We start from the raw sequence: 72,089 nt of genomic DNA on the forward strand, positions 1-72,089 counted from the left end.
GAGCAGACTCAGAGCTTCAGAGGTGATGTGCTCTTTTGCACCTCCTTCTCCAAACCCATCCCGTGTACTCCATTTTCGAGTTAATCAGTGCTAGCTGCTTCCTCATACTGAGTGCCTACTATGTGCTAGGTACTTTATTTCCACGTTCATTCTTAATGACAACACTGTGAGGTGGAAATTACTACCCTGCTTATACAAATGAGGAACTTCTGGTTCAGCCATGAGGAACAGTGAGGTTCAGACATTGCTCTGGGTCACCAGCTGGGAAATGATACTCTGGGGACTCTAGTCTGGCCACTTTCTGATTAACTACATAAGAATTTCATAAATTGTCTTGTTGCTCTATTCCTGTTTCTTTGAGGGTCTTAGAGCCTAAATTGAAGTTCCATCTCCCGTACCTTCAATATTATTTCTCCTTTTCCCTGTCCTGAATGGTTCAAGGCCAAATAGGAAGAAAATGGAAACTCTCAGAGTTGGTCAGAGGCACCAGCAAAAGCCTTTAATTTCTTCAACAGGTCCCAGAAGCTGCTTTATGGAAGGCAAGTTTGTGAAATATTAACAGTTCTGGAATAATGTTTTACTTTTTCTTAGCAGTAATCCCCTTCCATTCCCAGTCTATACTGGGAGCTTCCCTCCCATATATTTCTGTGTTTTTCACATAGCATAGATTCACTCATAAAAAGCAAAACTTCCTGGCAACTGTTACTCATGACCCATTCCTCCTGGCTTAGCTGCAGTGGTGGAGGTGCTGGTGGAGACAACTGCACGAGGAGGAGAGGAGGCTCCAAGATGAACCCCACCTCTCAGTTTTGCTCCAGGCAGGTGGAGTCTCCAGACCAGAGGTCTCATCTGGGGTACCTAGAGAGAGGTGTATTTGGGGTGTCCAGCCTTCTGCTCTCATACACTCAGAGGAGGGACTTGGCTGCCTGGGAGAGCCATGTTGGAAGTTTGCTTCTGCCACAGATTTGCTGTGAGATTTTTGTCAGCTTACTTAACCACCTGAGCCTCAGTCTCCTTTCCTTCAATACCACCTGTTTCCCATTGTTTGTTTTTTGTTTTCCAGAGAAGAAATGAGACCACCTGTGTTAAATATTGCACATAATGCAGGATTTGGCACATTCAATGAATATTGCCTCCCTTTCCACTTCTGGGGACTGTGGCTCTACTGATGAATTCAAGAAGAAGCAATGACATTCATGAAATTTCTTCCTGAGGAAGCTGATACACACTGACATCACTGGGGAGAAAGACAGAAATCTCCCTAAATCTCTTTTGCAAAAATCATTCAAATCCTTCTTCATCTGTAAAATGAGAAACTTGGGCTCAGTCTGTGGAATGCCACTGGCATTTTGAATGGGCAATTTGTCATTACATGGGCCTGTCTTACATGTAGCATAGCCTGTACTGTCCACTAATTGCCTACAGCGTCCCCAGTCATTGCAGCAGCTCACTGTCGCATTTCTGAGTGTGTCCCCAAGGAGATCATATGCCCCCTGCTCCAGGTGACACTCCTGTGAGTTCCTCAGTCCTAATATTCCTCAGTGGCTTCCTGCAGCGCCCTCTCCAGAGTGTGCGGCGCCATGAGTCAGGTTTGCCTGCCTGGAAGTAGCCTGCGATAGTCTTGAGATGGTCTATGAGTGAGGCTTTGTTGCCAAGCAGACAGCCCCTAGCCCAGGTGTGGGCTTCCAGGATTGGCCTAACCAGCCACCTATCTTCCAAACCACTGGTGGAGGATATCAGACTGGATTCCAAGCCAAATCATTGCCTGGCATGTACTGGCCAAGGAGCCTTATGATTGGGAAAAAGTCAAGTGATTTGACCTCTACTTGATACTCTGTCCCCATTGGTTCTGAGTTGAAAGGGGTTATTTAAGTTTTGTGTCCTTTCTGCACAGAGTCTTATAGGCTGGCTGGCCTCTTTGATAAGGACTTGAAAGTGAAATTAGAAAAAATATTACTGAGTTTTAGATAGCGGGGCATGATCTGGTTGGTAAATCAACAGACTATTTCATAGCTATGCAAGTTTCTAATTGGGGCTAGATTCTGCTTTCAAAACTTTGTAAGGCCCATTACAGTTGTAAGATGACTACTTTAAACTATATTTGTTCTGATAGAAGTGTAGCCTGGTGTTTGGTAGCTCCAGCTGTGGAGTCTGGCTTGGGGTTAATCCTAGGCTGTCATTTGCAAGCAGTATGATGGTATGTGAGTTACTAAGCCTCTCACAGCCTCAGTTTCTCATGTGCAAATGGGAAAAATGGAACCTACCTGGCAGAGAGTGGATGTGAGGATCAACTGCAATAATGTCACAAAGCATCCAATAGGATGCCTGGCACATGGTAGGTTTGCCATTAACAATGCAAAAGACAGTAGCCTATTAAAAGGCAAGCATCTCAAGCTCACAGAATGGGCTTAATTAGAGCAAGATGGGCCAAAATTAACTCTGAAAAAAAATCTCAAATGTGTATGTTGTTTTATCTTAGGACAAAGAGTAAGAGACTGCCTGGAAATCCTGGAAATCTTCTGGAATATATGTTCTATTCTAGTAGAAATAGTTCTGCTATGGCTTAACCCAACAGACAGACAGATGTGGGGTTTGTGGTTTTCAAATCTCAGACCATATGTGATGGCTACATCTTCCTCGCCTTCCACTGCACAGCTGGTGGACATGGGTATATACCAGGAAGGTGTGCTGGGGTCTTGGCCAGCCACTAAGTGATCATGACTCCAGCATTTCCTGGTCAAGGATGTATTTGTGCAATTTTACCTGCATGGATGTGCACAGAGCTGACTTTTTAAAAGAATCAGAGCAGAGGCCCATCTTCCTTCCTAAGAGGGCCACACTTAAAAGAAGGAACTTACATACGCCCAAGAAAGTCCAGGAGATGCTGGATTCAGAGGTCTGCATACAAAGAGAGAACCTGGCAACAAAAATCAGCACTTCAAGGTATGAATGTTTGGGACATGATACATTAGCAAGGAGCAGGACTTGAGTGGGGCCCAAAAGACTAACCTCAGTATGACACAAGTAATCATAGAACTATGCCCCCTGGTGGTGCCAAGTACTCATGGCCTCTGTGAGGGCTACCTGGACATAGCAGGAGAGCTCAGTGTGATTTTTCTTAGGAATACTTAGTACAGAATTGTTGAATTTAATTCTGTGATTTTGGAATGTGTGATCAGCGAGAACAATTGAGAGACGATGCATGCTTTGAGGCTAAGGCATGGACATTAGCTCACCCACATGGGGCTTATGCAGATGTCATTGTTCACCAATGACACTGGGATTGGCACTGCTGGCAGGGCTGGAGTTTATGGCATTCCATTGTTGAGGGGCATCATTCACACCCAAGCTACACACTGGCATTCCAATTTGTGATATTTGAGGTGGAAAGGTGGATGGATGGGAGGACAGGTAGATGGAGGGGAAGTGGGTAGGAGGGACAAAGAAGGAAGGAAGAAATGGATAGATGATGTATAAATTTGAATCAAAGTGATCTGTGCATTTCTGGGTTTCATGATTGGGAATGGAATCTCAAGGCCAGGGAAGACCCAGAGAGCGACAAGGACCAAGGAAGAGTCATAAAAGAGCAAGGGGAAAATAACAAAACTCTTCCCTATAATCAAAATGAGCAGGGTGTGCTCAGAGTCACTGTTGAAAGATAAAATAAAGCCAACTTGGGCCATCACAAAGCTCTTGGATTATAGTCCAACAATCAAAATGCTTCAGGAAGGTAGTTTTAACATAAATTAAAAGGAACATTTATTTTCATTCTGTTAAATTATTATACGGAGCATGAGGTGGTTATGAATTGGAATTATTACTGGGACTAATGGATGGGATTTACATGGAGGCAGGTGTAGCAGGACATTTATCATTAAAAGACCATCCAGCAGTGAGTCAGACTTCCGGGTGACATCTGGAGCTCCTGGTTCTTGAAAATGAGCTGTGGTGAAAGGGGTTGCTTGCACCAGGCAGGGGGTCAATGGGCAGACCAAAGACCTCTCAAGTCTTCTTTTAATTCCTTGAATCAGAAAGGACTTCGGTAAATTCCTGTGTAGCAGATCCCATTACAAATTGTTAGTGGAGGCTGTAAGATGGTATAATACAAAGTTTCTATTACTTTAAAGGATGTAACCAGCATATATTGTGCTAAGACTTGTGCTGAAGTTTCTATTACTTTAAAGGATGCTAACTAGCATGTATTGTGCTAAGACTTATGCTGAAATTTATATTGTCCCATTTAACCCTCACATTTAGCCTGTGCAGTGGGTGTGATTAGCCTCATTCTTACAGATCATGAGACAGATGCTCAGAGAGGTTAAGTGGCTTATCTGAGGTGACACAGCTAATTAGCAGCACAGATGGATTTTTGGCTAACTTTTTTGAAGCCTAAATCCAAGCTCTTTGCCATGCCACATGCCTCGTAAAAGAAAAAGTGACCTTGTCTGGAATCTCCAGGTGCTGTTGTCCAGCCAGCATGGCTCTGGCCAGATGGCCTTGGGTCTGAAGTGGTGCCACCTGCTTTACCTGCCGTCATCATAAGGAATGCTCACCTTGGGGCAGGACAGTGTGGCGGCTAGGGAATCTGAGTAGAAGTAAGAATGCATTGCATGTTCTCTCATTTGCTCAACTACAAAATAGGTACAACTTTCTCCCAACTGCTCCTCAATAAATACATCATCAAAGAATTTTAATTGAGTAAGATTCTATTACTTATGATTTTTTGGTATAGTATTTTGACTTGGAAGTCAGGAAACAAATTTCTTACCCCAGGGCCATATTTTATTCCTTCTGAGACTCAGTTACTTTATTTTAAAAGGAAGGGAAAGAAGGAAAAGCTAAATCATCTCTAAAACCTTTCAAATTATATATATTTATTATATAATATGTAAATTATATATCTATATATGTATGTGTATATGTATGTATGTTGATATTTAAATTGACATCTGCTTATCTACACATATCAGCAACAGTGATATGATTATGCAATAATCAAAACCAGAAAACAGATTTTGGTTTTGCCTTTGGAGTATATTATTAGTGAGCCTGCTGCAGATTTATTTAAAATAATAACAAAATGAAATTTTATTCCCCAAAAGCACCCTAATTGTTTGGTGCAACTAAGTAGCCCAGGAGGACTGAAAAAATTTCACTTGGTTTGAAACAAAATCATCCACGAAGTAAGCAGATCACAGTCATGTGGATTCTGGTGTCAGGCAGGCTCAGGTCTGGGTCCTGACACTCACGTTCCCAGAATCTTAGGCAGGTTATTCAACTCTGAGCCTCAGTTTCCTCACTGTAAAATTGTTGAAATTTATGCATGTGCTGTGCTGGGACAGGCTGGCGCCCCACAAATGTTAGCTGTTATTGTCACGTGGGTCCTTGTGATCATTCACATCCTGCCCTCAAGGGCACAGTCAGTGTCTCTTCTCTTGGGCTGGCATGCTGTGCGGGAGTACAGAGAGGCAACTGCCAATCATTTGGGTGAGAGGCAAGATCATCTTGAATGTAGAAATGAAAGTCTCTGAAATGCAACCTCTGGAAAAGTCATTCCCCATTTGCTTTTAGCCATGCCACTGGGGGTTCAGGGTATTCCCCCTCCCTCTTTGAATGAACCCCTGGTCACCAGCATGGCCCATGTTCTGCAGTGGCAGGCACTATTCCAGCACTCCAGCCAGGAGGGGGTTAAAACCAACATTTGCAGATAAAGAGGTAAACATATTTACATTCCTCTCTTCACACTTTATGCATATGTCATGCAGTGAATAGTTTCAGAGGTCTGTTTGTACTATCTCTCCAGAATTTTTACAGTCTGGAGGACACAAAATCTCTATAAAGTGACTTATTGAAATAGAAGCAGATTGGTAAAACCGTTTTCCTCTTATGAACTGTGAAGAATGATCCTCTAAATGAAATCAGGAAGGAACTGGACAGAATCTTGTTTAATGGTCTGACAAAATGAATCACAATGATTCCAGACATCCATCACTGCTAAAAGGGAACCACAAATGATCTGTGAACCACTATATATTGATTACCCATGTAGTACAAGTGTCGGATTTAATGTTCACACACCATAGAGAGGCGGCAGGGACAGATGGTGCCTTAACTCTTCTTTGATAGATTTTAATGGTGAAATATTGATTTCTATCTGGCCAAGGCCTGCTGTTAGGGGCCAAAGTCATTTGTTGGGTATTGCCGGACACCCAGTTGGCCCAGCGTAATCAATCATTTTTGGCAAGGCAGGTGGAAATCCAGAGAGAAGCACCTTGGAACCCAAACTGGAGCATGAAGTGTCTGAGTCCAGCCACCTAGAGAAAGAGAGAGAGAGAGAGAGGACTCTTGGAGATGGTACCTGTAAAGAATTATTAATGATGAGACATGTTTACTGAGAAGAGCTGCAGCGAATCAGAGCTGACATGAAATAGTCTGCGAGCCTCGTGGAGAAAATGAGCCTCTTACTAAGAGGGACTATATTTTATTTAAACATCCTTCTCAGGCTGAGAACTCAGGTAATCTGTTGTGTTACAAGCCACTGGCTGTTCTTGCCATCCAGAGAGATAACACTGAGACGCTAATAGGAACACATCAATCACAATCAGGCTGCAATTTCAGTGGTGTCTCTCCTCCCAGCTCCTCTTTAAGCTCCTTAATAATGGTGATAACATAGTTCCGGGGCTGCTGAGAGGGGCACTCCCCTCTGGGGGTCATACTCATAAAGTGAGTAGCTTGCCAAGTCACCGCCCAAGGAAACAGATCCACACCGGGACCTCTGTGCACGGAGAGAGAGAGGAGCATGGACTGGGAGGGTTGAATCCAACAGAACAATTTTCTGTCATCTGTTGGACGCCTGGGTTCTGTGATGTCACTCCTACCTTCTTCCAAAGAAAGGGGTGTGAGTGTGTGCCGTGGTGTAATTATCAAGTAACAAAACTCATTTTCTCGGGCAGCTTATGAAAAGGTCTTGAAGGCATTCCCAAATGGGGCTCTCCTCCTGTCAGGAGTGATAGCAACCTCATGGAAATCAGTGCGTGGCTCCCCAGGAAAACTATGGGAGGTGGATGTGGGATGCTGGTGGCAGGGAGTCACCTCAGCCTCTGCAACTTTGTGTAAGTCTCTAACCTGTCCCCTGCAAGGTCAAGCATCTGTTTGCTGGTTTGCTGTCCTCATAGGCTGTAAGCTACATGATGGTGGCAGTTGTGTCAAATTATGTTATATCCTCAGTACTAACACACAATCTCGGGTCTAACAAGATGCACATTATGTGAATATGGCTGAGTATATAAACGCAGGTGTTTTTGTTGAAAAGAATTCAAGTCATATTGCTTTGTACTTTTATGTATCCACACAAATATTTGTGTTCTGTGTTTGTGTAAATGTACACATCTATGAAGGAATGCACTGACCTTATAAAGACCTATAACATATTTTATATGTATTTGTGTGATTTACTTTCTATGAGACATTATAGCACAATGGATGACAGCCTAGACCCTACAGCCAGATTGCTTGGATTCAAATCTTGGCTCCAACCACTTACTAGAGGATGACTTTGGACAAGTTTTGATTCAACCCTTTGTGCTTCAGTTACTTCATCTGTGAACTGGGGATAATCATTCTACCCGTGTTTCAAGGGCTGAATGAAGTAGTACACATAAAACATTTATAATAGTACCTTGCATACTATAAGCATAAATGTTTTGTATTATGTTTTAATTTTATGTTTAGCCATAGCATTATATTCAAAGTCTTTATGGAAATGAATACATATATACGCATGAAATACAGAAGCCTTTAAATGGTTAGCCTTAGGAATCCCAGCCAGTATTTGCCTCATTTTCAATGGCACAGCAAGCCTGAACTCAGAGCAGTAAGTTTAGTTTGGTGGTAGTTTGGTGGGGTGGCAGGTGTTTTGATTCGTTGTAAATTCATATACTTTCATACTGGGGTTTCAATGAGTCTCTGTTTGCTTGAGTGTGTTTATCTCCCAGAGAGGTCTCTAGCTGCACAAGTGTATATATTGGTGCACACATACAAAGGCGCTGCAGGGCAGGATGAGCCGAGCTTTGGGGACCGCCCCAGCTGTGCAACCTGCCCCAGATGTGAAAGCACAGCCGGCAGATTCCGCTTAGATTATCTTGCTTACCTAATGATTTTTGCTTCACCGCCTTGCTCGATTGTGTTCACCAGGACGGCAGGCTATTAAAATGTCAAGGCACATTGAATTGTTGTTATCCAGGAGAGAGACCTTTCCAATCAACTTGTGTTCTGGGGGTTGCATAAACTCCGAGAAGGCGATTGGAGAAAGGCTTTACGGCTTTTTTACATAGCTGGGGGTGAGGAGGGAGGTTGGGAGAGGGCACAGGAAGGGGGAAGAGAGGTGGGGAAGGAGCTGGATTCAGACAGCTGGAGTGTGCTAATTAAAATGCCATCTCCTCAAACAGGTATTGGTAGCTCCTCGCCTTTGCATTTATGGGTAAATGCAATAGGGCTTTGCTGAGTGATGCGTGGTTTAGACAAGGGAGGGGAAGGTGACTCACAGTGGGTGGGGGTGTAGGACAGAGAGGCTGCAGCGCTGACAATCAGGGGTGGGGTACAAGAAGCAATTTTATAAGGCAGCAAGCAGTACCACGGAGTTATATCCCTGGCAGGAAGGGCTAGAGAGAAAAACAAAGGTTTCCCTGACGCTGCGCCTGTCACAGCGCTGGGAGGGCCACGTTCTCTGCCCCATGGACGCCGTTGGGCGTGCCGGGGGTGACAGGACGGTTCCAGTGTTCCCCACGTGGCATCTCTGACCCGGCCCCTCCAGGGCCAGCCAGAGCAGTCTCAAGACATTCTTCTTTTATGCCATCAAGTCTCATTTGGCCAAGGATTTATTTTCCTTCGGGGAGAGAGAGGGAGAGCAGGGGCAAAGGACGTTCTCATAAAGTACCCAGAGATCAGAGACGCTGAACGGTCCAAGCAGAAACTCAAACTTCCCTGGATTGACTTTTCCCCCTGTGTTCACATCATCACAAATATTTAGCTTTCCATGGGCACGTCTGTTTCATTTTTGTTGCAAAGAGATGGCTTTGTTTTTGCTTGAGTACGGCTCTGCGAGGCGCTCCAGGTCCCTCCTCTCGCCACGCGCGCCACGGGCAAGCGGCGCCAGCTCGGGGACCGCGGCGCCACCCCTCACCCTCGCCTTTGTCAGTTTTATCGGAGCGAGTTTCAGCTGCGCGCGCGCACACTAACCTACTGCGCGCGCGCACGCACCCCCCTCTAACCCACAACAGACAGCCCCGCGCGCATGCGCCTACTCACCCTCCACCCGGTGCCTGGCCTCCGTCCTGTTAGGTCCCATTCGCCCTTCGTCCTGAACTTGATCTCCCTTCCTCCGCAGCCGAGCCCTCCCGAACTCACCACTTTATAGTTTCTGGGCCCTAGCTCAGCCCATTCTTACGGCCTGAACCAAATCCTGAATTCCTCTCCCGCTTCCCTTCCTCCCTGCTTCTCTCTCACTGCGCTGGACACCCGTGTAAGGTTCCCCGTGACTTCCCTGTCCTTGGGGCCTGCTTCCTGATGACTGCCAGGGCTCCGGGGCTTCTTTCTCAGGTTCGCCAGACCTGCGTGACCCATTTTTCTCATCGTTTGTCCAGAGACGACCGCTCCCCTCACAGCACACCTTTCGGAGAGCCTTACCTAATGCTCGCTCCTCCTCCCTTCCTGGGCCTTCAGCTCTCTCTTAGCTCTATCACTCTATTGAAAACGTTTGTTTGCCTCTCTTGAACCCTATAAAATTGGTAGTTCATTCATTTAGTCAACACGTATTTATTGAACATCTTCTCTGTTAAGTGTTAACCTATTGTTATGTTTGGGGAAATAATAGAAATAAAAAGCCAGAGCTCCTCCTCTCAGGGCAGATAAAAGATGCTTTCTGAGACAAAAACCATGTTATGTTTATATATGTGACCTGGAACACACAGATGCTCAATACATTTTCAAGAGATGGATGAAAGCAAGAGTAAGTCTCCTCATCCTCTTGAGCAACCTTACCAGTATTTTCTGTTTGATGTTTCATTATTCAAAACACAAGCTCATTATGACAAGCTGGATAGAAGATTTTTACCTTCTCAAATTCCTGTATATCTATTATCTCTCCTAGGCTCTGAAGCCACCCTGTAAGGTTGCTGTGGTCCCCTTCTAGTGCTCCATTTTTTTAAGGCTCAGTGAGTACAATGTCAAAAGTCAAATGATTCATTGGTGATGGAGCCTAGAACCAGATGTGACCCTGGATCTGCTCTCTAGTTTCCTATATGCCACATGTCTCCATCTCCTATGCCTGCCACGTCTCCCAACCAGAATCTTAGGAAAATGGTAATAGGGGAATGGGCTGATACCCAGTTTCCATTTAATATTCTTCTGGATTCTTCCTGGACCCTCTCTGGCAGAAGAGGTATTGCTTAAGAGGGAGATGCATTTAATAATAAGATATGATTTTCTTTCTTAGCTTCTCCTTAGTCCCTACCTTCATCCCCACTTATCTTACTGAAACATGGGAGGTCCAGCTCTATTTGAACTGGATTTTCTGACAATCTCCAGGAACGTAAGGCTGAGTGCTGTGCTCATCCACTGGGGCAGTTCATTTCCATGATTAGATTTGTTTATTAACATAACAGGGAAGCCCCTGTACCTGGTCTGAGAGGGACAGGCAGCTACCCAAACACTTGTGGACACTGTGGTGATGGCAGCTTTGGCTCTATGCCAGCGACCTTAACCTCACCCACTTTATGGCACTTGAGACCTTTGCTGTGTTGGTAAGGCCAGGGCTTCTGGGTCCCTGGGCTGCTTCCTTCAAGCAGCCACAGGAGGAAGGAGAAGAGAGCCATTGGAAGGACTGAGTCAGCAGCAGTAAACAGCTCTTCTCTCCTGTGGTGTGCTGCAGACCGGGTGGGCTCTGTTATCTATCAGCTGGGGCTTCCTGGGCTTCATCTCTCTGAATTCAAGTTCCTTATTTGTAAAATGGGATTAATAGAGACAAACTTATAATATCACCACAAGGATTCAATGAGACAATGTCTGAAAAGTGACTATTTCAATGTCTTGCAGAGTGCACCCAACCGCATGGCTCCCTCTACAGGCACACAAACAGATGTGCGCACGTGCGCGTGCGCGCGCGCGCGCGCGCGCACACACACACACACACACACACACACACACACACACGCTTCTTCATCCCATCATCCCAGCTGGACTCCCCTTCATTCTCTCACTTTCATTCACCCTTTGCTAATATTCCTTAAGTTCCCTTGCTCTGCCTCCTGCATTTCCTTTCCTCTTGCCCCACTTTTCTAATGCATCTTTTCACATGGCTAGAGGTCCTTATACTTCCATGAAGTTTCCTCCTTTGGGCCCTGCCCAGTGGCAATGAGTTGTATGATCTGGGGCCAGTTTCTTACATCTTTGGGCAAATACTCCTCCCTCTCTTCAGGAGTACCTTTCTAGCCATGGTGTCCTGTTCTGGTGTCTCTCTAGTATTATTCACCTACATGTCTGTCCCCACATCAGACTCAAGGCTCTCTGAGTCAGGGACTGTGACATAGTGAGCTAGCAAATAGGGGAGGCTTGAGAGGATTGGTGGAAGGAAGGACAGGAGAGAGGGAGGGAAGAAGGAAGGACTTCAAAGTTAGTCTTATGAATGCCTAAAGATGCACATGGCCATCACTGGCTCCTGCACACCTTTATGCAACTCCAAAAGAAGTGCTTCCCTCCTCCAGCCAGGCGGCTGGCTTGCTGAATGGGGCATGGGCTGGGTTTAGACCTTTGTCTCCTTGGTACCTCAGCAGGGCACACTGTACAACAAGTGAGTTCTGTAAAGGAGCTGAGGATGCGCCATGGGCTGCCTGGGCACTGGTCTGGCTCATAGCCACTGAAGTGGTCCAGGCTTCTCCTGTTAAAGAAGAAGGCTTCTCCTTGGCCTGTTGTATGGTCATGCAAACACACACACACACATGCACACAGCGGGCTGCAGTATAGCTCCTTCCAGTGTGACAGCACTGCCTGCATCCCACAGACATGTGATGATGTGACTATGGCTGCACTTTCATGGCAGTGAAAGGAAAGGGTGCCTCCACCCCTCACATACTCTGATGTCCACCCTTGCTAGATGACCTTTCTAACTTTATTATATAGAGAATGTCAATCACATGGGTAGCTTCATTTATCAAGTGCCTACTTAATGGTGGTTAATACTAGTTAAAAAACATACCTACTTAAAACACTGTAAAATGTTTTTGCTCCCCACAAATCCCCATGGAGTAGGCAAGAATCTCCCCATTTCACAGATATGGAAAAGAAGGCTCTGGGAAGTAAGAGCTGGTGGAAGACACTTTTCAGCATTCTGTAGTCTCCTCTCCCTGGGGATGGGGCCCAAGCTCTGGGGTCTCTGGTCTTAAGATTCTCTTTAGTGTCTGCCAGATATCCTGGAAGGACCTAGCAGTTAGGTGGGAAAGGACCTCTCTGAGTTGGGGGCAGATATGGTTTGACCAACTGGTTGGGTTACAGCTTTGTTTTGCCAGAGCCTGGCCCATATCAAAACCACATGGATACTCCTCTACTGGAAAAGCACGCCAAAGAACAAAAAAAGAGATAGAAACTTTGAACTCCCAGGAGGCTGTGCACATTTGGAGGCACTTGGGCTAATATAGCTTGTAGGAATATGAAACACTTTTGTCTCTGTTTGGAAGCAGAAAAAGGTCATATTTTCATCTCTTCAAGTTTCCAGTAATAAAATGAAAATTTTTTCTTTTAATCTCCTTCCCTTTCCATATGTCTCAGTGCTCTCAAGTTACTAATTTTTCCATTATTTCTTGAAATTTCAAGTCTCTCTCCTCTGTTGAGGACTGATGTTTGCCACAGCCTCAGGCTGAGTATACTGACAAGTGACTTTTGAGATAACTTTAAACAAATCTGTTAGGAATGCAGCATTGAAGGGACTTGGGGGGGGTGTTGAGGGGTGGTGAGCATACTCCACAAATCTACACAGAAACCACAAGACAGACCTGAGTTCAAAAAACTGTCCTGCCGCTTATGCAGTGATTTCCCAATCTTTCTCAGCCTGTTTTTGCTTCTGTAAAACAGCAACTCTAAGTGCATTACAGAGACACAATGAATGAAGTGACCTGTGTGAAGGCATGGGACAAGATCTAGCTCATATTGGGCTCTCTATAGATGTTTACCACTTTCCCTCACAGCCATTCTCCCTACCTTCATTCCCACTATAGACTGCTCCTATGCAACACCTGTTTTTTTTTTAGCTCCATGCAGCTGTTATGGGCTCTATACCTATTTATTGAATTCTCATTTAAGTTGGTTTTTCTCATACTCCCCACTACTAGTGGGGTTCTGTCAAGGATAAATCTGCTCTGCATTTCTTCTATTAAATCTTGGGTGTTGTCTTGGTCTTTCAGCTGGCAGCTCACAGAGAATGGAGACTCTGACCCACTTCCTTTCTATCTCATGCCATATGGCCACTTGACACACTTGTCTTTGAACAACATAGGACCACTATAAACATTTGGTGGAGGTAGTTTTGCTTAGTGGTCATGAGCAGTGAAAGAAGCTGCTGATGCTAAGTGCATACCCATTGATAAATCCCTCTGTCCATCTGAGCCTCAGTATTCCCATTGGTACAATGGGGACAATGGAGAGCATCTACCAGGGTTAGTTTAGGGATTACATATGATCACACATTTAAGGAGTAAGCCCTATGTCTGGTATAGAGCAAGCCTTTAATAATTATTTGTGGTTATTTTTATTCTTTCTTTTTCCTTACACGCTCTTTTTTTTTTTTATTAAGGTATCATTGATATACAATCTTACGCTCAGGTTTCATGTGAGCAACATTGTGGTTACTACATTCCCCCCTATTATCAAGTCCCCACCACATACCCCATTACAGTCACTGTCCATCAGCATAGTAAGATGCTACAGAGTCACTATTTGTATAGCAACACTTTCTCTGTGTTATACTTCCTCCCCCATGCCCCCCATATTATATATGCTAATCATAATACCCCTTAATCCCCTTATCCCTCCCTTCCCACCGACCTCCCCCAACCCCTTTCCCTTTGGTAACCACTACTCCATTCGTGGGTTCTGTGAGTCTACTGCTGTTTTGTTCCATCAGTTTTTGCTTTGCCAATATATTCCAAAGATGAGTGAAATCATTTGGTATTCGTCTTTCTCCACTTGGCTTATTTCACTGAGCATAATACCCTCTAGCTCCATCCATGTTGTTGCAAATGGTAGGATTTGTTTTCTTCTTATGACTGAATAATAGTCCATTGTATATATATACCACATCTTCTTTATCCATTCATCAACTGATGGACACTTAGGTTGCTTCCATGTCTTCACTATTGTAAATAGTGCTGCGATAAACAGAGGGGTGCATATGTCTTTTTGAATCTGTGATCTTGTTTTCTTAGGGTAAATTCCTAGGAGTGGAATTCATTGGTCAAATGGTATTTCTATTTTTAGTTTTTTGAGGAACCTCCATATTGCTTTCCACAATGGTTGAACTAATTTACATTCCCACCAGCCATGTAGGAGAATTCCCCTCTCTCCATATCCTCATCAGCATTTGTTGTTGTTTGGTCTTTTGAATGTTGGCCATCTCAACTGGTGTGAGATGATACCTCATTGTGGTTTTAATTTGCATTTCACTGATGATTAGCGATGTGAAGCATCCTTTCATGTGCCTGTTGGCCATCTGAATTTCTTGTTTGGAGAAGTGTCTTGTTCAGATCCTCTGCCCATTTTTTAATCAGGTTGTTTGCTTTTTGGGTGTTGAGGCATGTGAACTCTTTATATATTTTGGATGTCAACCCCCTTATCAGATACATCATTTATGAATATTTTCTCCCATACTGTAGGATGCCTTTTTCTTCTATTGATGGTGTCCTTTGCTGTACAGAAGATTTTTAATTTGATGTAGTACCATTTGTTCATTTTTGCTTTTGTTGCCCTTGCTCAAGGAGATATGTTCATGAAAAAGTTGCTCATATTTATATTCAAGAGAGTTTTGCCTATGTTTTCTTCTAAGAGTTTTGTGGTTTCATGACTTACATTCAGGTCTTTGATCCATTTCATGTTTACTTTTGTGTATGGAGTTAGACAGTAATCCAGTTTCATTCTCTTACATGTAGCTGTCCAGTTTTGCCAACACCAGTCGTTGAAGAGGCTGTCATTTCCCCATTGTATGTCCATGGCTCCTTTAGCATATATTAATTGGCCATATATGTGTGGGTTTATATGTGGACTCTCTATTCTATTGCATTGATCTATGGGTCTGTTCTTGTGCCAGTACCAATTGTCTTGATTACTGTGGCTTTATAGTAGAACTTGAAGTTGGGGAGCATAATCACCCCCACTTTATTCTTCCTTCTCAGGATTGCTTTGACTATTCAGGGTCTTTGGTGGTTCCATATGAATTTTAGAACTATTTGTTCTAGTTCGTTGGAGAATGCTGTCAGTATTTTGATAAGGAGTACACTGAATCTTTAGATTGCTTTAGGCAGGATGGCCATTTTGACAATATTAATTCTTCCTAGCCAAGAGCATGGGATGTATTTCCATTTATTAGTGTCCTCTTTAATTTCTCTCAAGAGTGTCCTGTAGTTTTCAGGGTATAGGTCTTCCACTTCTTTAGTTAGGTTTATTCCTAGGTATTTTGTTTTTTTTGATGCAATTGTGAATGGAGTTGTTTCTCTTTCTGCTAGTTCATCAGTAGTATATAGGAATGCAACATATTTCTGTGTATTAATTGGTTAGTTTTATTCTTAATGTTGTTAATCTATCTATCTATCTATCTATTTATCATGTCAAGTACTCCTAGTGATTTCCATTATTATCTCTTAAGAAACCATTCTCCACAAACAATGGCTCCAAGACTGAATAAGAGTTGTACTGTAGCCACTTCAAGGAGCATTATCTCCTATGTAGGTTATGGACTAAATGCATTTAATTTGCTCACTCCATCCTTAATGCCAGTCATTTAAACATTTAAAATTTTTACTTGCACTTTGCAAAGCAAATGCTGCAGTCAAATATATTAATATAAGCAAACATTTAATTAGCCTTCAAAAGTTAGTTTATACACATAGCAATGATTCATTTTCTTAAAAACAAACTGTTCCTTCTAGAAATTCTATTAACTGTTTTCCTTCTTTGTGTCAATGAATGCTTCAAGGAAGTTCTCATCAGTTCATTCCATAAATATTTGTTGGGTCATAGAGGATATGGAGATAAGCAAGACATCAGTGGTCCTTGTCCGAGAGAAGTCTCAGTCTGGTGGAGAGACCAGCCTGGATCAATACACCTGTGCTCTGGTAGAAGGATACCAGGAATGTTATGGAGGCAGAGGGAAGGTAGAAAAGGAAAAGGAACATCAGGAAAGGCTCTGTTGTTCTACAGTTTCACAAAGGAGGAAGAAACACGGTGTGCATGTTGGGAGAAGTAGTTAGATGGGGCAAGTGAAGGAAAGGGAGGCAGAGAGAGTCTGAGTTCTAAGCTGGTTGCCGTGAGTCAGGCAAGAAGTGTGGAGAGGATCTCAAGAGTTGCAAGTGGGAAAGTGCTGTGATTGGTTTTGTGTCCTGGATTACTGGGAGGATGGAGGATGGATTGGGGAGTGGGGGAAGGAGTGCTGCTGAAGCAAGGAGAAAGTTAGAGCCTTGTTCTCAAAATATGGTCCTGGGGCTAGCAGCATCTGCGTCACTTGAGAGCTTGTGAGAAATACAGACTGATTCCACTCTGGGCCACCTGAATCAGAATCAGCATTTACCAAGGTCCCTGAGTGATTTGTATCCACACTGTGTTGGAAGGCTCCTGAAAAACTCAGGACTGAATTATCATGGGACACTGCCATTGGAGACCGAAGGGGAAGACTGTTAATCCTGTCAAGTTTTTGGTTCCACTGAAAAGTGGAAAGATTTAGCAGGGAGTAATTGAAGAATTTTTTGGCAAGTTCTCTCTAGGAGCTGTCATGTAAATGTGCATCTTGTGCCATCAGATATGTAAATTAGCTCCCCATAGTTTATTAAGAACTCCTAAAATGTACTCAAAGAGAATGTGAAAGATGAATTACTTATGCAGGGCTGTACTCAGAGTGGGTGCTGGGTAAATATCATTTGAGTAGATAATTTAAAATGAGCTGGGTCTTCCATAGCTTGTTCTAATAGCCTTATGATTATATAATATACTCGGGAGTAGGGGGCAGGAGCCATGGATTGAAAAACGGTATTTGACCAGTGAATGTCTGGCAAAGCCTGGGGAGTGACCTCTCTTTTAGAAGTTCTCTATTCATTCTGATATTCGTGAATATCTCATTTAGATCTCATGCCAGGCACTGAGAATACAGAGACAAACTAGACAGAAGTGTAAACATATATTACAAATGGAAAGTGTTTGAATAGCCATGTCCATGGATGTGATGTGTACAGCAAGGATGGAGGGCTCGGCACCTGGCCAAGCTTTGGCAGGCAGACTCCAGACTCCAAACCCTTCCTCCTGGGGTAGCTTGGGCAAGTGTTGTAACCTCTTTGTACCTCAGCTTCCGCATTGCAAATGAGGAATATAACACTTCTCAGGGTGGCTGTCAGAAGAGATGAGTATGTGTGTGACATGCTCAGTAAGGAAGACCATCATCACCACCATCATTGCTGCTGTTATATTATCCTTAACTTTGTCTTCATTCTTGTGAGAGATACAGAAGAAATGCAAAATGCATTCTCACCTCTCAAGAAATCTCCTAGCTAGTTGGAGAAAAATACTCACCCATGGGTGATGGATCACCAACATCAGAAGCTAACTACAGGCCCAGGCCTGTCTGTGGGGTGGACTGTCAGTGTTGAGGGGTTCTGCAGAGGGTGCCCTTCATGGGTTGGCAAACCCAGGAAAACCTCAGTAGAGATGCTATTAGGCAGGAATGTGAGTTGGAGAGCAGAAGTGTCCGATAGTCACACCAGTTTGTCTGCTGTCTTAGTCAACTTGGGCTGCTATCACAAATACCATTGACCGGGGGGCTTAAACAACAAGCATGTATGTCTCACAGTTCTGGAGGCTGGGAAGTCCAAGATCAAGGTGGTAGTTGACTGGGTCCTGGTGAACCTCTCTTGGAGGTGACTGCCTTTTGCTATGTCCTCACATGGTGGAGAGAGAGATCATGTCTCTTGTGTCTGATCTTGTAAGGGCACTAATCCCATTCATGAGGGCTCTACTCTTACGACCTAATCACCACCTAAAGTCCCCACCTCTAACTACCACCACATTGAGGATCATGTGTCAAAGAGGAGCTGTGGGGAGGTACAAACAACTCAGCTGTGGCACCTGTTCTGTAAGGCTTTGCTCTTTCTGTTATGCCCACCTCTGCTCCTCATCCAGCAAGTTCACCTTCATTGATTGCACAGGCCTCCTCTCCTGAGCTCCTTTCTTAACCCTAGGCCCAGCTAGCTCCTATCCTGCCTTCTCCCAGAACCTCCTCCACTGGCCAAAGTCTGGAGTTGTTTCTGGATAATGAGGAGGTTAACCAGTGGGAGTAGCTGATGTGGGCAAGGAAAAGAGCAGAAAGCTCCAGGCTGGAAGGATAGCAGCTGGGCAGAGCTGTGTCCACTGCCTTTCTAGACTGTCATTCCAATTCCTCCTCCTGTGTGGTGGTTTAGCTTCTACACTCTTGTTTCCTTTTTTAATCCCTAACCCCTGATGGTGGTGCCCTTTCTCAAGTACTTGGTGTCTTCTTGCTCCCTGGCCTACATCTAAATCTTTCTTGAGAAAGAAGACACTACCAAATTTTTACCCATAATGCAAACAGAAGTCACAGGATTCTCACTCTGGTCTCTGAGTAGGGACTGAAAATCTTTTTCCCTGTGGAAGTAGCTGGGATGAGGAGGCAGGCATAGGAGTGGAGGCAATATCTATCCATGTAGCTAAAATCCTCTCTGGAGAGAACTCTTCCATACCCAGCTCTGGGCACCAACCCTGTGACTGCTTATCCAGAGATCTATTTCCTTTCCAAGTGAATCAGAAATCATCCTTTTGCAGCCACTATTTGCCATCCCAGCCATGAAGAATTTTAAAGGGGCAAAGGATGAGGTCTGTGACCCGAAGTGGTGTTCATGAGATTGATGGCTGAGCGGACATGAGCAATACAAGTAACTGAAATAGAGGGATGCATGTGCCCCCGCATGCAGAAGACATGCTTCAGACAGGCCTGTGGAGTCAAAGGACTGAAGGCAGTGAGTCCTGGTGGGGGAACCTGAGTAGACTGTCTGGAAGAGGTGGCAGAGGGACAGATCATAGCTGGAAGAAAAGAATGGTCGGGAGTGGTCTGACAAGGGGGATATTAAGTAATGAAGCTAGAGCTAAGAGTCTCCGTAGGCAGCCAAGTTTGGGAATGGGAAGAGTCCTGAGTCTACACCAAGGAGAACTAATGATGAAGCTACTTTGTTGCCCAGATGAATTTCCTTTGCCCTCTGGATCTCACTGCTTTCCCCACGAGTCCTGCCAATGCAAGCCTTTGGTAGCTAATAGAGAGACTTGGTACAAGTTAGAAAAATATGCTCCATCTGGGCTTACCTGGCGCTGCAGGCACACAGTCTGGCCAGCTGGTGGTGCCGCTCTGTGACTTGGACAGGCCGTGGCCAGGACTCGGTCCCCCCGGAACTGGTACATTTTAGATTCCTTTGGTGCCTTCAGCAGTGCATCTTCATGCATGACAGCCTTGTCTACACCTCCTGAGCTCCACCTTATGGACTTTATGGACAAGTCAACTCCTTTCACAACTCCACAACCTTGACGTGCCGTTCCTTCTACCGGGAGCTCCTGTCTCCCTCTGTGAATTCCAACTCATCCCTCCAGACTCAGTCCAAGTGTCCTGCCATCGGTGACACATTCTCATTGCGGCAGAGGGCTGATCTGTCCCTTGAGTTCCTGCATGCACCACAGGGCCTGCACTGCTCATCCACCCACAAATTCCAGACCAGTCCTGGCCACCCAGCAGGGGCTCGACAACATCTGTTGAGTGAGTGGTTGAATTGAACAATGTTCTTCAACACATCTTCCCATGTCTTCTCTTGCTCTATTTTCTGTCACCAGGATGGTGAGTAGGGTAAGTACCATTAGCTTTACTGGGCAAAAAAGAGACTGATAGTCAAGTGGCCTGCTGGAGGTCCCAATCTGTCTTTGCTGTATTAGCTCCTGCAGGAACCCTGCCAACCCTTATTCATGATATGCTCAATCAAATAAGATTACTTCCTGCTTCTTGGAGAGGCTTGGTGCTGTCCTGCCCCTCTGCCTTTATCATGCTGTACCCCTCCTTGATTGCCTTCCCCATATCTCACTTAATTAAAAACCAACCCCAATTCAAAGCCAGCTCAAATGCTAGCTTCTCCATGAGGATATTGATATTGGGCCCAGGCAGAAGTTTTCAAGGCACCTGTTCAGTACTTGTACTGCATTTTCCCTAGAATCAGTAAGACGTAGGCTCATGTCTTACCTTTTCTGAGAGTTGGAAATGCTGAATTCTGGGCCTTGTTATTGTGTCTTTTGGAGTGCCAAGGACAGTGCCATCTACATAATAAAATGCACAACACGTACTTGCTGCAGTGGTGATCGCTTGCATAAGCTGTTATACTCCCTTATTATTGCAGGTAAGTATTTATTTACTGCCCACCTTGTTCCAGAAAGGGTTAAGGTGACTTATCTCATTTTGAAGTAATTAAATCAGCACTCTCAAATTATTTCATCCAAGACCCATATTAACAAATACTTTTTGCAATACTGTGTGTGTGTATATATATATATATATATACATATATATATACATATATATATGTATATATATATACTTTTCCAAAACAGCATTAACTTTTCCAAAACAGCATCTCCCTTGACGACATACAGCACACTCTCATATTTCCTATTCTATTCCATTTTGCTTTTTAAAATGCTGGTTGTGGCCTATTACATTGATTTTGGAACCCACCAGTGGGTCACCAGCCCACAGTTTGAAAAAACACTAACTGAAACCACCAAGAGACAGGATTCTGAGAAAGCATTGGCCAGTGGGCTGACCTGAATTCTGTCCTTGAATAGGTATGGGAGATGGCCGAGGAAGCCAGGGTCAGTGGGGACCTGGAGTGAACCTGGTCAGTGGACCTGGAGTTAGACTGGCTGTCCCCCCATGGCCATGAGCAGTGATGTGGGCAAATGCCCTGGCATATTTCCACCTCCCATTTTGTTTCCTGTCTGGCACCCAGAATCCTCCTGCTACCCATGGGTGCCCCTCTGATGACCAACAATGGTGAAGCCCTTCCTTTCTACCTCTCCATGTCTGTGTCACTCCTTCCAGGATGCCAGCACTATTGTACTTATTTGTCACCCAGGACTGTGAGGAGGGGAAGGATGTGTTTTGTGTACTTGTGGAGTGCCTGGCCTACAGGTACTCAGTGAACACAGGCTGAATAAATGAGTGAGCAAATAAATAAATGGGTGACAAACTATAGCTTCAGAGTCTTGCTTAGTGAGGAGTTTCAGGGATTACCAACTAAAATGCTCACAGTGGGTGGGCAAGTAACATTACTGCATGAAGCGGCTCAGTGTCTGTATGTACTACTTTCCTGTGGCTGTTGTAACACACCACCACAAACTTAATGCCTTAAACAGCAGAAATTTATTCTCTTACAGTTCTGGAGGCTGAATGTCTGGACTGAGTATTCAGGGCTCAAATCAAGGTGTCAGCAGGTGGGTTCTCCTTGGGGCTCCAGGGTAAAATCACTCCTTCTCCCAACCTCTGGTGGCTGCTGGTGTTTCTTGGCTTGTGGCCACATCCCTCCAATCTCTGGTTCTGTGTCCACACGGCCTCCCACTCACTCTCTGTGTCAGGTCTCCTTGTGATTCAGTTAGGGTCCACTCGGATCATCCACTCGGATGATCTGCCCATTTCAATATCCTTAATCATATCATCAAAGTCCTTTATGCCATATAAGGCAATATCCCCCGGTTCTGGGGTTAGGACCAGGATACCTTTGGGATCACTCTTCAGTCTACAATACCATGGCTGGGCAGAGTCAGAGGGAGGGTTGGGGCCAAGAGAAGCCCGAGATTCTTCTGGTCCGGTCTTCTTATTGTAGACACAAGAAGGTGGAGATGGCAGAGAGCAACCAGCTGCCCGTGGCCATCTGCTGCTTAGGAGCAAGGCAGGCAGCTCGTTCCAGGGCTCTGCCATTTTCACGGCAGCTACTTCTCTGAGGAATCCTGTGGCTCCGATGTATTTTTTTTTCTTGCAATGTATCCTCTGCCATGGTATCTAAAATGCCAGACAAAGATTTAGCACTTGTATTTTTCCACCCTAAAAGTCAGACATGATGTCAGTTATTTCAGGACTTTTGGAGTTGAACTAATACGTGAAAAGCTGGTATTACTTTCCACAGAGATGGTGCATCCTTAAGTCTTGAGGATTTTTAAAGCCCCTGTGAGCTGCCAGGAGCACCTTAAAATAAATGTAGGTACTCTTCTCTCTTAATCCCATTAATTATTCATGTCTTACTTTCCATTCAAACTACTCATATCCCAAGTACTCTATACATTTTTTTCCTGGTTGTAATCATGCACTTCAATAAATCCAAAGAAGGTTACAGCCCTTATGTTCCGAGGGCCCAAATCCCCTCAGTTCTGCATAGGGAGGATTAGGAGGTTTAACCTTTTCCTTCTAAGTTGAACCAGTCTCAGAAAAGAAATACAAGAACTAATTTAGGAAAAAGCACCAGAGAAGGTGTGATTGGCCAGTCCCATGGGACACCTAGCCCGCTGTGTCCCTGAATATTTGTGAGGGGAAAGTCCCTTAATAGTCTCTAAACAGGTCCAGTTATCCTAATCTACTGTAAGAAACTCACACAGAACTTAGCCACTTTCTTTAAGGGAGAGAGGAGAGAAGCAGATAGGACTCTTTGTACAAATACACATCTATATACACACACACATTATATAGATGTGTATATGTATATGTACGTGTGTGTGTTCCTATAAGACCCTTTTAGAATAATGCATTCTGTAACTTTACTCTGATCACCTCTGTGTAAAGTGGAATTTAATGGTATTAGTTTTCTGATACTCAAAGCAGAGTGTTGTAAATGGAGAGTCCTTTAAAAATATTCTGGATGTGGGGAACCATCCATGTTTCCTTTGTGATTCTTATTCTTAGGCCCATCAGTTGGCAAAGGCAGATGAAACCTGGATGTACCTCCTAGCAAATGTCTGAATGGGAAAGGGAACATCCTTACCAAGAGCTCTGGGTTTTAAACAGGTGCCCAGACATCCCACTGATGTGTCTCCCAAAGGAAGACCTAAAAGGTTTGAGCTACATCCTCACGGAGATCAGGGCAGTCATGGTCTGAAGGGTGGGATTATTACTTTGTGCATCTCGTGCAGCCCTGATCATGTTGAACATTTAGGGTGAATGTTTGTGCTCTTAGTTTTTCTCTCCTAACATCTTGTGAGCTGCACGTCTGCCTTCCATCTGTTTCTCCCTCTGAGGACTTGGCACCAAGCTCTCCACAAATACTTGTTGTATGCATGCTTTAGTTGAAATTGTCCTGTTTTGAGGTTTTTATGTTTTGTCTTTTATAGGAGCCAAACTCTGGGGGCTTTCTATAGCAGAAAATGTTAAATAAGTATCCACAGGAGACAGCAGGGTGGCAGATGAACGTAAGTGAGGCAGGTGATGAAAGGAAGCAGGGAGCATTGGCTTCTGGGCCCAGAGCATGCTCACTCGTCCGTGCCAGCCTACTCAGCTCCAGCCACCGAGGACACTTGTGAACATTGGTTCAGTATTTGTAGTTCATTCCATTTTTCAGAACAGAAGCTGGAATATACCAATGTTAATGTGAAACTCTCTGCCTAGATTAGATGCAGAGGCCACCACCTTGAGAACTTGCCTGTCTAGAGCGACTCTCTGACGAATCAAATGATCAATTCTGTGCAAGTTGTAGTCTAGAGCAATGGGCAGTTTGACTTCTCTCTCTCTTTCTCTCTCTCTTCCTGTCTCTACCTTTGTCTCTCTCCCTGTCCTTCAAAAATACTTAATTTTGTTCTGGGAATGTTACATTGTTAAATAATTTCCTTCTGTTTTGCAACATTCATGAGTTGCTCTGGAATTACTTACTTTCTTATGAAACAATCATTTGGGAGACTAAACTGAAATAAAATTAGAAATAGCTTGCATTACTTTGCAATTAACTATGTCAAATTTACCAAATGCTAATCACTTGCTAAGTGGATGGCAGATTCTACACAGGATTCAAAGATGAGGAAAAGCATTGTTCCCACACTCCAGGACTTGTCCTGCCCTCAGACTCGGGGGAGAGGTCCCTGCCCTGGCTCTGTGTCTAGGCCAGCACTGCTTAGGCTTCATATGCACACAGATGTCCCAGGTAACCTCTTGAACATGCTGATTCCAATTCAGGAGGTCTGGAATGAGGGTGGGAGTCTGCATTTCTGATACCCCAGAATGCATGGGTGCTGCTGGGTCAGACTATGTTCCGTGTAGCCAGGCTTAGAGACCCTGCTCTGGTCTTCTTCCAACTGTACCCCTCCACACAGGCTGAGGAGTCTTGGCAGAGTCAAAGGGCAGTGCCCATGTGGATGCCTTGTCCCCATCTTCTCGGCTGGCTCCCCAGATGCTCACCCTTGGGCCTGAGTGTTAGCTGAGGTGTTTAGGGGGCGCAGAAGGAGACTGACGTGAGGTCTGAGATGTCTTCATGCATGGACACAAGGTCTAGCAAACCCTCCAGGTGATTCTTCTACACAGTCAGGTTGAGAAACACTGCTCTAGCTGAAGCAGGACCAGAGATAAATGAAAGTTGCTTAGAAATCTCCCAAAATAATATGAGATCAGTAACCCAGGGACCATGTCATTCCTCCCCCCTTGGCTACCGTGCAAGGAAACCTCCTCTCTCTTTCCCTCCTGGCTCTACCACTAGCTTTTGACTTTGGACAAGACAGTTCCCCTCCTAAGCTTTTAAGATTTTAGCCACAAAGTAAAAGCTGAGCTATGAATCATTGAAGAATTTCCAGTTCTCATTTCAGGGTTTAGATCTTCTAGGTCTAGAAGGCAGTGATTCTGAAAAGAAATCTCCCTTAAAATCCCAGAAATATTTCCAGTTTCATTTATCCATGTTCAAGTCTCATTGACTGGTTTTATAAATCTTTCTTCTTTAAAATGTGAGATGAGGGACAAAGGACATTTACTTTAAAGCAGCAGATCTTAAATGACCCAGGGATCTTGTTAAAAATGCAGATTCTGATTCAGTAAGTCTGGTATAGATCCTGAGATTCTGAACTTCTAATAAGCTCCCAGGTTTTTGCCTATGCTGCTCATCTGGAGAGCACACTTCAGTAGCAAGTTTCTGTAATGACAATAAATTCAATCACATGCTCCCCTCTGAAGACCTGGCATCAGTCTGAAAGAGAAATCGTGTTTTATAGAGGTAGGGAATACTAGGAGAATAATTTATAGCAGGGTACACAAAAGGATGCCATTTGGTAGGTAATGTACTCAGTGAACTGTAACTAGTCATAAAGTGGAGTGAATGTGCCCCATTAAAAGGGGGTGGGCACTACTCAGCTCTGGACTAATGGTGCCATAGAGCAATATGGCCCAATAGTGCCAGATTTTCCAGTTTTTTTAAGAGAGTCCAGAAACTGAGTTCTATGAAATGTTTTGATTTTCAAATGTTGTCAATTAGTTTACATTAAACTAAGTGACCAATTAAAAACCAACTATTTGACACCATGTAAGCCAAACAAATCATGTGTGAAGACCAAATGGCCTGCAAGAAGAGAAAGGAAGAAGAGAAAGAAAGAAGAGGAAGGGAAAAGAAGTCTTTCCTGGGCTCTGGCTTGGGGAGGAGAAGAAGGAGAGGGTGCCAGACAATCAAAGCCTGCTTGAGTCTAATCAGTGCAGAAGAAGGAGACACAAAGGCTAGTGGTTAAAAAGAAAGGGGTGGAGGAACTCAGAAGACCAGCTTGACTATTTGCAAAGCTGTGCCTACTTATTCTCTCTCTTCCTTTTAGGGCTGATACAGGAATCCTCCCTGTGGAACTTAGGTGGGAAAAATTAAAAGGGAGGGGCTCATGGCTGAATCTGAATCATGAGTCATATGCTTTCACTTGTATATAGGAAGGGGCCCTGGACCTTCTCTTCCCTCTAATGGCACTGCTGTCCAGTGGGGGATGTTTCTGCATCCACCTGTTGAGCTTACTGTGTCTTCACTGGGGGAGGCTCCATGGACACAGATTGTCCAAGACCATGTGGGTGAGCTTTTGGATGGGAAGATTCCAGAGGATATCCCCAAAGGAGAGGTGAACAAAATAAGCTGGAAAGACATCTGGCTCAAAGTCTCATTTTGTGGCATCTCACATCTCATTGAAGGCACAGACTAAAACCAATCTTGTGAAGTCAAGTTGCAGTGTCCTCTTGGTTATTGAGAAGATATGTGAACACATGTGACAAATGCTTTGTAAACTGTAAGGTGATGCAAATATGTCACTGATTGTTGGAAGGCAGCAGGAAGCCAGTTAAGCCTAAGTTAGCACCCTATCTCTTACCAACTTTGTAAATACAGTCAACTGAGTTAACCTTTCTGAACTTGTCTCTTCACTTGTAGAACAGGGACAGGTAAAGCCTACCTCAGAGGTTAGGAGGAAGTGAGGTAGCACAGATAAAGCACCCAGTGCTTTGTTGACTTAATTAATAGTAACTAATATTATAATTTTATTATTCCTAATACATTCAAATGCCTCAAAATTCCTATTTATATCTTCAAATTCTTTATATATTGATTTAAACAATTGCCATCCCCCAAATCAGAAAAGACTGATAAATAGAAAGAAAATATCAGTGATGCTTCCTATATCTGGAGGTTAATCACTGATACCAACTCTAGACACTCTTCTAGATTTTTGTATACATAGTCTACTTGTAAAAATATAATGTTTTGCAACTTACTTTTAAATTAACTCAATAACATATTATGAGGAAATTTCTATTAATAATTGCATTTTCACATCATTTAAAGGGACCTCAGGGCTCTTCTACTTCTGGGAAGAGGAGTAAGTAAACTTTTCCCTGTTCTTTCCCCTAAGTACAACTAAAAACCCTGTACATTATATATAAAACAATGTAAGCAGACTCTAAGAGGAGAAAAGAAAAAGATAGATTGTATAAAGACCTTCGGGATCTGAAGAAGGACTTTGAGATGAGCTCCCTGCATTTTCTTTTCCTCATATATCGCAGTATTGGAACCAGAGAGGCTGGCAGCTTGGAAACACCCATGGGTACAGACCTAAAAAAAACATGAAAAGCCTGTTGTCTCTGGCCAAAGGATCAGGAAAGAAGCAGCCTAGAAAGGTAGAAAACTGTTAGACAATAACGACTCTACTCAAGCCAAAAACCACAGAAAATACTGTGTTCCTGCTCCCACCCATGCCTGCAAAGGCCAAGTGGCCCTTGATCCCCACCCTCACGAGGCTGTAATGAGGCAGTGCCAACACACACCCACACTGGAGTGGTGTCAAGGCAGGCCAAGCAGGGAGCCAGGACTTCCTTCTCTATAGCTGGAAACAAAACAGCCTCACCAGATGACCTGCTTTAAAAGAACAGCCCGAGCAAGTGCCCCAAACACAGGAGGGATGATGACAGAAGGAACACTGGAGCACCAGTAAGGAGACAGAATAAGATGAGCAGAAACATGGGTGTGAATTCAACAGGCTTTCCATCCCTTGACTTTTCTAAATTATGTTTGGTGGTTGAAAAAAGAATTACAACACTCATTGATGTGGTTCTAAACATATGTAGAGGAAATATTTAAGTCAATTATAAGGGGAGAGGGTAAAAAGACTAAATGGAAATAAGATTTCTATTCTTCACTCAAACTGGTGAAATGTCATCACTAGTAGACTGTATTAAGATATATAATATGTACATATATATGTGTACATGTATATATATATATATATAAAGTAATATCTACAGCAATTAGTTAAAAGCTACACAAAGCGATGCATTTAAAAACATATGGATAAATGAAAATGGAATTCTAGAAAACATCCAAGTAAATAACAGAAAGACAGAAAAGAGAAAACAGAAATGAAAAATAGACCAAGCAGAATATAAAATTTAAAATGGTAGACTTAAGCACTAGCATATTAATTTGTAAATTCAATCTAAATAGTCTAAAAACATCAATTAAAAGGCAGAAATGACAGAGTGGATTGAAGAGTATGGCCTGTCTGTCGTTTAAGAAAAAAAATCACTTCAAATACAATGATATAGGTAAATTGAAATTAAAAAGATGGAAGGTACATGATGTAAACATTAATCAAAGGAAAGCAGAATTGGCTGTATTAATATTAGGCAAAATGATTTCAAAATGAAGAAAATTACCAGAGACAGAAAGGGACATTCTCTAATGGTGAATCTAACAAGAAGATACAACAACTCTAAATGTGTATGCCATGAACAACAGAGTTGAAAAACATGTGAACCCAAATCTGATAAAAATGAAAGGAGAAAAAGACAAATCTACAATAGTAGGTAGAGACTTCAACACCCCTGTCTCAAGAGCTGATAAAACAGTCTCATTTTAACAGAAAATAAGCAAGGATATAGAAGGCTCAACACCACCACCAACCAGCGGGATGAAATCAGGATTTATAAAGCGCTCCACTCAAAAACAGCAGAATACACATTCTTTTCAAGGGCCCATGGAACATGTACCAAAACAGATCATACTTTGGGCCATAAAACAAACTTCAACAAATATAAATAGTTGAAATCTTACCAAATGTGTGTCCCAATCACAATGGAATTACACTAGACATCAATAACATAAAGATAACAGGAAAATATCTGACTAACTAAACTAACAACACAATTCTGAATTTGGAAACTAAACAACACAATTCTAAATCATCTATAAGTTAAAGACAAAGTCTCAAGAGGCAAGGAGGGTGTGGGGATGAGCAAAATAAGTGAAGGGGATAAAGAAGTACAAACTTATAATTATAAAATAAATTAGTCACAGGGCTGAAAAGTACAGTATAGGGAGTATAGTCAATAATGCTGTGTACTATATTGTAATATTATATTGTAATATTGTAATAAATTTGTATGGTAATAGGTGGTAACTACATTTATTGTAGTAAGCATTTCATAACCTACATAATTGTTGAATCACTATGTTATACATCTGAAACTAATATAATATTGTATGTCACCTATACTTAAATAAAAATAAATACAATACAAAGAAAGAAAAAAGTCTCTTCAGGTGTTTATTACTAAAGTTTGATATATCAGAATCTTTTAAGAGCTATTATCACCTAAGATGTAGAAGATCATATACACAAATATTTTTTAAAGATTAGTAAACTGATTATTATACTATGATTAAAATCCAGTCTAAAGCAAGAAAAATAAGTCAAGATTTATAAAATGCAAATAAATCAGTGCTGAGAGGAAAATTTTTATCACTAAATTTTTGTATCAGTATATCACTAAATTTAAATGCTAAATCATTAGAAAAGAGTCACAAATCAATATATAACTCCCACCTTGAGAACCTAGAAAAAGAAGAGCAAAATTTAACCCAAAGCAAGCAGAAGGAAGGCAATAATAATGATAGGAACAGGAATAAATAGAAAACAGGAAAAAAAAGAGACTATCAATGAAACAAAGAGTTAGTTCTTTGAAAAGGTCAGTAAAGAAGACAAACCTGTAGCAAGAAAAGAAAGACAGACAACAAAGGTTACCAATACCAAGGCTGAAATGGGAGGCACCAGACAGACCCTGCAGATACCTAAAGGATGATAAAGTAGCACTATGCACAACTCTACACACACAAACTTGACAACTTAGATTAAATGGATCACTTCCTCAAAAAACACAACCACAACTCATCCAATATGAAATAGATGATTTGAATAACCTTATAACTATTATGGAAATTAAATCATAATTTGAAAATTCCTATAAAAAAGCCCCAGGTTCATATGGTTTCGCTGGGGAATTATACTAAATGTTTAAAGAAGAATTGGTACCAATTTGACATAATCTTTCCAGAAAATAGAAGAGGAAGGAACACTCCCAGTTTATTTTATGAGGTTAGTATTACCTTGTTACCAAAACCAGACAAATACATTATAAAAAAGACAACTTCACACCAATACCTTTATGAATATAGGTACAAAAATCCTTAACAAATATGGGCAAATAGAATTCATCAACACATTAAAAAATTATACACCATGGTCAAGTTGGCTTTGTTCTAGGAATGCAAGATTGATTCAGTATTTTAAAGGCAATCAATATAATCCACCATATTAACTTGTTAAAGAAGAAAATTACATGATCATATCAGTTGATATAGAATTTGAGAAGATTCAGCCCCCATTCAAGACAAACTCTTAGAAAAGTAGAAAAAGTAGAAACAGAGGACACTTCCTTACTTTGATAAGGCATGTTTAAAAACAGCATGTTTATAACCTATAGCCAACATTATGCTTAGTTATGAAAAACTTAGTACTTGCTCCCTGAGGTTGGGAATAAAGTAGAGATATGAATTCTCACCATTCTCATTCAAGTGCTGGAAGTTCTAGCCAGGGCAATGAGGCAAGAAAAGAAATAATAGCATTTCTAATCTTAGAAAGGAAGAAATAAAACTGTCACTACTTGCAGATGACATGATTGTCTATGAGAAAATCACAAGGAATATAAAATAAAACAGAAAAACCCTCCTAAAATGAATAAGTAAGTTCATCAAGGCCACAAGATACAACATCAACAAATAAAAATCAATTGCACTTCTATATATTAACAATAAACATGTGGAAACTGATATTAAAAAATATAATACCATTTACAATCACTCAAAAATTTAAATACTTATATAAAAATCTAACAAAATACATGCATGACCTGTATGCTGAAAACTACACAATGGTGATGAAAGAAATTAAAGAAGTTTCAAATAAGTGGAGAGACATGCTATACTCATGGATTGGAAGGCTCAACATTGTAAAGGAGCAAATTCTCCTGAAATTGTTATACAAATTTGATACAATGTGTATAAAATCCTAGCCAGATTATTTTGTAGATACAGCCAAGATTATTCTAGAATGTATATGAAAAGGCATAGGAATTCGAACAGCTAAGACAATTTTGAAAAATAATAAGTTGGGAGAAGTTACCCTACCTAATTTTAAGATTTACATGTCATGACTGTATGATATTAGCAATAGAATAGACACAGATCAGTGGAACAGAATGGAGAACTCAGAAATAGACCAGATAAGTATGCTCAAATGATGCTTCAGAAAGGTACAAAAGCAATTTGGTGAAGGAAGGATGGCTTCCTCAACAAATGGTACTAGAACACTTGACACAAAACAAACCTCAACCTAAGTCTCACACTTTATACAAAAATTAATTGAAAATAGATCATGGACTTAAATATAAAACATAAACTGCAAAACTTTAATTTGAAAAGCAAGACAGAATCTTCTGGATCTAGGGCTAGATGAAGGGTTCACAGACTTGACACCTAAAGTATGATACATAAGAGAAAAAATGAATTGTACTTCATCAAAATAAAAAACTTCTGTGAAAGATCTGAATAAGAAGATAAAAAGATAAACTACAAAGTGAGAATATTTGCAAACCACATATCCAACAAAAATGTACATATACAATTCTACATATGTAGAATATGTAAAGTACTCTTAAAATTCAACAGTAAAAAAACTCATATAACCCATAAGAAAATGAGCAAAACACCTGAATAAAAAAATATAGAGATGGCAAATAAGCATATGAAAAGGTGCTCAGCATCCTATGCCATTAGAGAAATGCAAATTAAAGCAACAGTGAGATAGATACCCCAGACACATATTGGAATGGTCAAAATCTAGAACACTGACACATCAAATGCTGGCGAAGATGTGAAGCAACAAAAAGTTTCATTCGTTGCTGGTAGGAGTGCAAAGTGGTACTGTCACTTTGGAAGAGAGTTTGGCAGTTTATTACAAGACTAAACATACTCTTACCATCCAATCCAGCAGTTGAGCTCCTTAGTATTTTCCCAAATTAGTTGAAAAGATATCCCACAAAAAGAACCTGCACACATACATTTATAGCAACTTTATTCATAATTGCCAAAGTTTGGATGCAACAAAGATGTCATTCAGTAGGTAGATGGATAAATAAACTGCATATATCTGGACATTAGAATATTATTCAGCACTTAAATAGCTATTAAGCCACAAAAAGGCATGGAGAGACCTTATATGCATATTTCTAAGTGAAAGAAGCCGAAAGAAGCCAATCTGGAAAGGCTACGTACCATATGATTCCAGCTATATAACCTGGAAAAGGCAAAACTCTGGAGAAAATAATAAAGATCAGTGGTTTCTGGGGCTTAGTGGGGAGAGGGAGAGGAATAGGCAGAGCACAGAGAAGTTTTAGGGCAATGAAACTATGATACTGTAATGGTATATCATTATATGGATACATACCATTATATACTTGTCAAAACACATAGAATGTGCAATGCCAAGAGTACACTATGGGTTTTGGGTGTAAATTATCTATTTAAACTATGAGCTTTGGGTGATGATGTGTCAATGTAGATTGAGAGATTGTAATAAATGTACACTCTGGTGTGGGATGTTCATAGCTGAGGAGGCTGTGAATGTGTAGGGGCAGGAGGCATATAGGAAATCTCTGTATTTTTCAATGTTTCGGTGAAGCTAAAACTGCTCTAAGAAGTAAAGTCTATTTAAAGTTAAATGTATATACACCCATACACCCATACACCCCACCACACACACATATGTATTCAATATTTCAATTAATCATTAGGGAATGAAAAATCTAAATTAGCCATTAGAGAATGCATATTGAAACTCCAACAAAGTGTCACTATACTTCTATCAGAATGACTAAAATAAAAATTAATGACAACATCAAGTTCTGGCAATGATGCAGAAAAATGGATCTTTCATAAACTGCTGGTGGGAATATAAAATGGTAGAGCCATTCTGGAAAATATTTTGGCAGTTCTTAAAAAACTAAACTTGACACTACCATACAGTACAACAATTCATTTCTGGGCATTTATCCCAGAGAAATGAAGACCTATGTGTTCACAGAAAATCTTGTAGAGGAATGATTGTGGCAGTTTTACTTGTAATAGCTCCAAACTGGATACAACCCAGCTGTCCTTCAGTAGGTGAATGGTTAAACAAATTGTGGTACATTTGTGCCATGGAGTACTATTCAGCAATAAAGAGGAACAAATGATTGATTCATGTACCAACCTGGATTAATCTCCAGAGAATTAAGCTCAGTGAAAAAAAGCCAGTCCCTAAAGGTTGTAAGCTGTATAATTCCATTTACATAGCATTCTTGAAATGACAAAATTATAGAAATGTAGAAAGAGATTAGTGGTTGCCAAAGATTAAGGAGGGAAAGGAAATGGAAGGGTAGAAGGTGTGGCTATAAAAGAACAACATGAAACATCCTTGTGATGTTGGAAATATTCTGTTCCTTGAGAAATTGTTCTATAGTTTTGCAAGATGTTACTATTGAGGGAAACTGGTAGAAGTGATATGGTTCTCTCTTTATTATTTCTTACAACTGCTTGTGAATCAACCATGATCTCAAAATAAAAAGTTCATTTAAAAATACAGTTTGATAGGTTAAACAAAGGACTGCAGATGATTGCATCATGAGTGTACTACAAGTTATTCAGTCAATTTCTTACTGTCTTATGTTTAGTTTATTATGATTTTCTTATTTCAGAAAGCACTGGTATGAATGCCTCTGCAGCTAAGTTTTGGCATATCTCCTTACCCATTTTCTTCTGATATATCCCTAGAAATGGAATTGCTGGTCAAGGGCTATGCATTTCTTCACACTTTCAGGACACCTTTGTATCCAAACTAGAGAAAGACTTCACATTTAGAAGCACTTGAAGTTATATGAGCATTCAAGATGTGAACAGAAAGAAATTTTTAAAAAGATGCTGGTCCCCTTTGTATTTATCTTGAACAATTTAGGCATAGGAGGTTGCTAACATTGTACAATAAGCACATTTTAAAGGCTTTTGATACACATTTCAAAAGATTTTTGTTTGCAAAATGTGGATAATAATAGTGTTTACCATCTGAAGTTGTTGAAGGAATTAAATATCTGGAAAGCACTTGGAAGAGGGCTTAGCACATAATAAAGGCTCAATAAATGCTAGCTGCCATTATAATTATGATTATGACTAGAATTCGGAAATGATGCAGTAATTTATACCTGCCTGTAGGAGGAAGCCATTGCCTCCCATCCTTGCCAACAACATTCACCATCAGCCATTTCCATCTCTGCCATGTCTCATTATTTTAATTTGCATTACTGAGTTGGAATACATTTTTCATGTATTTATTGGCCATTTATATATATTCTTTTGTGCCTTGCCTGCTTATATTCCTTCTCCATTTCTCAATAGGATAACTCCTTGTTGCTTTGAAGGAATTTTTATATAATAAGGTCATTAACTCTTTCATATGTGGTAAGAGTATTTTTATTAACTTGTTCAGCTTTTAACTCTTTAAATTATGTTTCTTGATCCAAAAAGTTTGTCAAGTTCTAGGTAGTCATATTTATCAATAATTTCTTTATGGTTTTTGCTATCAATGATATGTCTGTAAGGAGCATCCTCATAAAAAAATTTGACAAACACCTTCATTTTTCACATTTTAATTTTAGTGCCTATCAGGTGCAAAGACTTGCTTATTCATGACACATGCTCATTGTCCATGCATGGTCCTGTTATATGCATTCATTCTTTTGGCTTTAAGAATGTAACCAGAACCCACTAACCCACCAACAAATTACTACAACCTTGAAGTAATTTACATTCGTTTATGTGATCTGCCCTCATCCTATCCTCCTTCCTTTTTCTGCTTCAGAAGACTATTCAAAAGTCTGTGTTTATCCTTTTCTTGTATATAGTTATAATCTTATCTACATGCTTTCTGAAGTATTATATTTAAGTTGTTTTTATTCTTACAAAGAGAGTATCATGCTGCATGTAATCTTTTAATATTGCTGTTTAGTATTGTTCAGATTCATCACTCTACCTCTGTCTCACTGTACTTTACTTGGACTGCCTGTATATGAGCAGTGGTGCCCACTATCTCTATTTTTTTCATGCCCTCCCCCATTGATGAGCATTTAGGTCACTAGTATGCCTAGCACTGTGAATACACTTAGACATATCTTTTTGTGATGTACAGGTGAAAAGATTTCTGTTGGGTATACATCCAGGAGTAGAATTCCTGAACTAGGTAGTATGTGCCTAACTGTTTTCCAAGATGGGCATATATTTTCCTTCTAGAAGCATTGTTTAAGAGATCCTGTAGGACCACATCCTAACACCTGGTATTGCTAGACTCTTTAAAGTTTTGGCCAATTGAATAGTGTTACAGTGTTTATGAAAGAGTAACAGTATGACTATTGGACATACACTGGTATCTTTTTATGCCCTTGCTTTGCATGTCTCTCGTCTCTTCTTATATTTATTGGCTTCTGAGTTTTCTTTGCTGTAAGATGCCTATTTGAGTCTTTTGATCATTTTCTTTTTACGTCATAATCTTTGCATGTAAATATTTACTGATATGAAATTTATTTTTGGTTTAGGTGTGTATTAACTTCCTTTTTTGACCATTGGGTAGTATGTTTTCCTAACAACTATCTTACTTTGGAATATCCCTCAGGAAAGATTGTGTGTTCTAGTATGATTTCTTCACAATCTTCTTAAGTTTGTAGTAAAGGTCTTAGATTATGTTGATGATATAATTGTTGGTCTGCCATGATGGGGCTGTCTTAACAATGTGCAAATCACCAAACAACCTCATCTGGGTAGGTCCCTCGAACACAGCTCTATTAGAAAGCCCCTGCTAATCCAGGTGAAGACAATTTCACCTGCTGTGCAACTAGCCCATGACAGCCAGCAGGGCTGTGTCAGCTTCACAGACCTGGCACACAGCAGGGGCTCAGTAAGTGCTTATCAGTTAATATAAAATGAATAATTTAGCAAATGATTTCAGTAATTTCACCCAATTGTACACCTTTCTCTCTCTGAGCTCAGTTATGCAGGTGAAACACTTGGGCCCTTCTTTAGCGGAACACGGTCTTAATTTTCCACAGTCTTTAAAGCAAGTCATCAAGTTAATTTTTCCCTTGAATGAGAGATCTTTAGGAAGAAGAGAGATACAACTCACTCATATATGCATGCACATAGAATAGGGTAGACATTCTATTATTACAAATCTAGCTTGGCTTTGAGGGAAAAGTATCAATGTTTGGACCCTGTGGTCTTTATCACCAGGCAGAAAGGCCATGAAAAATGCTCCCTATCTGAAGGCCACGAACCCCCTCGGCCCCCTGGTGCTGACCAGCACTTTTGAGAGAAGCAGCAGACCCAGGAAGCTCGTAATGTGTACTAATGAGCTTGGTATCCTGAAATCCATATTGCAGAAGGGATTGAAATCTACAGAAAGCCACATCTGTGTGCTCTTTGCCAGACCCGAGCAAGAAGTCTGAATACAGCATGTCATTATGATTAATTGTGGGTAATGAGGGTCTTATGAACTCAAGAAAGAAGAGCGTTTGTTTCTCTAGTGCTACAGTTATAGCTTCCGATTTGTTTTCAAGGACTCTGCAGAGGAAAGCCAAACTAGAACAGGGCACCATTCTATAGCGATCCTTTACTTCCCCACCAGGCATTCCAGTTAATTAACACACAGGGACCAGTTAGGGACTTGGTGAGCTCTTCTAAGGATGTGGTAAAGAAAAGGTTTCCTGGGTCAAAGAATCTTTACAAAATCAGGTTACAGGAAATCTGCTGTGAGTTCTCAGAGAGCTCACTGGTGCTCTGAGTTCAGATACAGATAAAACAATATTCATGGAAGCAGGATGAATAAAATAATTCTTTTATGGAAGCAGCAGTGTTTTCATCATTCTCTAACATACCAGAAGGTGGTGCAAATTCACTGCCAATACAGTAAAAGAGGACGTGGCTTTCTTTTCTTGAGTTCTGCTCTGTGCAAGCACAGTAAAATAGAAACAAAACAAAACAAACAACAACAAAACAACATCCACAAAACCCCTCCCATATTTAAAAGTAAATTAAACAGACAGATTTTTAAAAAACAGACATCTCCTCTTCATATCAGATAACATCTATCAACTTATTTCTTGCCAGACTGTTGATGTGGGTCAAACTAATGAACAATACAAAAACAGACAAAACAAATCAAGCACGGGATGAAGATTTGAAGAAGACAATTTTTAACATCACACCGTAAGCAAATGAACAAGATGGGGTTTGTAATGTGTTTAGACAATCACTACATTAAGGAAATGGCCTTGCTGGAGATTGTCACAACGGAATGGTGACTCAGACACACATTTCATTCCATTTAAAAATATTTATTATTGCATTTTAGTATTTGGACATTTGAAACTATCTTTAGAATGAAACACTGTGATTTCCCTTTCCTGTGGCAACGTGGATATTTTTTAAATGAAAATTTAAACTTTCTCCTATAAAGATAATATAGGATGCAGAAAACCTAACGAGAATGTTTGAAAAACTAACAAAAACAGAAAAAGAAACAAAAGTTCCCCCAATTAACAACACAAATAACAAAACCTTCTTTGGCATGAGGGGAGCAGCTGGAACCAAGCCCTGGCATAGAGCAACTTATCAGATGCCTGCACTGGTCCCACTATTCAAAATGTCTCTTCAAAAATGTTTTTCAAAACATTTTTAGAGATGTGACATCCACCTGGAATAGAGAAAGTTTTTTTAGAAATTATTCATTATTTCAGTAAAATATCCTTTGGGGGCACTTGAAAAAAATTCTGTCCTAAATCCAGTTTCCAAGACCACTCGGTCTAAACAGAAAGAGAATATTTTTGAATCAAAACAAAACAAAACAAAACATCCCAAATCTTTCTATATGGAAAACAAAACAAAGACCCCAAAAAGGCTTAACATTTTCAAATTAGAATTTCCAAAGAAAACAGCACGCAGAAAGTGACCTCTAACTTCTGGGTTAGTACTGATTTTTCAGCGCGAAATCCAGCACAGTTTTAATAAATGTAACCAGGGACAACAGTGTAATTTTTTTCTAACTAAACCTATCTTTTAAAAAATTAATTTGCTCTCCGCGTTGCCGGATTACATTTTCATTTAGTTACGATGCCGGGCCCTGTAATTAGTTTTTCTTGATCTGTTTCTTGGAAGAAGAAAAAAAAGTAGAAAGAGAAAGAAAAAGGAATGAAAAACAAGCTGGTAGGCTGCAGTTAAAATATTTTCCTTTATCACGCCTGGCGGGAAACGAACCAACAATTGAACCCCGGCAGCGGCGAGTCACACGCCCGCTCTCCCCACTCCCAAACCTCAACATCTTAAAATCTTCGGGACTTATATGAAGCCAAAGGCGCTTGGCGTAGGAAGAGAGTGTTTGTAATTTATTTGGGAGAGGGACGGGGTCTTGGGAAGGAAACCGGGGGGCTACGAGGAGGATGGGTCGGCTCCCTGGACAGCTCGCGGGCGTGCTCACGGGCCGCAGGGCTGTCGCGAGCCTTCTCGGCTCACCTGGAGGAGCCCCTCCTGGCGCCCGCTTTGTCTGGCGCGCCTTTAAAAGCCTCCTGTTGGCAGAGGGGCCCACGATGAAACAAATTCTCATTTTATGACGTCTTCCCCCCTGTAGGAGTCCGAGCAATGTTTAGGGGGCTCGGCACGCACAAAGATAAAAGAGTTTTATTTTAAATGCGATCCATGTCAGGATTAGACAGCTTTTCCTTTCAGCTAAACTACAGAGCGGATCTTCATTTCCTATTTCACTGCTTCCCTCGAAAGAAACTTTTCCTTCTCTTTTTTCTTTTCTCCCCTTTCCCCTCCCCCCTGCTCCTCGCCCCCGCCCAGAGGCAGGGAGACCGTCCTCGGCCCGGCGCTCGACCCCGGAGCCCACGCGGAGCTCCTGGGCGGAAACGTCCGGGCAGCCGGGGCCTCGGCCGCCTGGGGGTTCCCTTTTCCTCGAGCGGCTGCCGCCTGTGCGGGCTGCGGGGAGCGGCCTGGGTTCGTGCGGGCCGAGCCCGGCCGAGCGCGCGCCGGGGTCGGGTCGCCTGAGCCGCCTGCCGCTCCCGCGCTCGCCGGGGCCGCCGGGCCGCCGCTCGTCCAAAGAGCCGGGGCAGAGGCCAGCAGCCTTCGCTCCTGCGAGCGCTCGGCCGTACTTCTGCCCCAGCGGCCCCGAGGGGACGGGGCGCCTAGCAGGGAGCCCGCGGCGCGGGGCGCCCGGTTTGGGCGGGTGGCCCGGGCCCTGCCCCATCCCGGCCGCGTCGTCTTCGGCCCGCTCAGGCACCGCAGAAAATGAGCACAAACAGCATTTTGCACTTTTCCACCCCTTTAGCGGGAAGCAGAGGAGCCCGGCGAGCAAACCCGAAAAGGGAGGCGGTAATTTATGGCTGGCGAGTTGGAGTCTGGCACCATATGGTGGGATTTATCTGGCCTGGGCCGCCTGCAGCCCCCAGCGCCCCCCTTCCCCACCGTCGGGCAAACAGTGCCTGGCTGGCAGTGTCGCCGGCCCAGCCCGCGGGCTGGCAACGCCTTGGCGGCGCCTGCCTCGCTTCCAGTCCCTCACGTTTTTGATCCAGAAGTTGATGGAAAAGAGGGTTTTATTTTTTCTGACATTTCTCGCAATTAAACAAAAAAGTGATTAGTGATCTTTGGGCATCACTAGGCAGCCCTCGAGGGCTAGGGGCACCCTCCCTTAACGTTGGAGGAGGCTGGGGAGGGGGCACTGCGGGACAGGTGGAAGGTTGGTGTAGGGTTAAGAAGCGTCAGACCTCTGAGAAGGGCCTCACTTCCTCTTCGTTTTGTCGCCCTTTGTGTTACATACTGGGGGCAAGCAAGGTCTGCCAATCACTACCATTTCTCTTTCTTGTTCTATAAAGGCAGGGTCGTCACAGCAACAGGGACATGACAGGCTGGTATCTCTCTCGAGCTCCAGGGGGCCCCTAATAGGATTGAAGCAAAAGATCAAGTGAATGGTTTCCTATTTTAGGTCCGTTAATAACTCCCAACTGCTTGCATATACATGGGCCTTACAGTATTATGAGGCAATTTTTAATCCCAGAAAAGAGTAGCCTGTTTTCTAGCACAGTCTATTTTAGAAAACCCTATGGGATCCACCCTCCCTCACCATCCTCCATCCTCATCTGCCCATATTCCCTTTTATTTGAGGAGAGGGAGGGAAATCTCCTTTCCCTCCCGATTTCACTTACTACCCCTCCCCCAGAAGCTGAAGGTGTCACTTCCTTTCATTAATTCATTTTACCAGCTCAAAGTAAATACTCCATTTAGAGGGAACAAAGGCACCCCTTTTTGGTATTCAGATGAAGTCCCTGGTAGGATCAGAAGTTTGCACATCTTTTGGGGAAATTGGCCTTGGATGTGGTTTAGCCAGACACCCCCACTCCCTCCAGGCCCCAAACACACACACCTAGAAAAATACACAGCATCCTAAGGAGCTCTGAAAAGGCTTCACTCCCCCAGGCCATTTATGTTCAAAATCCAACATGAAATCACGTGGGTTTGGGGAGTGCGGGTGATGGTGGGTGGGTGTCCTTTACATGTGTGCCTGCAGAGGAGAGAGGGGAAACAAATGAAATGCATGGGACAAGGGGATGGTTTCTGTTCACCCCCAAGACCTGAGGAAACCCGTCAAACAAGACTGACTTCAAAAAACCTCAACTGCCTGGGAAATCTGAATGCAAACAGCCCTAGAATAATCAGCGCCACAAACATCTGTCACCACAGCTGTTTCCTTTCTGGTTGGTGAGAGACCCTGTCTCTCTCCCATGGGCTGGCAGTGAATTCCAAGCAAGGGGTCTAGGGTCTTTCTCTTCCAAACATAATCCTCTGGGTCTCTGTGTCCTTAGTTTGCTTAAAAATAAAACACAAAGCAAAACAAGCATGGCATTGCCACATTTTACATGAAAATAAGCAACCTCGTAACTAGGTTAGGAAGAAATGTTGCTGTCTTGTGGTCACAGATGGGGAAACTGAGGTACAGGGCAACCAATGAACTTTCAAATTAATATCCAGAAAAGAATCAGAATTAATGAATTAAATCTTCAGCCTACTGGATTCTGCTGGGTAGGAGCATATCTTTTAAATCTGTGCTCACTGAGTAAGAGTGGAAGCAAATGAAATGCATGGGACAAGGGCTTGGAAGGCACTGGGTAAAGAAGAAAGAGAGGTGAGTGTTTTTGTTCTTTTTCATTCAATCAAAAGATAATTATTGAGCACCTAGGTTGTGGAAGACAGAATGTTTTGTGTGTGGAGTGATAAAGAATGAAATACATTCTCTGCCTGAAAGAATATGTCTTCTGGGAGGGGCACAGATGCAGCAAAGTGTGGCTTTGTCTGAGGTTATGGGAGGGAGGTCTTTCGAGGGAACATGGGCTATTTGGTGGGAACAACCAGCAGACGCTTCATGGGAGAAGTAGCACTGAAGTTGGTAGGAGTTGAAGGCAGACTTAGATTTTGATTAAGTAGACTTGGGAAAGGATGTGTTCACAATCACAAAGGAACAGCAAATTCGTTTTTCAGGGAATAGTGGGAGGCAAGGAGGGAATGAAAGGGGAGAAAGTTACTGTCAGGCTGAGACTTTTGGACATTGGGCTGTGGACAAGGGGAGCCCTTAAGTGCAGAGCTAGGAGGTGGTTATGGAGGGTCAATATAGGGCTGATACTCAGGCAGGGTTTGGAGTTGGGGAGAAGGCATGGATTCTGAGATCCCAGTGGGGAGGCCGTGGTAGGCATGAGGTGTGAAGGTTGCTGCAGACCAGTGGCAGAGGGATGGAAAAAAAAAATGATGGGGTATGAATTGGATGAACCATGGGCTCAGAGCAGGGAGGCAGGTCAGAGGTGACTGGGCCTTCAAGCCTGGCTGACCTGGGAAAAAAAGCAGCCTCCATATGTGCAAAGAATTAAAATAACATTTAAATCCAGCATTACATGCAGAGCATTTAAAACATTGAGAGCTTCATGAAAACAGAAACTCAGATACTGACATCGATAAGCTTTTCCAACACTGTAGAGCTTTCTTTGTCAAAGCCAGACACTTGGTCTCATGGCTGAATCTCAGCCAGACTTAAAACCAGGCTTCCAGAGCTCAAGGCCTTTGTGGGGTAAACAGAGAAGCAGCCAGTAGAAAGCATATTTTTCCTGACACATTATTCTTCCTTAGCTCTCATTTCAATTTTTATACCATTATTGAGAAAGGACGTTAGAGAAAGATATCCCAGAGGCATTTTCTCTGCAACTCCCAGGTATGAGGAAATGCTCACATGTTAAAACCGATCTGGCATTTATTTGCTTATTTTTCAGTTGTATCCAATGTTTGCTTGAGAATGTTCCAAAGGGCAGATACCTGGATGATCATGCAGCCAGCTAATGAAAATAGTGAAAAGGCACTGGATGGGCATTTGGGTCCAGAGGTGCCTTCCTGGTTGTGCTGACTAGGCTGTGTGACCTTGTCCACTGAGTGGCACTCTTCCTTCCCTGAAAAACATGGGTGAGTTGAATGATCCCAAAGGTTCTTTCAGGGTCCAGGCCAGTAGGTCATTGATGTAACTCTTTCTCTGAATTTTCCCTTTAGTTTCTTCCTTAAGAAGGAATACAAAAATAGAATTTTGTATTCTACTTTGCATGTGCAAACAGAAAGGATATTTATGTTGGAAGATTTAGACTTTATTCTGGATTTAAATAACTTCATTTGCATTGAACTTTATAAATATTTTGAAAGCATCATGCCATCCATTTTTACTTGATCCACAAAATTGCCATGTAAAGTGAGAAAGCCAGGGATTTTATTCCCAAATGCACAGATAGTGATAATCATTTCCTGAAGACTGGGTTCAAGTCTTGGCTCCTTTGCCTACACATGCCAACTGATGCCTTTTCATTAAATGTCTCATTTAATCACTACAATACTTGGTAGGTATTATTCTCCTCATCTTACTGAACAGGGCGTGGAACTCACTGAGTGCCTCCTGCTGAGTCAGGACTTGAAACCACATTTGTCAACTCCAACTTTGTGCTTTCTAAGACCTGGGGAAGTCACACAATCATTGCTGACTCTCTCCCTCTCCAACCTAATAATCAAAGAACACTGTTGGCCAGTGAGGCCATCTATGGCCTTGCCATGTGAAATACAGAGCCAAGATTTAAACAAGGCAAACTGGTGACAAATGTTTATCAAGCACTCAATACATGAGTCTAATACTCTATCAGGGGCTTCAGGACCCTGGAGAAATATTCATGAGGATTTTATAATCTAAGATGAAGAAACCAAGTAAGCCAGTAAAACATCTGTGAACAGGTAGTGTTTTATATCTGAATGGAAATGACCAAACTTGCTCACTCTACTAGATACTGGGCTTAATTCTGAGGGCAAGCCTGTGCAGTGGGCGGTCTCTACACTTCTTTCATGGAGGAGGATGTTGATCCAGGGGAGTTTGTCACTGCCTGGAGGCCCACAGCCAGCAAGTGGCAAAGCCCAGACTGTCATCAGGCCCTCTGACCACAAAGCCTTGCGTGGCCAGCCTCCCGGTGTCACATGGCTTCCCATTCTTGGCAGCCTTATGCATGGGCCAGAGTGGGATGCACAGACCCCTGGAAATAAAAGACTGCAGGGTCTGGAGGCGTGATGGGACCATCTGCAACATACTGCATAGGAAAAGAGTGTCATGGTTTCACAGTCTTACCTCATAGTGAAAAGGGCTATTTCTGTGGGGAATTTTTAAAACACCTCAGGAGAGAGAAGAAATCAGTGTCCAGACAGCTTGGAATTTCGGGTAGATGGCCTTTGGGTCTGAACACTGGGTTCAAGTCTTGGCTCCATCATTTACCGGCTGTGCTTAATCTCTCCATACCTCAGTTCTCTTATCTGTAAATAGGGTAATGATATGTCTCTGCTCAGACTTAAGATGTGGCATTTGAAATTTCTGACAGATGACTGGCTCTATGGCAGATGCTAAGGAAAACGACAGCTACCTGAGGCAGCTGTACAGTGAAAGCCTGTTGACAAAACCTGCAAATAATCTCTTGGGCCAAAGTGAAGACAATTGGAGAATTTGTTATTTGTCCAGTGGCTTCCTTGTCTGGGGTTTTGATTCATTCCCTGGTGTTTTTAGCCTTGGAATTAATAGGTAAGCCAAGCAGATCCTTTCTGGCTACCTGTTGCTGCATAATAAACCACCTAAAACAGTGGTTTAAAGCAACACTCATTTATTTTGCTTATGAATCCAAGGGTTGACTAGGCTTAACTAGGCAGTTTCTGCTTGGTATTCCTCAGACAATGGTAGTCAGATGATTCTGGGGCTGGGGTCACCTAGAAAGCTTCTTCACTCACATATCTGAAGCATGGACTGAGAAAATACAAACAGCTGGGGCTCCTTAGGCATCTGTCTCTGGGTGGTCACCCCACATGGTCTCTGTAAAACTAGCAGAAGATCTTGGGGAACTCTGGGGAACTTGCTTGGATCCTGTGCCCATTCATAAACCCGCAGCCAGGAGGCAGGTGCTTTGACTGGAACAGGGAAAGTCCCTGAGCATCAGGCTCCTCACCATTCCTGAGGGGAATGTGCCAGGGTAGCCACAGGGCCGGGGGTGGTGGGGATTGGCTTTTACACAGGATGTCTCTGTACCCGAACAGCAATGCCTTTCATTCTAGAAGGGGGAGAGATCATCCTCTTGTAAAGCGCTTTCTGGTATTCCAAAAGCATCTAAGGAGGAGGAAGAGCAAGTGCGAGAGAAAAAGAGGAGGGAGAGAGAGGAGGAAGAAGAGGCAAGGAAGAAAAAGGGAATAATAGAAGGAAGGGCAGTAGGGAAGGAGGGAAGGAAAGAGGAAGAAACTGCAGTCCAGCCTGAAAGGGTTTTGATTCCACAAGACAATCCTAGAACAGGCCTTCCAAAGACTATCCAACCAGTGAACAAGCGCTGTGAGGATCATAAATCTAGCCCCTCAGCAAAGTCATCAGGAAAGAGGGCCACAGGAATTTGGCAGAAGCAGAGAGGCAAGTCTTCAAAGACAAGGTCTGCCACTTACCCACTGTGTCTTGGGTGAGTTACCCTTGAATCCTTAATTTCCTCATGTAAGCAGTCAGGATAACAAGAGTGCAGGTTTTTTCATACCGTGAGAGGAAGAACTGAGATCCCTAAGGAGAGGTACCAGCCCAGTAGGGGGCGCATGGGAAGCTCTGGATGGATAGAGTTCCAGAACGGGCGGGTGAGTCTGGGCCCCTGAAGAGCAGTCTGTTCCCTACCTCCTGCGTTCTGTGCCTGGCACCTGCGTGTCCAGCTGGCTCCACCACCCCTTGGTATTTCAGCCAGTCATGGTAGTAAGGAACCCAGGACACCACTGGGCTCATTTACAGACTCCCTGAGACCCACAGTCTAATGACAAGGAGTCTGGTCTAGCCATTGTGAGAGCCAGGACCTGGATGACACTTGCTTGTTCTGTGATATTGGAAAGTCATACAGTGTTCCTTAATCTGCATTGCTTTTTTTAGATGGTAACAAGAATTCATCCTCTCCCCATGGAGATCTGAACAGTGAGTATTAGAGTGAAAAGTGCCCTAAATGAAAGGATGGTACAGGGGACTGGAATCTAAACTTTTTTGTTGTTGTTATTTAAAAGGACTTCTTAATTTTCAAACTTTTTAGCAAGTATTTATATTCTGAGGCTCTGTGCCTAGACATGAGATTAACAAAGGAACCCTAGAACCCCCTCCTGGCTTTCAAGGATAAGGAGGTACAGGCAGTTCTCCTGGACACTAACTATGTAGCTTCACACTCTGCCCCTGAGGCTCTTGAAATATCACATTTGGAATCCACTGGGCTCTGCTTCTATGTTCTACTCCATCCAAGGCAAGCTGTGCATTACACAGTGTTAGAGACTCAGGTGGGGGGCCAGGAAGCTATGGAGAAACTGGCTCATTGAAATCCGGATAATCCCCAGCCCTCATTTTCCCCACTGCATATGACTGCCTCTCTGCCCGGCCCCCGCTTACAGGATCACCAAGAAGCCACTAGACCGCTTGGCCGCTTGGCCTGGCACTCCTTTTATCTTTCTGGCCCGAGGGGTCCATGGGCTAATGATCAGTGAAATCAGGAAAGGCCAAAGGCTCAGCTAATCCACACATTGGATCATCCACCCCTGAATAATCAAGAGTCGCTGCACAACAGTTGTTTCTCTCTTTGATCATCAGAACACACCTACATTTGCTTCCTGTGGAGTCCTTTAGGGAATTAAAGGCCAGTTCTGTTGGTTAAGTAAAATTCAGATACAAGACTAAAAGAACCAGTGTCCCACTAGCTTAGTGATGGCGATGTAGTGCCGTGGTGCTGACAGTAATAATTCAGGCATCCATTACTTTAAGAAAACCCCATGTGAAGAAACCATAATTCTGGGGTAAGAAAGAAGATGAGAAGTCATTATTTAAATTATAAAGATGATTCTCTTTTTCTTTACTAAAGCTTTCTCTCAGGCTTTTTAAAGTAGCAAGCACATCAGTGATTTTCAAGTGACTTAACTGACAAAAACCCAAATTTACCCATGAGTTGTCATGAATGGGTTCATGTGGAACATGCTCCTAAGAATCACTCTGTGAAATAATCATTATGAAACATCTGCCTACACTTATCTTGGCTAAAAAGCTGAATGTAAGATGCCCCTTTCTCAGGCTAGGAAGTTCCCATATACCATGCTATAATAAGGCAGGTTCTAGAGCAGAGGGAATCTAAGAGGCTTGATGGGGCTTCTGCTCTGAGAACTTTCTAAGGAAGAAATGCCTCCATATTATGCCTTTGCAATAGCATGGACCCTGGACTGTATTTGGAGTCAGGTAGACATGAGAGTAAATTCCAACTCTGCTACTTAACGGTAATGTTATTTACTGTTTCTGACCTTCAGTTTCCACTTGTACATCCACATCCTGGTCAAAACACTGGTATTTTCCTCTCTCACACAGAATAACATCCAAAGGCCTCATAACCTGGCTGGTGCTGACCTCTTTGATCTCTTGCTCACCAAGCTGTAACAAACTCACTTCTGCTTCAGGACCTTTGCACATGCTCTTTCTAATCCTGGGAAGCTATTTCCCCAGGCTTTGCATGACTGCCTCTTTTAGTTCATGGGGGTCCTTACTTAAATGTTATGCCCTCAAAGAAGTCCTTCCTGGCCACACATCCTCAAGTCCCTCCCTCTTTTACTGTTCTGCCAGCTTGCATTTTCTTCATGGTACTTATTGCCTGACACACATAATATTTATTAATATGTTGATTAATTTGTTGTCTGCCTTTGCTGATCAAAGTGTAAGGCCATGTAAGCAGGGGCTTTGTCTTATTCACCCCTGAGTTTCACTGCCTAAGACTTTGCATGTGGTATAGTCACCCAGTGCTCACAGAACAAATGACCTTAGAAATAGCAATCAAAAGATCAACTTTGCAGGTGTTATCAAGATTAGGAATGATGTAGGTGAAGCCTGGGACAGGGCAAGTAAACGGTATTTTTATTGTTAATATTATTAGCACAAGCCTAGTAAACTCTAAATTCTTTGTATTTGCTGTATCTGTTGGACTTGAAGGTTTTTACTGGACACTGTTGGACTTGAAGGTTCTTGAAGGGCCTGTAATGGACAGTGAGTCAATTCCTCTTAATGAACACATCTCAGGAACCTGGGTTTTTGAGGCATCTTTCAAAACTCCCTCCTCGTGCTCAAGGGTATAAAACTCAAATGCTAGCAGAGGCCAAACAGAAAATGCAAACAATTGAAACAGTCTGGGTGGGAGCTGCTGAACTGGGGAAGCCATGCTCGTCCACGTAAAGGTCCAGGGCTGTCAGATTTTTGCTTTTTCAAGAGAAACTGGACATCCAGATTTTTGCGAAAAATTTCCTTAGTTTGAGATGATAATAACTGTATCGTAGGTCCCCAAGACCTACCCAGATTTGGAGATCCACTAGGACTCATAGTACTCAGCATACAGTCATACTCATGGCTAAGTTTTACTACAGGGAGGCTACAGGAGATGCACAGATGGTAAAGGGAAAAGTCTCTGACAGGACCTGAGGGAATCCATGCCAGGCTTCCTTCTTCTCTCTCCCTCCCAGGAGAGGGCCCATAAAGCCCACTCTTACTGAGCAACAAAATGCAGTGGCGTGTGTGATGATCCCGTGCAGGGAAGCCCATAAGGGACTCAACACCCAAGGTTTTTACCGGACACTGGTCACTCCAGTGAGCACTTACCCAAATTCCCCAGGGTAAAGCAAGTGTCAGTATAAACCATCTTGTATCACATTCTAGGCACAGTGGGACACTCTTCTCAGGCAGGGAATGTTTTCTATCCATGTAAGGAACTGTTTACCAGCCATGTTCCCAGTTGCCAGCCAAGGCCCAACCTGGAAAGCTGGCCTTCCCAAAGAGAGCAATTTCAGATCTGCTGTGCTAACTCTTGTTCAAGTACTAAGTAAAAAAGGTCAAGTTTTTTGTTATAGAACATTCCAAACATACACACACAAAAAGAAAATCATAGGAGGAACTTCTGTGTAGCCATCACCCAGCTGCAGCTGTTAATATGTACCTATGCTGACTCATCTGTGTCCCTGTCCTGAATTATTTTGAAGCAAATCCCAGACATCATATTCCATCTATAAGACTTCAGCCAGTATCTTTAAGCAATAAGGACTCTTCAAAAAGTGATCTGGAGTGCAAACTGCCAGATTGCACCCTCTGCCCTAGCCCTGTGCCAGGAATCATTTCCAAATGATGATTCTAGGCTGACTGACTGCCTTGCCAGACCCTCCCCCTGCCAACATCACTACCACAAGGACTTGAGCCTGAACAGAGGGCAGGAAAGTACACTTAGACGGTTCCCTTGTGCACTAGGTGTTCAGGGCAACACAACCTGGCACTCAGTTTTAACAGAGTATTTGCTTTGCCAGAATGATTCTGGTGGCTGTGAGTGTGTACGATGTGGGCATCTTTGGCTTGACCTTAGGCCATTGGAGGGCAGGATCTGGACCCACTCTTGGCTTAGCTGCCTGAGTAGGACCCATGAGAAGCTCCCTGTTTACAGAACCCAAAGAAGGCATGACCCTGAGTCTGAGCAGAGTGAAAGAAACAGGAGGATAAAGCAGTCACTTCCTGTGAACTGAGAAAGTTTATGTCAATAACCCTGATCTTGCTGCCAAGAGATACTGCACAGAGAGGAGAGCCGTGGGTGGGGAGGCAGGATTCCCAGGATGCTTTTCCTTGGGCAGGTGCTGACTGGCTGAGTGTTCTTGGCCAAGTCACTTCACTCCTCCAGAGCAGTTTTGATGTTTATAAAAGTATTGGGGTTTTCATTTACTCATTCATTCATTCTCCCAGTAGTTATTATGTGGTATGTGCTGAGCTTGGTACTGTGGATATGAAAATTTATAAAGTCTTTAAATTAAATCCCTGCACTTTAGGAACATCCATCCAGTACAGGGAGCACATGCATGCATGCACACACACACAAAGGCTGTAGTACAAGAGTCATATGTGATTAAGTCCTGTGAAAGAAAGGTAGGGGATTGGAGGTATTTGGGGAAATTCATACCACTTATTGAACTCTCATTATGCACCTGCCCTGACTTTCTCAGACCATCTTAAACATATTGTTCTTACTCAAGCTTCACAAAAAACCTGCCAGGGAGATACTACTGTTCTCCACTATGTTCATTAGCTAGGGACTGCCAGCACAAAATATTACAGATTGGGCAATCTAAGCAACAGAAATTTATTTCCTCACAGTTCTGGAAGCTAGAAGTCCAAGATTTTGGCAGGGTTATCACTATTATTTTTTTCCTGAGACCTCTAGCCTTGCCTTGTAGCTGGCCACCCCCTCTCTGTGTCTTCCCACGGTCTTGTGTGTGTCCTAATCTCTTCTTATAAGCACCAGTTGTATTGGATGAGGGCCCACTCATTTGATCTCATTTTACCTTCATCACCTCTTTAAAGACCCAATCTCCAAATACAGTCACATTCTGAGGCACTGGGGGATAGGGTTCCAACAGACATATTTCAGGAGGACACACTTCAGCCTATAATACTACTGGCTTCCCATGAATTGTAGATTGTTCAGTTGAATTTTAGAGACTGCCCCTAGGAGCCAGGGATGAGACCAGGCCTGTCTTAGGGAACAGCCAAATTCTTCTCCACAGCTTTCCTTCTTTGCCAAGTCATCCTTCCAAACTCAGTGCCAGTCCTGGCTGCCTGAACTTCCCCAGCCACCTGTGTTTGTCCATCCTCTAATCTCCCATGGAACTGACTCTTCTTAATAGACATGATCCCAGACAGAAGTTGTGGTTAAGAGCACTAGCTTTGAGACAGACACTGTGTTCAATTCAGACTCTACTACTTAGTCATTGTGTGACTATGGGAAAATTACTTAACCTTTAGGCACCTCAGTGTTAGCTATGATTTTTGATAATTTTTATCAGTAATTAACCTTATATTTACAGTTTATGTGGTATTTGTATCATCAACTGACCCTTGATTTTGTACTGTTATTGACCTGTTTAGGTCTTAATTCCTATGTTGTAAACTCTTTAAGTGGAGGGACTTTAGCACTTTAAGGTAGATACTAAGGCATTGAGGACAGTGAATGGCACGTTTTTATTCTACAGGAACTTGTAGATTTACTTTGAGGAAGAGGGAGATAGGTAGACCAATAAATATGGTACGATGCAATTTACCCTGAGCTAGAGGTAAACTGCATTTGTTTTGGGACCATGCAAGAGGTGGAGGATATAGTTTGGAGTTAGGGAGAGGGTGGGGAGGAGGTCAAAATGCTCTCTGAAGGAAGTGACACTAAACTCTTGTTAAACTAGTATGATTCTTAGACCTTGGTGTATATTACAACCACCTGGGAACTTGTTGAAAATATAGGTCTCAGGGCCCACTCTAACCTACTGGCTGGATGTACAGGGATGGACCCAATCATCTGTTTTTGTTTTTTATTTGGTTTTTAACCTGCCTGGCTATTACAGGTATTTGTGTTTGGGGGCCAGCAGGGAAATCCAAATGTTTTGATACTTAGTCAGTTGGGGCTTCTTTAACAAAGTACTATAGACTGGGTGCCTCATAAACAATAGACACTTATTTCTTACAGTTATAGAGGCTGAAAATCCATCAGGATACCAGCAAGGTCGAGTTCTGGAGAGAGCCCCCTTCTGGGTTGCAGACTGCTGACTTCTCATTGTATCCTCACATGGAAATATGCAAAGAGAGGAAGCAATATTATAATAAAGGCCCCACCCTCATGACATCATTTAATCTAATTACTTCCCAAGGGCTCCCACATCCTCATATCATCATTTTACAGGGTAGGGTTTCAGCATATAAATTTTGGGGAGACATGGACATTCATTCTAGATCATTACTTGTTAGGGAACAAACTACTGGTTTCAGCAAGCTCATCTCATTATTAAAGTAGATATTATTTAGCTAATTTAAACGAACCACTTCTGGAAGAATTTTTGACATGTAATGAGAGATATTAGTGGCCACAGACTTACATATCGACAATATGACCCGGGACATTCAGAATCCGAAGATGGAAGCTAAGACAAAGAACAAGATTGCTGCCGGAGAAAGGCACTCAGCCAGCCACAACTTGCCCGAGGCACTGAGAGGTAGGTACAAGAGGCTCATGTTCAAAGCCAATGTGCAAGGAACCCGGCCAATACCTCTAGTGGGGTAACTGGGTGGTTCACCTGCATGAAGTTGTATTTGGGATGAGAAGTGGTGAGACCTGTGCTGGACATGGTGTGTGCCTAGCAAGGTATGTTGTCATTAGGACACAGAACATCTCTGGATCAAATCCCACAGGAAAGAAGTAAGTGCAGGATGCCCCCACCACTTCCTGAACAAGTGAGCAGGGGGGCCTTCATTTCTATCACTGAAGTTAAGAAGGAGGGTAACAAGTTAGTAAAAGTCAAGCAAGAATCAAGACTTCCTAATAGATCGGTATTGTTTTCTTTTGAAGAAAGTGTTCTGAGACTAGAAGAACAGTTTGCTAGCTGCCAATCTTATTGAGACCCTTCATGTTGTAAACAGGCACTGGGAGACTCAGGTGAAGGATTCTGACCAAGTTGTTCAGCTCCTGCTGCCTGAGTCTGCAGGGGAACCCAGGCACAAGGCCCATGCGGAGCTCTTGCTGCAGTTCTGTTGGGCCTCTCTCATCCCAGAAGGACCCGGGGTGGGCACCACTCAGCTCTGCAGACGGGAGTGTGAAGGATACCTGGTCTGAATATGCTTGTGAGTTACCTTATTCTCTACCCAGCCAAATTGCAAAAACCTTACACTTTTGCCTCCTGAAGAAATACTCATGAAGATGCATTATGGTTGTCTTCTTGTGGGGGAGGGGCTTTACCAGAGGCTCCCCAGGCTTCACAGGAGCCCATGCAAACACCAGGCAGGAATCTCTCAGGTACCACAATCTATCTTCCTGGCATGCTGGGTAGACAATTCAAATGGCCACCAAAGGCTCTGAGATAAAGGTGGATCTGCAAAGTTTTGGGGTCATAAACAAAGAAGGTACACTTCTGCCCAAGTGACATAGGTCCTGGGGCCGTGGAGGGGTGCTGATGTTTGGTTGAGTTTTAGATCATGTTCTGCAGTAGCCCTTGCTGAAAAAAAATGGGGCTAGGAATTATGAGACCCACGGCTTGAGTCTGGCTCATCTCTTGCTAACCTCATAATCTGGAACAAGTGTCTTAACCTCCATGATACACAGCAGGAAGCTCCATAAGGCAAGGGCTGATTTTATCCACAGCATAGAGCACAGTGCCCAGCACACCGAGCATTCAGGGTCCCAACAGAGTCATGTTTATGGGGAGCTCTAGAGCCACTGCTTACAGGAGTAATTCCCCACGTTTTGCCTTTGGGAACTGTCTCTTCCAGGTACTAGCACTGCCGTGCCCCACTTTCCTCAGTATCTCCTCTTCCTTCTTCTCACCCTTCATTCAAAACACACGTCTCTCTCACCTATTCAGCTCTCTCCTTCTCTCTACTGAGGGTGTCATTGTTTTGTGAATGAGACAAGGGCTGTGTGGATTTTGTCCAGCTGTATGGGATGCTGTTGAAAGAACATGGCAGCACAGTCCACTGAGTGTGTCTTACATGCTCACCAATGTGTTATGGCTGGATGAAGGTGTGGAAACACCAGCCAGCGGCCCACATAATCACTCAACAACTGTATCTTCTGATGTACTAGGTACCTTGGGGCAAGGGACAGAACAATGTTGGATACCTTCTCCTCCAAAGGAATATAGTTCACAAACAGTGAACTACACTAAGAGAGCTCTCTGCCATAGAAAGCAATAGTGCAAGATGTGGCACATGGTAGAACATGAATAATTAGGAATGTCGAAGATCAGAGATGGAAGTATCTCAGACGAAAGATACTGGCAGTACCTTCCAGGCAGTATCATCCTGGAAGAGAAGAAACATCCTCTCTGTGGTTAGGTTGAAAGTGGAACTGAAGCTTCATAAGGCTATTATGTATGGCCAAGCAGGATGACATGTCAGAGGGTTAAAAACCCCTGTACTAAAATAATCATCTTGACCTTACACTCTGCCCCGTGGAGAAGGAATGAGTTGTCTGCTGCATAGGTGGTACTCACTGATCTACAGTTCTTGCCAAGTGGAGCTAATTTAGTCAAGGCTAAAAGCATCCATGATTTGAATTCTTTCTTCCCTTTTCACCCTGGGTAGTTTGAGATAGCAATTTTGGGTGTGTGTGTCTCTCTGCCTCTGGTGCTGTCCATCCAAACTCAGAGGGTAGGGGTAGCATGAACAGGGAGGCTTAGCAGAGATCCAGAATCATGTTATCTCAGGGAGCTTTATGGATGGGGATGTAATGAGGAGCATATAGACACGCCATTCTCAGTGTCATCTCTCATATGGGTGTGTTATTATTAAAAATAAATGAAAACAGAGCAAGTTCATGCATAGACCAATGCTGACCTTGTAAGCAAACCAAAGAGCATGGTCAATCTAAATCTACACACTGAGGCTGGACAGATGGCTGGGTCCAGGTCCTGGAGAGCCCCTAGGGATGCATGAAGGAACGTAGCCTTGAAAGGAACAGAAGAGCCAACTGTGAACTGGAGAGTGCTCTGTTAGATGTGCCTGCTCCCCTCTCCTCTTCTTTTCCTTTTTTTTTTTTTTTTTGAGATCATTGTGATCACATGGAGAGGAAAGAGGAATAACTGGATGAAAAAGACTAAAGTTAGGAAGCTTTTATTGTAGGCTCTAAACTAGTATGGGACTAAGGATGGAATGCAGAAGGCTGACTTGAGACCTGGACAGGACAGTTATTGGCAGGGCCTTATAACTGACTGGATGTAAGAAGTAGAAACAAGTGTAGGGTTCAAGATTCAAGACTGACTCCTAGTTTTTTGTTCTTTTTGTTCTTTTTAGTTGCTCCTTGAGTTTTTATTCACTGTCTTACAGTATTAACAAGTATTAACAATAAAGCTTTTAGTTTCATATAAACGATGTAGTCCAAAAAGTAAAATACACTTGTTACTCTAGGGGGTGAGGGAAGTATGAAATTCTGAATTTTTTACTTTAAGTATGACCCAAGTTAGAGGAACCTGGCTGCCTGAAGACCTGTGCTTCCCTTTCTTGGAAGAAACTTGAAACTTCCTGGCTACTGGGAGCCCAGGGAAAAGACCAGAGCTTCGTGCCATATACAGCCTCTAGGCTATTATGGTAATTTGGGCTTCTTCTTCTGCCCTGAAGGACTGCCTTTCCCCTGATGGAAAGAGAAAGCCTAGGGTCTTTGTGTTCCAAGCCAAGGACCCAGATGTAGGCTGTCTGCTCCCAGATGAGGCTCCCTGGGCTCCCTGTGCCAGCCAGAACCAGCACTGTGTGCTCTGGGTGCAAGCCCAGTCTCTAGTGTTGTCCTGAGCCCATGAGCCCTTTGCAGGTCCAAAGAGTTGCAAAGAAGGTTAATATGCTGCTGTTAGAAGACCAGCTGAGGACAGGTGGGGTATGTGGTGCTGGCATAGATGGAAAGGCAGGTGAATGTGCAGCTTCCAACACCCTGGCACACTGAGGACCACTCAAACTCCCAGAAATATACCTTCTACTCCAGAAGCCACCTGGCAAAGGTAAAATCTCTTCATGACATCTCAGCCAACGTCTACCACTAGGAGTCACACCTTAGCTTTGGTAAAGGGCTAGATTTTAAGGCCACCAACTGAGCTAGGAATATAGGATGAGAGGTCAAATTAATCATGACAGATAACATTTAGTGAGCACTCACTCTCTGCCAGGCACTATGTGAAGAACTCAGTAGGTAAAATATATTGAATTGCAATGGAAATGCTTTGCTGTATTATTGCCATTTTACAGATGGGAAAACTGAGGCTCCAAAAGTTAAGTCACTTGTTCAAGTAACAAAGATTACACATGGTTGTAGCAGCCTTGAAATGTGTCAACTTGGCCAGCTAAAGTGAATTTCTCAAAATTCTCTTTCTTGTATATTTCAAGTTAAGGTGGATCACAAGAGAGATTCCTATGGGAGATTTAGGGGTTGCAAGGGAAGCAGTCGCCCCTTGTACATCACACATATCGTCCCTGACCTGCCAGCTCACCTTGTTGCTATGAAGTGGCTCTGAGCCTGCTACCATTTCATCTTCTCCTGAATCTTTCTTCAGGTTACCTGGGTCGAGTATGTGTTTAGATCTGCTATAAAAGACTCTGGCTTCTGCTGGATGCACACACACTAGGAGCAGAGGTAAAATGGGACTGACATGGCTTTTAGCCCATCCTGTGGGCACTAGCTTGGAATTTTGGGTTGTACCTTATTCTTGCTCTCCATTTGCCCTTCCCAAATGCCTGCCCTGAAGACTTCAAGCTCCAGATGCAAAGACACATTTTAGGGGACCAACTGCCACAATTGTGTAAGGTCAAATACCTGTAAAAAAATATTTTATATAAATATGTAAGAATGGGTATATGTAGATATGCATATATATGTATACATACACACCCATGCCTATCCTATATATATATAGCTTTTATATGCACAGATCTCCTAGTGGTCTGCTTGTCTGAACCATGAGCAATCATTGGTAAATCTCAGGCAGGTCTTGCCACAGGACTTGCACACGTGCTCAACACCTCAGATTATATGGCAGTGGGCGTGTAATGTTTGGCTAATTGGGTCCACTTTGGACAGGCTGAAATGCAGGATGTTTGGGTGGGCAAGTCAAGGGCTGCTGGAAGTACCTGAGAAGCCTCTTGTGCAGTGAGTCATCAGGGAAGGGGAAATTAATAATGTGGGCTGGCTGGAAATAGGAACAAATTTTATGATGGTAAGACTTGATTTAAGTCTCAAAGGCTGGTTGGAGTTGCTTAAATGGATGGAAGGGAGGTGGGCTTTGTGAATGAGGAAACAGCATGAAAAGGGCCCTCACAGGAATGAGCAGGGTCTGAGGCAATCAGCCTGAATGCACTGGGAGGGGTGTATTGATTATATGGCTATTGTGATCTATTCAGGTCTGTGAATTATATCCCCCCAAGGATGTGGTGGGCTCTGGGCATTGTGTAGTACACTTGGGGGAGTAAGTTTCTAGTTTAATTAAATTCAACTTGTCTCAAACATTTTGTGAGCACATACTATACAGTGGCTTTCTGCTGGATATAAATATGAATAAAATGTGAACTGTACCCTGGAAAATAATCTGTGTTCAGATTATAGATATTCAATATATTTTTGTTAAGTTAGATTGAATGGAAATCTTGGGCCAATAATTTGGCTGGCTCTGGACTTCTGGTTCCATTTTGGGCTAATTGTATGAATGAAATGATGAAGCTCAGGTTAATCTATCAACTCACCCACCCCCTCCATCAATTCACCTAAAGCTATCTTGTTCTACTTGCTACCTACCCTTCATTCATACATCTTTATCAATCATCTATTATTTCTTCTTTTCTTCAATGGGGACAGGAATTGAATAGCCTACAAAAGTAGCCAAACATAAAAGGGCAGTTAAAAGATAAATTCAGATGAAAGGAAAGTAGAGAGAAGCAGATGTCAGCAGCAACAGAGACTGAATCAGTCCCTGCGGCTGAGCACTGGGTTTAGTGCCAGCTTTAATGGGAACTAAGGCAAAAGAAAAAAGATATGCACTTGGTTATCCAGTCGGCAATATCTGAAGAGAAAATGCCAGTTAGGAGAGGCAGACTCTCCTGCATTGTGTGGGAGGAGGGTTACTGTGTTGGGGCCGTGTAAAGACACCAGGTAGCATAGTGGACACTGTTTTCTGCTGTAGTTCTACAAAGGCAGAGAAATGCCCCTCATGTGTTTCTCCTATCAACCCTCTATAAAGTCTAAGGGCATGGCATTAAATCTTAATTCAGCACAGACTTTTCAGTGGTAAACTAAGATAATAATGTCCAGCTACCTTACATTCTGAGAGTCAAACTCAGAACAGGGATGGGGCCCAGGGAACTGAGAGGAAGGGACAGTAGCTGGTTGTCTCTAGAGAGCATTTGGCTCAGGGGCTTCAGTCTCCATACCAGAAAGGTCTCTTCATCACGGACATGCACTGTCATCCCTCAGAGCTTGCTCTGTTCCTGGGGTAGGAGACTGTGCCCTGGGCCAGCTTGCTTTCCTCCCTTTCTAAAGCCTGGAGCTGAAACACTGTGCCAAGAAGGTCTCTCATCCTAAGAAGAATTTGAACAACCACTGCCTTCCCCAACCTGTAGAATAACTTGGGAGTCCATAGGAGAATGGTGCCTCGAGTTACAGTGTCCAGAGCTGAAACATTTCACACCAGCAGCAGCTTGAGTACAGTGGGGCTGGTCCAGGACACAGCCTACTACCAGGTTGGTGCCAGTCTCATTTTGGTCAGCCAACCTGTGTCCAGCATGTCACAGCATTACCTAGCTGGTCCCCAGGGTCCATCCTGCACTCTGGGCAAATATTTGGGGGAGCAATGTCAGTTCTGAGGCTGCCTGGAATTGTGAATGGTGAAGCAAGTGCCCCCGGCAGAAGGCCATCAGGTCACTCTATCCACCCACCCATCGGTCCGTCATCCCATGAGGATCACTATGCACGGCTAGCTCACACAGTGCTACTTGCCTACCAGCCAAGATGTCTGACTGTTTCAATGAGGTGCCCTGGGAGGAGAAGGAACATGAAAGATGCAAAAGTAATGAAAAAGAAGGGCCTGGGCCTTCAGGGTTATTCAATGGGGTCTAGAGGAAGGCTGGATACCATCCAAGACATTACAACACAACAAGAAGACCACCTAATTGCCAGTGCTCAGCAGTGTGCCCCAGACTGCATGTGTGATTTTGGACAAGCCATAGAACCCCTTTGCTCTCAATTTCAATTTAATATACTCTCAAATTAGCATATTAAAACAATATATTAATAATATGGTAATATATAATAATATATCACATGTTATATTTATACATTTTACTATATATACAAGCTATACTATACACATGCCTATAGTATATTATATATTATAATACTGTGCAATATATTACAATAAAATTTCTTACTCAATTTTCAGAAAAACCCACTGAGTTAGGTATTATTATTACCTATATTTTTCAGATGAGGAAACAGAGTCAGAGTGGTTTGAGTAATTTGCCCAAACCTGTATAGCTAGTAAACTGTGAAGCCATGATCCTGACTTGGGAACTTTCCCACTGATTCTCAGAGTTTGGTAAAGACAGATTGTATACTTCTGTACAGAAATTTTTGCATTGTTATTGCTGCTGTTTGGTGGTGGGATGGTTGGGGCAAGTTGGGTGGGGGTGTGTATGTATGTGATATGTGTGTGTGTGTGGTGTATGCATGTGCATGAGTGTGTTCATTTGTGTGCATTGACTTCTCAATCTGATTATCTGTCACTTTCTTGAAGGCAGGAACCAGTCTTGGGACATCAGATTGGGAGCTCCCTAAAGTCCATGCATGTACCGTAAGACTCCTTGGTAAACCATCCATAATGAAACAGTGTAAAAGGAACTACAGGAGCAACATGGACATACTCACTGGCTATCCTGGGCCTTCAGCTCTCTGTTGTCCAGCCCATGGATCTTCAGAGACTTGCTGCAGCTTTTTAAAAATTTGGCAGTTTTCTCTGTTGGAGGCAAATAGGAAATATGCAACATTAAAAAATGATGGCCCAAGATACATTAGCATCTACCTGAAAATGTTGCATGTTGTGACAAAATGATTGAATGTTAGTTGAATAAAAGGAGATTGGGGTGTGTGTTTCTGTGTGTGTGTATAGACAACACCTCAAACTCAGATTTTGTATTGACAGATATCCCAATATATTAGTTGTGACTGTGCTTTCCTGTGTCACTCTGGGACAATCCTTCTACATCTGTGTGTCTTAGATTTCTCCAGTGAATTTAAGAGAATAACACTTCTTTCCTGCTATGATTATTGCTTCTGAAAAAATTAAAAATACTTTATAGGCAGGAAGTATTTTATGGACCATCCCTCTAAGAAATACATGTTAGAAAGCTCCCTCTCCCCATCCTTGCCAACCGAGAGACAAAGAGATATGACTGGAAGTGCAATCCTCTCCTTTCCTTGCAACCTCTCCTGTGCACTGTCTCCCCTTCCCACCTCGCTGCCCTTGCCTGGGCCTAGGCCCCTTGGACCCAGCGCCGCTGTTCTGCAATGCTCGCCTAACGTACTGCTCCATTCTGGCTCTCACCCCTCAGATGCATCCTGCACTCCCCAGTCAGAGTGCTCTTCTCAAAGCGCAGCTGTGTTCAGGAAGTCGCTGCCCTGTCACCTTCCCTGGCTCCCCACTTCATGCTGAATAAGGCACAAGCTCGTACCCCAGACAATAAGGCCCTCCCCACGTGGGCCCCAAATTTCCTCGAAAGATTTCTCTCCATGGTTTCTCTTCAGTGATCCAAGCTAAGCCCTTGACACACTTAACAAATATTTGGGGACAACTTACTGCATGTCAGGCATTGTGCTAGGGTCACATATAAAACAAATTAAAAAGTGACCAGAGCTGGCTTCAAGTTGTTTAGGGTGCACTGGGACACATATGTGATACAATGTTCTGGCAAATGTCACTGTGAAAGTATGCCTAGGGTTCTGGGGGAGAACAGGAGAGGGAGTATTTAACTAGCCTGGAGCAATCAGTGAGGGCTTCCTAGAAGGGAAGACATACCAATCGGTCTTGAAGAAATCATCATTTACTTCCTCTGTAACAGCGCTCTCTGCCTTCCTTGAGCATCCTTGCCCTATCTATGCCTCCTGAAATGTATCCTTCTTTCAGACTCACTCAAATGCCGCTTCCTCACCTATGAATCATTTCTGGATTCTCCAACTTGAAGAGACCTTCCTCTTTTGACCCTGATGGTATTTTTCACATTACCTCTCCTGACTCTTTATCTTATTTCACTACACTTTTACTGTAATCACTTGAAATTACTATTCAACACCCCCAACTTTATATTTGACTTGTTATTCTCTCTCCAATACAGAGCTTTATAGGACTGTCTGGATGGTGTTTGAATAAACTGCTTTGTCTTTATGTCCTCTAAAGAGGACCAGGAGCTTCCCATGATGGGCTGGAATGAAAGGTGGAGCCACACTTGCCGAGCTTGGTGAAGAGTGTGTCTTGTTAGCTCAAAACCTGGGCCTCACCGGCCCGAGGTCACAGATAGTTACTGTGTGGCCAGTGACCTTGGACATGTGGTCTGGTCTCAGTCTGAGTCCCCTCTTCCAACATCCATCGTTCAAGTATGGGCCCTTGCTCACCAACCCACACATCTGTGAGAGAAGGCAGAAGCCGGGAAGTTCTCAGTAGAGGAAAAGAGAAGCCTCAGGGCCAAGAGACTGGGGTTCCATTGCTGAAGGCATATTTTGGTGTGCTAAGACCCCCACCCCTTAAGATCCAGTCACCAATGCAGAACACACCCTATCCCTACTCCTTAAAAACGCGCTTCCTCACCCACGAGCTGCTACTCCCTCTCTCTGGGGGCAGCCATTTTCTCTTTCAGATAATAAAATCTCTTGCGTGGGCCCGTGTCTCCTGAGTTGTTCTGGGGTAAGGAGGGTCACGGCGAGATGCGGCGAGATACCCTTTCAATTGCCACTTTGCCACTTACTGCTTAGTGATCAAGAGCAAGTTGCATGAGGGATCTGCACTGTGGTTTTCCCAGGCTCAAAATGCGGGCTTTGGATTATGGATTTTTCAAACTCAAAACCGTACAAACTCTGATAGAAATAGAACTGACATCACTCATTTTTATATGAGGTAGACAAAGTGTAAGTATTTGAAAAGTAATTTGAAAAATGGCTGCCCCTGTGGTGACATGGCATAGCCCAGCTTTCTCCATTCTTTGACCCAAACTGGAAATATCTTCTCAATTGTTAATGGGAAATTGGTTCTTTTGGTCAGAAGCTAAGAGAACATCGATATGGAATGCCACATTTACAGCTTCAATGACTTTACCGGAAGCTCATCCCTGCCTGCTGGTCATTTGGCTGTGAGAATAGTGAATAAAAGGCTTCCATTTGATATATTTCAGGCTGTTTTACCCAGAAAGAGTTTGTAAACAGGGAAGACATGCATTTTGAAGAGCATTAAGGGCTCTGAAATTGTCATTAGCAGTTCTCCTTGGTGCTCCACATTAATAGAATGAGTGGCAGTGACATAAGAAAAAAGTAACAGCCCAATCTTTGTGTTTTGTAATGAATAATAAAGTATTTTAACCTCTTTGGGGACTTAATACCATGTTAATCCTTTAATCCTTAGAAAAACCAATTTTGTTGACAGGAAAAGGGGATATTTAACTTCATCCAATTAATTTTCTACTTTAGAGTTGCCGTGATTATGAAAATTAGATTGTATAGATTCATTAGAGCTACCATCTTGTATATCGAGTCATGGTTCTGACACCAAAAAGTAGCATCAGGAAGGGAAGCCATGGCACAATTGTGTCTAAATTCACCACTTTGAAATTGCAGCTCTGAGGCTTTCCCGTCTGAGTGCTGTGGCCTGTACTGCAATGCTCACATCTGCAACTGCTCAGCCACCATGCAGCTATTAGACCAGGAACTTGGCTGACATTCTTGCAATACCAGCTCCCTCTCTCTGAGCTCCAAATTAGAACTGTTCTTGTGAGGAGGCTGAAACATGTGCGGCAGAAACATTCCTAACAATAAAAAGTTAGCTAAGTGTGAACTCAATTTTCAATTACACAGTGGGGGAAGCACACCATTCAAGACCTTCTCAGAAAAATGGATTGGAATTAGAGATGGGAGATAAGCGGTAGGAGATTTCATTGTTTTTGCCTTGGACTTCAACATGCAGACATGGAAGGGTTTTAATTCTATCCCCAACCCAACCCCCAGCCAGAATTGAATTTACAGGGATGAAAGAAAAGAGATGAGGAAAAGTCAGGATTAGGGCATGGCTGCAGATATCTTGAGGGGCAGTAAAAAGCCCATGGATTCTTCTGGCTGAAGATGGTTCCTTTAAGAATGAAAAAATGGGACATGGGAAATGTCAGCGTGGCTGTTCACTCTTATTCAGCAACCACTTTGGGTATATGTCATTTATCACCAATCCGAGCTGGAGGCAGGAGCGTGGATTATATGTGATGGCATCCCCTATGTGTCTGTCTGCTCAGTGCTTTGCATGTAAATAGTGTATCTAGCACAGCACTTCCTACTGAGGAGTGACCTGGCATGAATACAAAGAAATGACGCTGACATTCTTTATGTGGTTTGGAGGAATGAGTGGTTTGGGAAACAGAGTTTGAATCTTTGTCCTACCACTCTCCCTCTCATAGCCTTGGGCAAATTACTATTTAAGATTCGGCTATTTCATCTGTTAAGTGGAGAGAACAGTGTAACCTCTTAGACTTTTTACAGAGTTACATAAGGTGAAATGCCAGCACAGTTTTCCATAAAATAGTAGGTACCAGGTAGACATTAGCTTCCTTCTCTCCCACCATGTAGAAATTCATAATTATTTGATTGATTTGGCAAAAATAATAAAAGTTAAAAGATTACTGAGGTCACTTAGTTTTTCTCGTTAATTTTGCATATGAAGTGACTTGCTCATGGTCAGGTTGTTAATTGGTTATGGGCCAGAATCATGAATCCTCACTGCTGTATCAGTTACTTCAGTGACTGCAGGTAGTTTGGTTTGACTGAGTGACTCTTACTTGAGGGAAGCTCTCCTTATTCATCTCATCTCATCCTAGGTGACTGAATTTAGCCTCTGTCTGCCTTGATCCCCCATCGCCCTGTGCCCCTTCTAATCACAAATACCCCTAATTCATTCAACTCTCTGGATCCCATGCTGAGTGTGCCTCAAACCTGAAACTTCAAGTCTTCCATTTAGTTTCAAGGAAGATACTGGTTTTCTCTTAGTTGTTTGCTAGACTTTTGCCCCTAATTGCCTAGCCTGGCAACTTGATATCTGCTTCTGAGAGTGTCTCAGTCATGAATATGAGCATGCTCTTCTTTCAGCTTCCAGACTTCCTGAGCAGCCAGGCCAGAGCCAGAGCCCAGGCATCATCTGGTCTGCTGGGAATTAATTGAGGGGGTGGGTTCCCAGTCCTCAGGGGTAGAGGCGAGAACAGCAGGAGCCAGAATCAGCTGCAAATGATTGTGGCCTTACTAGGCCTTCTTGCTTGTAAGTTTGCCCTGGCTATTTCTAGGATATGAGCGGTAGTCTCCTTCAGAGTTGATTCAGCAGACAAGGAAGTGGGGGGCAAATCACAGACTCAGTGAACATATGGCTCAGGCAAGGGTACAAACCATCAGGCTCTACTACATGTCCTGGAAGACTATTGTATTTGTTCCCACCAAAGGCCAACTTCCTGAGCTTGTCTCCTATCTTTCTGAAGATCCATGATTTTCCAAAAACTGGTGGCATTTAAAGGAAACATTTGTTTGAGTGGAAATTTCCAGGAAGATCCTTTTCAGCAGGCATATCTGCAGGGACTGAATGTGGCGTGAATGGCTCAAGGAAAGGAAAAGAGAAACATTTGGAACCAAAGGCAGCAAATGGGGAAGTGGTCTTGGTACTGTGGAGGCAGCTGTTGCTTCTGTTGAATTTATTCATTCACTGAACAAATATTTTATTGTGCACCTTTTCTGTACCAGACACTAAGGATACCAACAGGGAACAAATCAGAAATGGAACCTGCCTCTTTGCAGCCTTTATTGTCCTTCTCTTTTCCTAAGTGTTATTTTTAAGAGTCCCAAGGTTGCACAGTGAGAAATTTCCTCACTATTTGTAAATACTATGACTAATTAACCATTGGAAAACTTCCTTATTACCAACCCCACAAATATATTCTAACTTTCAGTTTATTGTAGAGAAAACAGAAGTCTAGTGAGATCAAATGTCTTGCCCTAAATTTTATAATAGTTGGTTTTCAGTCCCCATTTCTCAAGAGCCAGTTTGCCCGAAACAAGAAAATTAGCACAGGTGCCCCTAGCTCATCATTAGAACAAGGGCCTGCATGTTGAGTTCTCACTAGCAATTCTAAGAGTTACATAGCTCAGCAAAGGCCTCCTTGCAAGCTAGCATGCATCCAGTTATGTGCAGCTGAGAATCCCCATCCTTGGTCTTTCTAAGTAAGCATAGCTTTCTAATGAGACCTCACCCACCGTGACCCCACCTATGGCCACCACACTATCTTCTCAGAGTGCGTAAAGCTTGCAGTCTCTTGCTACAAAATTGGCTAACACAAAGCCAAGTCATATAGTAGAACATATGTACTCCTCACTTTAGGCGTCAATGTTGTTTGAAATGAAGTTGGTTTCAGTTATGTATTTTAAAGGAGCTGATGTGATTTATTTGCTGGGATGCTCCCTCCCTGGAACACCTGACCACCTTGGTGCACCTGAGGAGGACTTGGACCCTGCCCCTCCATTCATTTTCATCAGGTCAGATGATGCTTGGCCTCTAGCTCTGGTCTGGCTGCCTGGGAAACCTGCAGGTTGAAAGAAGGACATGGTCATATCCCAGGGCTGAATCACTCTCACATGTGGTCACTCTTGATGCAGTTAGGTAGCCTGCCCTGCCCCACCCCTGCACACAGAGCCAGAACCTGCTGACTCTGTAGGAGGAAAGACCCAGTGGGACAGCCTAAGGCAACTAGGTTTACCTGGCCTGTGCTGGACAAATGGACTGGAGGGAAGAACCCTCTGATGCTTGTGCCCCCGTTCCTCAGCTAGCTGGAAAGGATCCCTCTCTCTAAAAGTCATGGCTTTTGGGTCAGTGCTGTCTTCATAGTCCCACAGGCAGCAGAAGGCAGGGGAGGAGCGCTGACCCTTAACTGCCTTCCTTAATCATGCTCTTCTGCTTTTTTGCCCTGAGTCTCAAAAGGGAGGGAGGCAGCTTTTCAAGCTTATTAATGTTTTACTCCACTTCTGTGATGATCCATCCATAACCCAGGCTGGATCCCAGTTCTGAACCCAAGCTCAGCTACTCATCTCTTAAAAGGCCAACTCACAAGACAAGTGTTGGTGAAAAGCAAAGGTCACATTATTCAGGAAGCTAGCAGCCCAGGAAGATGGGAGATTAATATCCCAAAACTCTTCCAAACGTTGTTCAGAGTGAGGGGTGTTTAAAGGGGAAATGGGAATTGTTGTGTGGGCTGCCAGAAATGGACAGGGCTGCACGTAAGATTCCGTAGTTAATTATTGTCCCTTATTTCCAATTTCAAGCATGCTCTAAGTGAAGTTAGGGGTCTGGTAACATATCTAGCTAGAGGGAAAATACACATATAATTCTTCACCTACTCCTGGCCTGTAGCTGGGCACCAGTTCCTGAGCTCACCAGATCAAAAATTAGTAATTCCAGTACCAGTGGTTAGATTTATTTTCCAGTGGTTAGATTTCCCTTTCCTCTTCCTCTGCCATCCCACCCAGTTACGGTGGAATTTAAGATACGAAAGGCTGGAGCCACTGTTAGACTGCAGGCATGAGTATAGCATGGGCTGGAGGCCCGAGGGTGGGTCTGCAAGAGCACAAAGGTGCTCAGCATTGAAAGGACTGGACCAGCTGAGTGGAAGAAAAGCAGGGGCTTGAGACTATCCCGAGGCTGATTCTCCTGACCCTGACCCAGTGCCAGATAAGGGCTTTGGAGGAGCCTGTCCATTCCTGACTATCATTTACAGATTAAATCCCCCTAAATAGGCCCTCACTCTGCAGACTATCAGCACTCACCCCAGCTCACTCTGTCAATAATCTGTCAATTAAGGGCTGCTAATAATATGCATTGACATAATAGATTAGCCAGCCGCAGGCTCCGTTGGTTGGCTCTTCAAGTCAATGGTTGTAGGATTATCAACCCTGCCATTGACGTTTGCTTCATTCTTCCTTCCTCAGTCCCTTGTGAGATGTGAGAAAGCTCCATTCAAACCCAAAGGCTCTAAAAACAAAAGAGTAATCTCAGTGTGAGGGCCTGAAAAGCAATTCAGATCAACAGAAATCAGAAGCAACCCATTGCTTTCTTCTTTCTTTTCACTGCCTTCTCTCTTTGTGCTAAAATTGTCATTTGTGGAAAGTTTAGCTCAGAGGACAGGGACATCAGAATTCTCTAATCCTTTAAACCCAAAATGGGCACAGAGAGCAGGGCAAGCTGCTGGCAGCCATGTCCTTGTTTTCCAGGCATAAGGCAAAGCTATGCTTATCACACTGCATTTCTCCCTGTCTGGGTAGCAAACACACGGCTGCAGACGGGCAACAAAGGCTTGCCATAGATGTGGCCCTGGAGGACAGGGGACACCTACTTGTCAAGTTGAGTGCCAGCTGGCCTTTTCCTCTTGGCCCTCTCTCATTTAGGGGCAGCTTCAAGGTTGGGGGTGGCGAGGCTTTAAGCCAAATGGCTAGTCCACAGCTATGCAGGTAGGAGGCTGAGCAAACCTGGTGCCTGAGACTGATTTTGGAACCATGGATCTGTGATGATGCCATCCAGGGAGCCAGCCCAATCCAAGACAGAAAGAGTGGATGTGCTTAGCACCTCATTTGCATGCCTGGGGTTTGGGGTGGGGAGAGGAGAGAGTGGGTTTGGATGAAGTTGATGGAGGACCTGAGGGAATGAGACACTAAAGACAAGAAGATAAGGGGATACCAAGGGCCGGGGGGGTTTTGATGCCCACTTGCTGCATGTCCTGATCCTGACCTTGTGCCTGTTACTGTGTGATTCTACCTAGCAGGAGAGGTGGGAGGTACCAAGGATGCCCCCTCTACAAACTCACAATGGTTGCTATGTTAGTCTGCTAGGGCTGCCATAACAAGTATTACAGAAAGAATGGTTTGAACAGCAGAAATATATTTCTCACACTTCTAGAGGCTGGAAATTCAAGATCAAGGTGTCAGGAGAGTTGTTCCTTGTGAGGACTGTGTCTTTGACTTGCAGGTGGCTGCCTTCTGGCTATATCCATACATGGTCTTTTCTCTGTGGGCCGCCCTGCTGTATTTTTGCATGCCCAAATGTCCTCATCTTATAAGGACACCAGTCTGATTGGATTACAACCCACCCTAACAGCCTCATTTCAGCTTAATCATCTCTTTACAGGCCCCATCTCCAAATACAGTCACATTCTGAGGTACTAGGGGTTAGGGCTTCTATATATGAGTTTTTTGGGGGGACACATTTTGCACAATAATAATTCCCATGGATAGCTGCTGTGAGCTAGGAGGAAGTAGGTCTCAAAGGACATTGTACCCAAAGTGGATGCTTATCTTCAGGAAGTGAATGGCTCAGATACCAAGTGTTTTTTCTTTTTTTCTGGGGCATCTACTATACCCAACAAGGAACTCATTTCCCCCAAGAGGTGAAAAAACAGTTTCAATGGATTTAGGTTTTGGAGGCACACTCTAAAGAGACTGGTTTTCCTAGATATTGTCTATCTAGGAAGTTGCCATTTCTAGTAGTTGCCAGTAGGCTGAGGCCACAGCCAAGAAAATCTGCCCTGCCCAACAGTGCAGATTGGATCCTTCTCTATCAGAGCTGTGTGCATAGTGTCAAAGATTATCTGACAGTTCCAGTTCTTCACCTCATCCCTGTTACAGAATATCAAACCCAGGCTCATGGTCACTTGGCTTGGCAGTCCCTCCCACTAGAGTCTGGGGAGTACATTTCCATGCTCTATTGATGTGACATGGTGACATACCAGAGGAGCAGGCATGATGTTGCATACACCTGACTTGGCTGGCCTGTTGGTGCTTCTGAGGTCTGCTGAGAGGAGAACATGGCTGGGATCAAGACATGTGGAGCAGATTTGCACCTGAAGCAGATCGTCTAGCTGATCTACAGATCCATGTGAGAGAAAAACAAACCTGTGCTGCTGTCGGCCACTAAGATTTTGAAGTTGTTTGTCACTCAGCAAAAACTGACCAGGACTGACAGTGATGATAGGAACTGGCCCTGCCCTACAAGGTCATCCCTGGAAGGCTGAGCCACTCTCCCAGTCCCTTTCCCCCTGACTGTTACCATAGCTGCTCTTTTAGGCTGTGCGCCCTGTGACTCCCAGATGGGTCTAGCTCCTCCTCCCTCCCATCCTTCCCCACCCCAAGGCAAGCAGCTTAGCTTTTATCACTGGGATCCCACTTGTGATTACTTGTGAGAAGATGGTTTTGCTGCTAATCAAATTTGAAAATCACAAACCCAGTTTAACCATCTTGACTTGGGATCTAGAGACTTGCCTGGTAATTATGGTTGAGCCAGAACGAAACGTCCCTATCTCTGCCTCATGCCTTTCCTGCCAGTCATCCCAGCTCTGCCTTGGGAGAGCAGCTGTCCCCACTCCTGAGGGCTCAGATGTCCTCAACTGACATCTCTGTGAGAGATTCCTCAGAGAACTTAGGGGTGTTGGGTACACACTGCTTTTCTAAGTTTAAAATTAAACATGTGAATGTTAAAAGAGTAATTTTGGACCTCAGTTTGCACAGAACTGAAGTAATAATAATCCATGTATAACTCTGTCATCATTGATTCCTTAGGGCTCTCTTTTGATTGTTTTATTTAGCAATATGATAATCATTGTATTCATTTCCTATTGCTACTATAGTAAATTACCACAAATTCAGTGGCTTAAAGGGCAAAAATGTTTACCTTCCAGTTCTGGAGGTCAGACTTTGAAATTTGAAATAGTCTCACTGAGCTGAAATGAGGGTGTTGGCAGGGCTGCATTCCTTTCTGGAGGCTCTAAGAAATAATCTGCTTCCTTGCCTTTTCTAGCTTCTAGAACCTGCCGGCGTTCCTTGGCTCATGACTTCACTTCTTCCATTCAAAGCCAACAAAGGCTGGTTGAATCTTTCTCATGTCCCACCATGCTGACCCTGAGTCTGAGACTTCCTCTTTCACATTTAAGGACCTATGATTACACTGGACCACCTGGATCATCCCGGAGCTTCTCCCCATCTCCAGGTCCTTACCTTAATCACTTCTGCAAGCCCCTTTCTGCCAGTTCTTGGGATTAGGACATGGTCATCTTTGGGGCTGATTATTCTGCTTTCCACTGTTATTCAACCCAAGAACTAGAACCTAACCTACGTGTTCATTGCCTCTGCTTCCTCCAATCAAGGTAACCACTATTCCAAATAATTTATCATTCTCTTGTTTTATTTTATAGAGTTTCATCATATGCACATGTATGTGTGTAGGTGTATGTATTACATGAACATATATATATGTATACATGCATATAAACATATCTATATATATGTGCGTGTAACTCTGGGGGAAAATCCAGGACAAAATATCTTTGAAATTGAAATCAACTGAAGGGAGAAATAAAGTGGGAGAAATCCATTTATTGCTTACAAGTAGTCATCATCCACTTCTGCTCTCCTGTGTCTCTTGCAACTCAGCTGTAGGAAAAAGGGACCCCACCCAACCTCTCTGGTCCAGATAAGCCCTCCCTTGCCCTTATAATTACCTATTGATATGGAGATGGACTACTCTCCACCCCTTGGAAACACCTATTGATATGGAGATGCACTAAAGCCAGGTGAGGGATTCTGGAAATATTGCAATTTTACCTATAGCACACCCTTCCAGAAATCTCCCCTCACAATTTACACATTCTCCATCTTTGGCAATGGCCCCTGTGTGAGAAAACTGGAGCATTGTAACCAGACTAATAACCTAACAGTATCAATAAAGTCATGATAATCCTCAAGGCAAGGCAGAGGATTCAGCTGGGTTCAAAGTCCTATGCAGATTAAGTCCCTAGCTCGCCCATTTCACAGGTGGTCAGTAGATGAACAGGTAGGGAGTTCAGAGCAATCATCACACAGCAGCTGCAGCCAGGGGGTGGATCCAGGCCACAGGAACTATAAAAGAAATAACCTTAAGGTTGATAATATACATGTGTTAATGACACCAGCATAGGCAAATCTTATTCATCAGGTAGGATGCATGCAAAAGAGTCATCCTATAAGACAGTAGAAGGAATGGGATCTCGTCCTGGTCTAGAATATCAGACTTTCACCCCTGTCCCAGTGGGAGTTACAGATGGGTCATGCTAGAAGACCCATGCTAGCTAGGGCTAGAAGAGGTACATGCACTGGCTATAAAGATAAAACAAGACTTTCCCATAAGATGCTCTTACCTCCTGGACATTTTGGGTACACTACTGTGATCTTTGGGGGCCACTCTGCTGTTATTCCAGGAATACACAGGAGGCCAGCTTCCAAGCCTTTTACCAAGGTGCCAGTAGGACCAGCCATTGCTGGTCCATGTGTCAAAATGTCCGGGGCCACGTCCACTCAACAGTGTCTCCAGGGTTTAATGCAGTTGGGGCTGGCAGCAGGATGTTGCTCTGATGGCCATATTCTGGCTTCAGTAACTCCTCTTTGGTTTGCATATACAATTGTGTAGGAGAGGCAGCAATGTGTATTAGCATATCCACAGGACTCAAGGCTCTTTTCAGGACTTCTCATTCAAACGCTGTAGCACTGTCCATAAATTAACTACCCAGCCCCCATAGACTATTGGTGTTTGACTTCAGGCCAGATTTCAACAAACCATTGTACCTCTCTACCATGCCTGCCCTGGCAGGGTTATATGGTACATGAAACTTCCACTTCATTACTAATTGCTGAACCCATTCTTGTAACTCATGTCCAGTAAAGTTGATGTCTTGATCTCTCAATCACGTGCAGATGGCCATAGGCTTCAAAGAGATGCTCTAGGCCCCTTTTGGTGGTTTGCTGATCTGCATGATGTGAAGGAAAAGTAACCAAAAGGACAGTAGTCATGTCCTCATGAATTATGGCATACCGATATCCTTCTGATAGGGGCAGAGGCCCAATATAATCTATCTGCCACCTGACAAGGGGTATTGGCCCACTTACTATTGTTCCATGTTGCTGTGGGACTCGGTGTAAGTCCCTCCTAGAGCACACAAGGCACTCTTTCAGGGCTCTGATGACTTCTTCAAAGGTCAAAGGCAAGCCCCTCCAATGGGCTACAGCCTACATTGTCTTTTGCCTCACATGCAACAAATGCTGATAGAACGATTGGGCCACATCAGAGGCAGGATTTCCTTCTGGCCAATGCACCTGAACCAATGTGTCTGCTTCATCACTACCTGGGGATACCAAAGGTAAATGTCTTATGCGGTAACTGTCTTAGTCTGACTAGAGGCCCATAGGTATAGGGGCTGGAGCTGTTCCAGTGATGGGCTCCATAGCCAGCAAGGCGTGGTACACAGCAGCCATTTGCTTCTCTATCAAGTTGTACTGGACCTCTGCTCCTTTCCATAGTTGTGACCAGAATCCAATGGATTGGCAGGTCTGTTCAAACTGCTCCAAAGACTCCATCCATAACGATGCTTGGTTACATGAACATCTA

The 72,089-nt window shown here is 43.3% G+C and overlaps 1 long non-coding RNA gene across 1 annotated transcript; it reads left to right on the forward strand.

Annotated features, from left to right (window-relative positions):
* Positions 1-9,549: 9,549 nt before the first annotated feature.
* LOC118913009 (uncharacterized) lies at positions 9,550-26,508 on the forward strand. Its single transcript, XR_005025040.2, has 3 exons — positions 9,550-10,006; positions 10,148-10,211; positions 26,110-26,508. It is a non-coding gene; the product is annotated as an uncharacterized LOC118913009 (long non-coding RNA).
* The last annotated feature ends 45,581 nt before the right edge of the window (positions 26,509-72,089 follow it).

The sequence above is a fragment of the Manis pentadactyla genome, chromosome 8 (assembly GCF_030020395.1).
Source record: "Manis pentadactyla isolate mManPen7 chromosome 8, mManPen7.hap1, whole genome shotgun sequence".
Classification (NCBI taxonomy): domain Eukaryota; kingdom Metazoa; phylum Chordata; class Mammalia; order Pholidota; family Manidae; genus Manis; species Manis pentadactyla.